General features: G+C 33.3%; 3 protein-coding genes across 3 annotated transcripts; 1 reads left to right on the plus strand and 2 right to left on the minus strand.

Annotated features, from left to right (window-relative positions):
• Window positions 1–5,430: 5,430 nt before the first annotated feature.
• Window positions 5,431–6,959, minus strand: LOC120077335 (uncharacterized mitochondrial protein AtMg00810-like). Its single transcript, XM_039031217.1, has 3 exons — window positions 6,839–6,959; window positions 6,319–6,440; window positions 5,431–5,994 (listed from the first exon to the last, which is right to left on the minus strand). Exons 1-3 carry the CDS (start codon window positions 6,957–6,959, stop codon window positions 5,431–5,433), a joined length of 807 nt encoding a protein of 268 aa, XP_038887145.1.
• Window positions 6,960–19,456: 12,497 nt separating this feature from the next.
• On the plus strand, window positions 19,457–21,428 carry LOC120078164. The gene is made up of 2 exons (XM_039032389.1): window positions 19,457–19,959; window positions 20,968–21,428. Exons 1-2 carry the CDS (start codon window positions 19,611–19,613, stop codon window positions 21,297–21,299), a joined length of 681 nt encoding a protein of 226 aa, XP_038888317.1. The 5' UTR covers window positions 19,457–19,610; the 3' UTR covers window positions 21,300–21,428.
• Window positions 21,429–60,274: 38,846 nt separating this feature from the next.
• LOC120077336 (GDSL esterase/lipase At2g40250-like) lies at window positions 60,275–63,162 on the minus strand. The gene is made up of 3 exons (XM_039031218.1): window positions 62,518–63,162; window positions 61,234–61,507; window positions 60,275–60,465 (listed from the first exon to the last, which is right to left on the minus strand). The coding sequence occupies exons 1-3, from the start codon at window positions 63,160–63,162 to the stop codon at window positions 60,275–60,277; spliced, it is 1,110 nt and encodes a 369-aa protein (XP_038887146.1).
• Window positions 63,163–72,089: the final 8,927 nt, after the last annotated feature.

Genomic DNA, 72,089 nt, shown 5'->3' on the forward strand with positions numbered 1-72,089 from the left:
ATTAAGCTTGCAAACCTTTTGCTCTCGACCTTGGGTTATGTATCCCTCGGGCTGCACCATGTAAATGGTCTCCTCAAGATTGTCATTCAGAAAAGCAGTCTTAACATCCATTTGCCATCTTGACATCCATTTGCCAAGTCTCATAGTCATAATATGAGGCAATGTATAGGAGGATCTGGATAGACTTAAGTATGGAAACAGGCGATAAAGTCTCCTTATAGTTAACTTCCTCTACCTGGGTATAACCCTTTGCCACCAGTCTAGCCTTAAAAGTTTGCACCTTCCCATTAGCATCTCGTTTCCTCTTGTAGATCCATTTACAACCTATAGGTTTAACTCCATCAGGTTGATCTATAAGATCCCATATGGAATTTAAGTATATAAACTCCATTTTCAGATTCATGGCTTTGATCCATTCATCTCTATCAATATCCTCCATTGTCTTACATAAGACAATGGATCCTAAACGCCATCAGCTACCATAGCCAAGATTTCAGTTAAACCCATATAGCGAATAAGTGGGTTTGTAACCCTCCCACTACGTCGAGGTTCCCTCAACACTTGAGGTGGATTTGACCTACTAGATGAACCTACATTAACAACTATTATTGAGGTACTAGGTTCTTCAACAACCCTTGTTGAAGATTCAATAGTTTCTTTGGAAATTTCATTCAACACAATCTTACTTTAAGGTCCGTGCTCCCTTATGTGGTCTTCCTCAAGAAAAGTAGCATTTGTCGATACAAATACTTTATTTTCTTTAGGATCAAAGAAGTAACCACCTCTTATTCCTTTGGGGTAGCCTACAAATAGGCACAACCTTGAACATGGTTCCAATTTCTTAGGATTAGCCTCAAGCACATGTGCTGGGCAACCCCATATTCTGAAATGGTGTAAACTAGCTTTATGATCATTCCATAACTCCAAAGGTGTTCTCGCAATACTCTTGGATGAAACGCAATTCAGGATGTATGCTGCAGTCTCTATTGCATAACCCCAAAATGAGTCTGGTAAGGAAGCGTAACTCATCAAAGACCGAACCATGTCCAACAAAAGTGATGAAATATTCATAACCTCCCCTAGCTTTTACATTCATCGGACTACAGAGGTCTGAATCTTCTAGCACTAGAGGTTCTTTGGCCCTATGACCTTTTCAAGTAAAAATCCTTTTAGTCATATTGCCTTCAAAGCATGACTCATACATAGATAAAGAATTTTCTTCTAACTCGTTTAGAAGTCCATTCTTCACTAACCTTTCAATCCTATTGAGATTAATGTGTCCTAGTCTTAAGTGCAAAAGTTGGGCATTTCTTTAGGAGAAATTATAAGTTTCTTATGTTGAGTTACAATAGTTTAAAACATTTCTATATTATGGAGGGCATTTGTTACTAAGGGCCTTAGCACATACAAATTGTTTTCCAGTTTTGCAGAACATATATCAACACCATTATTTGTAATAAACACTTTATTGAAAGAAAAATTGATATTATATGATTGTTCTAACAAGCACTTTACAAAAACTAAGTTCCTTTTTAAATCAGGAACTACATATACATTTTTTAAATACAAGAAATTTGTTCTGTAAAGTCAACCAAAGGCATCCCACTGCCACAATTGAGACAACGTGCCCGGTTCCAACTCACATCATCATCTCACCAACATCTAGTTGCCGCCAGGTACTAATTCTCAAAAATGAAGAACAAACATAGTTAGTGTCCCCAGAGTCAATAATCTAGGCAGAATCATCATTCTCAACTAAACAAGTTTCCAACACATGCAAATCATATTTACCTTCTTTGAACTTCTTCTTTTCTGCCAAATATCTGTGGTAGTTCCTCTTCTAGTGCTCATTTTGGTTGCAATGAAAACATTTTCTTTTGTCAACCTTTACAGGTTGTCTACCCCTCGGTACAGCAACAACTGGGTTAGCAGCCTTCCCCTTTCCACTATTCACCTTCTTCCACTTTTTGGTGCCAGAGGAAGAAGGTACAGACTTAGTTCCAGAGATCGAACCTTTATGGAACTTTTTGGAAGATGAAGCAACATTTGCTTCACCCTTTTTCTCTTTTCTTTTCAACAAGGAATGGAAGGTTTGTAGCTCATTGAGCAGGGTAGTCAGGTTGTAGTCAATCCTATTCATAACAACATTGCTACAGAAGTGCAGAAAACTTTTAGGTAAAAATTCCAGTATTATGCTTATCTAGTTGGCCTCATCGACGCTTGACCCATTCATCTCCACCCCGTTGAGAACATGTTTTCGAACAGATGCCCCCTCTTGCATATGGGCATTGAAGATATACTTGAGAGCGTCATGCTTGAGCTGTGCAGACGGTTGTCCGAACATTCCCCTCAAGGACTCCATGATCTCACGTGTTGTGAGCATGAGCTCATGCTCCAACGCTCAAATGCTTTCCGAACATTTCAAGAAGCATTGATAGGTAGAAGTGTTGGGGTTGATGCCCTAAAGTCTCGTGTCCTGTAGTTTGTAAACTGTTTGTGTGAACGCTTGTATTGTATAATATATGATATTTACTTCACATCTTGTTTTTGCTCAGTTGTATGTTTTATTTGCTTTACCACAAACCAATAAACATAAAATCCCTGGTTATCTGTATGTAACTCCAGCATGTATGTGGTGACATACAAGTGGATCATGTCTTGAGTGATAACCAAAATGGTCTGTAGTATATGGATATAGAAGCGAAACCTTATCCTGGTAACGTTACGGATATGGCCCATTTTGTGGAATTGTCACAAGTGTTGTGACTTGTCACAGATGGTCTAATCCTGATCATTCGTGTAGGGGACATGTTGTTGGATCAACACTAGCACGCAGCGGAAGGGAATAGGATCCATAAGCACTCTAATTCAGTAATTTTGGTTGAAAAGAAACATGCTAAAAATATAGTATAATGGGTTTCAAGAACATACCTTGGCCGAACGAACGAAATCTTGATTTTTAGATGCTAAATCCTCCAAATTCTTGTGTAAACCACCACAAGATCTTCCCTACTATCCTCTCGGTGCTTTAGATTGAGTTGTGGGAGTCAAAAAAAGCTAGAATCAAAATGAATATGGAGAAAGTTCAATGAACCCATTGAAGAACACCTTTTTCCTCCAAATTTTTCAGCAAAAAATCAATCGGTTCATCCTCACTTTCTTCACCTCTTCACTTCATGCAAAGAGATGTGATACATGGGATGCGACTCATGCTTGAAGTAAACCAAAGAAGAGGTGGTGGGTTCTTTGTAAGCAACTTTGAAGATGACTTGAAAAAACCCATTTTTTCAAGTTTATGTGATTTTTCAATTTCCATATTTTAAAATCATCTTTTATTTCTAAAATCAAAATTTATTAATTTTAAAAATTAGTTTCATAAATTAATTTTCTAATAAAATTAATAAATAATTATTTAAATAATTTTAATAATTCTAATTAATTTAATATCCAATATTAAATTAATTTTTACACAAATTCATCTTCATACATTTAAATCATATTTAAATATATTTTTTCCAATTACGTTTGATTCTAATTTGAACGTTTCAAATTAACTTATCACACTACTCTAGAGCTAATCCATTTTCGAGCTAGTAGGGGGACCTCATGGACCTACAGATCATGGGCTCCAACGATTCAAGATTAATCGACTAAACTCATTAGACCGATCTAACCCTCATTCGTTAACTAATGGGTTACTCCACTAAATCCCATAGTTGAACTCCCCTCATTGTAGATATATTATGTCCACTCGATATAACCATGATTAGTAAGTTAACCCTTCACAGATTGTTCATAATAATGGTTGGGTCAAATCTTTGTAGATATATCATTGTAGATATATTATGTCCACTTGATATAATCATGATTAGTAAGTTAACCCTTCACAGATTGTTCATAATAACGGTTGGGTCAAATCCTTGTTTTACCCACGAAATTATCTCTTGTTCCTTAAGTCCCCACTGATCCCCTAATGAACAATTGTTTTTTGATCCAATCACAAAACTGAGTCCCTCTCATGCCAAATTAGACGGTGGGATCCCTTGTTCATGCTCTAGAATCAGCACTTAAGGGAACAACCTCTCTACTATCCCTAAAGCGGGTAGGAGTGAATTCCCTCTTGCACCCTATGTCTCCAGCTATCTATCCGGTCTTACTTCTGAAATAGCAGTCATATTGAGCCGACGCTGTTGAACCAACCCTCACCTATGCAAGTCTAAAGGCAATCCTAAATAAACAGGAGTTCATGGTACCTTATTCTGGTAACACTATTGGATACAACCTGCTCTGTAGTTGTTACAAGGAGTTGTAAAGTGCTACAAATGAAGTGATCCTAATTCGTTCATGTTGTACATGAGGAGTGGGGGTATCCTTGTGCAAAAGAGTTTGTACAAGATCGGACCACAAAATGAGTCACTCTTACTTTATAACGCTGTTTACTTTTTAAGACTGACTATTTCAAAGAGATGACCTAGATAACTTGACCTTTATGGCGATAACCACGATGCAACGAGGCGATGCATGGAACTTTATTCAATCTAATGAGAGATACCGAAGGATATGTTATCACGCGTCCCGCTCCCACTTACTATAAATACTCTTTCCATTCACCATGGTATTGACCTACCCAAATGCCACCCATAGGGGGACACCCATGGTGCCTCGAGGCCGAGAGTAGATCTCACGGTGTGAACTTTTAAGGAGAAACGCGTAGAGGCAAAGTTGAAGTATCATATACCCCATTTTCCCCTCACTAAGTGTTATACTTAGGGTTAATTAACTTAGGAAAATCCAACTACTAATTTTATCTAAGTGTTTGTTTAATTTGCTAAAAAAAATCTTGTCTTTGATGATTAAACAATTTTGATTGAAGTCTCATTAAACTCTTTAATCAAACTTGCATGCATATAACAAATTTATCTAATTCACCTTTCTATGTAGATTCCCAGGTAGGGATGCGATGTTTCCATCGACTTAAGTACCCTATCCTAGCCAGAACCTACTTTAGATAAAAGGTCCCTTATAGATACATTTTGCTAAAAACCATTATTCTTTTCTCTTATTAATCGTAGGAGGAAAGAGTTTCTTAAATAGAAGAAATACCCAATTACAAATAAGGAAAGAATAAAATATAGCAAATATAATACAGTAAGTACAATATAAAATTTCAAAATAAAGGAAATAATCAACACTCCCCCTCATGCTAGTTTGAAGATATCATTCATAGCCAGCTTGTCAATCAACTTGTTGAATTGCCACTTTGGAAGACCTTTGGTTAACACATCTCCAATTTACTCTGTTGTTGGGAGAAAGGGAATGCATATTATTCCTGCATCAATCTTTTCCTTTATGAAGTTTTTATCAACTTCAATATGTTTGGTCCTATCATGAAGGACTGGATTGTGGGCAATTGAAATTGCTGACTTGTTATCACAATATGCGTATGGGCATTGTATGAGAGAAATTCAATTCTTCCAATAGTCTTCTTATCCATATGCCTTCACAAATACCATGGGCTATTGCCCTAAATTCTGCTTCAGCACTACTTCTTGCAACCACACTTTGTTTTTTACTTTGCCAAGTAACTAGATTTCCTCCAACAAAAGAGCAATACCACGAAATAGATCTTCTATCAGTCGTGCTTCCTGCCCAATCAGCATCAGTATAAACCTCAATGTTTAGGTGGTCATGCTTCATGAATAATATACCTTTTCCTGGAGTACCTTTCAAATATCTCAAAATTCTATAAACTGCTTCAAAGTAAACTGACTCGGGAGCATGCATGAACTGATTTACTATACTAACTGTGAAATCAATGTCATGACGTGTGTGAGAGATGTACATGAGTCTCCCTACAAGCCTCTGGTACTTTTCCTTTTCTTTTACTTCTTTTTCAGTTGCAGCAACCAATTTAAAATTTTTCTCAATAGGAGTTTCTGCTATCTTGCAACCAAGTAAACCTGTCTCATTCAGTAGGTCAAGAATACACTTCCCCTAGTTGACAAGAATGCCATTTTTAGATCTGGCAAACTCCATTCTTAGGAAATAATTTAAGGTTCCCAGGTCCTTGATTTGAAAATCATTGGCAAGGTTTTTCTTTAAGATATTTAGTCCTGTCTCATCATTACCTGTAAGAATGATATCATCAACATACACTATCAAAACAACCAATTTACCACTTCCAGTATGTTTATAGAACATAGTATGATCAGTTTGACTTTGACTGAATCCATAGCTTGTGACTTCCTTTTCAAACCGTTCAAACCATACTCTAGAAGATTATTTAAGCCCATATAATGATTTCTTTAACTTGCACACTTTGTTAATCCCGAGATCCACCTCAAAACCAGGTGGCAAGTCCATAAAAACCTCTTCTTCAAGATCCCCATTGAGAAAGACATTCTTCACATCAAGTTGATAAAGAGGCCAATCAAAATTAACTGCCACAGACAACAAAATTCTAATAGAATTAATTTTAGCTACTGGAGCAAATATTTCTTGATAATCAATGCTACAGGTCTGAGTGAATCCCTTGGCAACCAATGTAGCCTTGTACCTTTCAATACTACCATTAGCTTTACATTTTACAGTGAACAACTATTTGCATCCCACCGTCTTCTTATCTTTTGGTAGTTCGACTATGTCCCATGTGCAATTTTGTTTCAGTGCATTGAACTATTCCATCATTGCTAATTTCCAATTCATATTATTTAGAGCTTCCTGTATATTCCTTGGAACAAATAGGTTGGTTTTTTGGATGTGAAGGCTTTATGACAGTTAGACAATCTATGATAAGAAAGATAGTTTTCAATGGGCTATTTGGTGCATTTACGAGTACCTTTCCTATGGGTAATTGGAATATCAAGATCAGAGACATCAGGTAAAGGATTAGAAGGAGATGAAGAACTAGAAGAAATAGGAGTAGAATGTCTAATACCTGGATCTTCAGGATCATTCATCGGAGTATTTGATTGGTCCTGTGATAAGTCAATTGTCTGATCTCAGACTCTTTGAGTCAAGTTTCTTCTAGTATAAACCTGAAGTTCAGGATTTCGACTTGTGGAGTCATTTTGTAGTGTTTCTCCCCTGAAGAAAAACTCTCCATACTTAGTATCGAAGGACTAGAGCTCATAATTGCAGGACCACTGATGTTTGGGAAAGGTAAAGTATCCCAAAAATTATCTTCAAGGTTAGATATCTCCCCCTAAAGAAAATTTGGGCCAAAGAAAGGTTGATTTTCCAAAAAAGACACATCCATACTCTCAAACTACTTGTGGGTCTAAGGATCAAAACATTTGTAAGCTTTCTTATGAGAAACATAGCCTACAAAAATGCATTTAGTGGCTCGAGGATCAAGCATAGTTCGAGAAAGAGGAGAAGTATGGACATAAACAGTACACCCAAACAATTTAATTGGTAAATAAAAGACAACCGATTATTAGGAAAAAAAACTCATTGAAGTGATTAAGAGGAGTTTTAAAATTCAAAACCTTAGATGACATTCGGTTGATCAGATATGCAACTGTAAGAACGATATCACCCCACAAATATTTTGGAACATTCATAGAGAACATAAAGGAACAAGCCACTTCAAGTGTCTATTCTTTCACTCAGCAATGCCATTCTGTTGAGGCGTGTCACGACACGTAACTTGATGAAAAATACCTTTTTCTTGCAAAAAATTGGTTAATTATTCATTGAAATATTCAATGTCGTTATCTGAGTGAAGAATTCGAATTTTTGTTTGAAATTGAGTCTCTATCATATGGTAAAACCGAACATAAACCTCTTTTACCTCTGACTTTTTTTGTTAACAAATAACGCCAAGTTAAACGAGTGTGGTCATCTATAAAGGTAATAAACCAATGCTTACCACTATGAGTTAAGACTTTAGACGGACCCTAAACATCAGTATGAATTAAGAAAAAAAGTGATGAAGCCTTGTACGGTTTAGACAAATAGGTGGATCGATGATGTTTGGCAAAAATGCAACTTTCACATTGAAAAACTGAACAATCAAATCCTTTAAATAAATCGAGAAATAGATACTTTAAATAAAAAAAATTTGGATACCCTAATCTACGATGCCAAAGCATGATAGTTTCTTTAATAGAAGGAGAACAAACACTACTCAAGCACTGAACTTTTTTATGACTAGCAGAAACTTCATCAAAGTAATAGAGACCATCAATCATCCTAGCACGTCCAATCGTCCCCCCCCCCGATTCTTGATCCTAAAAGATACAATGAGTTTCATAAAAGATAACACGATAGTTAGCATCCTTAGAGAGTTTACTAAAAGACAACAAGTTACAAGCTAATTTTGGAACATGAAGGACAAAACGTAATATAAGTTTTGTAGTTAAAGGAATAGTTCCTTTTCCTACAATAGAGGTGAAGCTGCCATCAACAATGTGAATTTTTTCATTGCAATACACAGGAGAATATGATTCAAATAAATAAGAGGAACTGGTCATATGATCAGAAGCTCCAGAGTCTATAATCTATGAGGATGAATTAAGGCAAGAGAGAGCTTGAGGACAAGTACCTGATTGTGCCAAGTAAACACTAGGATTACTAGACGATGAATTGGTCTGTAGTAGCTTCAAAATTCGATCAATTTGCTCTTTGTTAAATGGGTTGGAGTCAACAACATTAGTATTAGAGGCATGTTGCTTAGAACTTTTCTAATTCGCAGGTTTTCCATGAAGTTTCCAACAAGGTTCACGTGTATGTTGAGGTTTATTGCAATGATCACACCAGACACGAGGCTTTTCATGTGGCTTATTGGATTGATTATAAGCCTTCATTGCAGTATTTTCAGTCACCAATGCAGAGCATTCAATTGAGTCAATAGGTTTTTTGCAAATCATAACATTCATGCGGCTTTATTCCCTGCAAACTTAAAAAAAAAACATCATTAATAGTTGGAAGAGTAGTTTTTCCAAGTATTCTACCTCTAACTTCATCGAACTCAACATTGAGACCAACAAGGAATTTGTAAATACGACCATCTTCAACAGTTTTCTTATAGTGATTTTAGTCCTCTATAGACTTCCACTCATACATATCAAAGAGGTCAAGGTCTTGCTAAATCCTTTTTAATGAGTGAAAGTATTGTCTAACGGATCTAGTTCCTTGTTGAATATCACCCAATTTTAAGTTCAACTCAAATACTTGTGACTGGTTGCCCAAATCAGAATACATCTAAGTTACACTATCCCATAATTCCTTGGCAGTAGAGTAACACATGTAGTTACAACCAATGTCTTCGACCATGGAATTGACAAGCCAAGTCATAACCATGGAGTTTTCAGCGTCCCATCTGGCGAATGAAGGGTCATCTGGACTAGAAATGTTTTTTTCTCCTGTGATGTAACCAATCTTCCCTTGTCCACGAATATACATCCGAAGACTTTGGGACCAGCGAAAAAAATTATCCCCATTGAGTCTGTCTCTTATACACATCTAGATGTGTATAAGAGACAGGGCTTAAACGAACCAACAACTAGGAAAATTATAGCTGACAGATAGCGGCAACCGATCAGCAGAAGATTGCGTTTTTTCTAGGGTTTCAAAAAGAAAAAAAATAGGTTTTTTTTTTTTGGGTTTTTAGGGTTTCAAAAATGTTGTTGCTCTGATATCATGCTAAAAACCATTATTCTTTTCTCTTATTAATCTTAGGAGGAAAGGATTTCTTAAATAGAAGAAATACCTAATTACAAATAAGGAAAGAATAAAATAATTACAAATAAGGAAAGAATAAAATATAGCAAATATAATACAATAAGTACAATATAAAATTTCACAATAAAGAAAATAATCAACACATTTGTTACATATTTAATCTTTTAGAAAGAATCAATTTAATCCTATTAAACCAATTTAAAAGATTAAACTTAGATTTCTAATCTCATTAGAAATATGATCTTAGGTCTATTATCTCAATCATATTTTAAAACAATTTTTTTTAAAATGATTATAGCCTAAGGTTTACATGCAACTCTTTATTATTAATTTTAATTCTAATTTTATTTAATTATAACAATTATAAATAAATGAAACAATTAAAAACCAACCATTGCATGCTAGACATACTTTAGTTAATTGTAACATGAATAAATTAACCTAAGATAATGTCATACTTCATGCAATATTCATTCATTACTAATATATAATATTTATATAACTAAGTAATGAATCGTGCTATAGGTCTTGAAACTATATGACATATATTATGACATATAATATAAAACATACATCGCATGTATATTTATATTAAAAGTTGATGGACTAGGATAGGACCTCTCTAAAAAAGAAAAAAAAAAAACAAAAGGCTAACTATTACAAAATTTGAGTCAACCGGTTCGAAACAGGTGAACTAGGTCTTAAACCGCTCGAACCGAACCACCCTTCAAAGAACCACTTTGCAGCTGATCATGTAGCAACTGATCTATACGACGAGCATCTATGCGATAAGCATGAAAGACTATACGATCGCGCAGCTAGCAACTATGCGATAAGCATGAAAGACTATGCGACCGTGTAGCAAATAACCATGCGTTGAGCAACTAAAGACCGCACGATCATTTAGCAAGCAACTAAGCGATCTTGTAGTAAACGCAACAGGATCGTATAGAAAAATCTACATGATCGTGTAGCATTAGCTATGCGATCGTTTAACAAATGCTACATGATCGTGTAGCAAAAGCTATCTGATCGCATAACAAGAGCTACCCGATCGTTTAGTTATAGCTACAGATCTGGAACCTCTATTTCGTCTTCTCCATCGAAACAACACTCTGCAACCTTTCTTTGAAGCAACCCGGAACATCATTTGTGACTCAAACTTACAAATCATAGACTTAATTGTAACAATTAATGCCCAAAAACACAAGGGCCTTTACAAACCAAATTTGTAAATTAAAGAAAGCCTTAAACAAAGAGTTCTATCCCGAAACATCCATCGACAAATTTATCAACAACCATTCATAACATAAATAGAATGCAGATTATAAAACCCACCAATACTATAAAACAATTCAATATAAGAATGAAATTCGGAATAAGAAACCTACAACCTGGCTCGGATACCAATTGAAGGAACTAAAATGAGAGAACCTTGAGCGGAAACAGATCGACCAAATTCCATAATTTATTGGATACAAAGATTTATAGCAAACAAGCAATAAGATATGCATTTAAATCTAAATTACAACATGCTTTAAAAGAAAAATGGTTTTAAGAAACCTCACCTTTGAAGACATTTTTCTTCACGTTTTCCCTCGAACTGATCACGAACTTCTTGAAGACCTTCCTCAAGATAAACCTTGAAACTCGATACTACCGCAATGGATACCTTAGGGTGAGAATGCAGGAGTGGTGGACTCTGACTATTTTGGTTAAGAGGGAAAAACTTAAGGTGAAGGAAGAAGATTGAGAATTCTAAAACTCAAAACAAACTCACAGAACACTTCTGTATTTTCTTTCTCACAATCGTTCAATGGTCTTAGTTCCAGAAGAAGAAAAAACAAATTTTCTTTTCTACTTTCCATAAAAATAACCACCCCCACTGATGTGGGTGGAGAGAAAAGATGGGGAAGAGAATTGTAACTTTCTTCCTTATTATCAAAATAATAATAATATAAATATAAATATGATAACTAACTTATCGTATTATATATATATATATATTATGTTATATCAAATATAACATATAACCTATAGTTTTAATATTGTATCACGTACAATATAAACAATAGTTTATTTTCTCTATCATATGGCATTTAATATAAATCATATTTATATTAAATTTAACAACTATGAATCCAATTCATAAAAAATATATTTGAATCTCATTCAAATATTTATTTCCTCCCATTAAGTTATAATGTATCAAATACATTATGACAATTATATCACATATAATTGAAACAACTTAATTATATCATATATAATTAAATCTCTTTATTACTTTGAACAGTTCAAATTAATTGAAAAATTGATTCTCAACTAAATCCTATTGAGCTACCAAGGGGACCTCATGGACCTATAGCTTGAAGCTCCAACAGTACATGAATAATTAATTAAACTCTTTAATTACATTATTCACCATCTGTTAACTGTTGGACACTCCACTAAAGACCGACAGCTGTACTCTTCGCACTACAGATATATTTTTGTATCCATTGGATATAACCAATCAACAGTACAATGACCTTTCAAAAATTTCTCGTAAGTACAGCTTGGCTAAATTACCGTTTTGCCCTCGTAGTTACATCTAACTCCTCAAGTACGATTGATCCCTCTAATGAACAATAGATCATAGTCCTACTATGACTAAACCCCTCTCGTGCTAGGAGAGGGTGTGGCGCCACATTGTTCAAGACCCGAAATCAGCCCTTAAGGGAGTAATTTATCTACTTACCCTTGCTTCGGGGAAAGAGTGAATTCCATCTTATGTAGCTGTCTTCCCAGCTCCCCAATCAGACGAATCCTCAAAATGGAAGGCTTGTTGAGTTAGCAATTTGGCCATTCTTACCCATATAAATCAAAGAACCGCCCTCATAGGCAGGAGTTCACAACTCACTCAAGATTCATGTCATGTTACCTATGGTCATCCTGTTTAAATGTAAGTCTCTATTATGAACGACGTTATATAATGAGACTAAACATTTCATGGTTCAGTCTTATATAAACTCCCTTGTACAGAATATCCCCACTCGCATATATAATGCATGAATGATCAGAATCAGATAATTTGTAGTACTTTACAATAATTGTAACACCTACAAAGCGGGCCATACTCGTAGTGTCACTAAGATAAGGTACCCAGCCTTATCCAACTACTACAGACCATTTAGGTTATCACTTAAACATGATCTACCCATATGTCCCCACATACATGTTTAAGTTACAAAGATAACCTTGGATGTTAGTTTATTAGTTTGTGGTTGATGCAACTAAAGAATCAATTATTTTATAGACCATGAATAAAATATCATATATTTTATTAAATACATAAGGAGTTTGTTCAACAATGTTTACAAACTATAGGACCCTACGAGATTTAGGGCATCAACCCCAACAAGGAAAACCATGTAAAGAGTTGGTGAAGACACCTAAAAGGGTGTGTGTGTTGAATGTACATGCTGAAGACACCTAAAAATGCATGCAAGTAGAAGTTGGTGCAAGGAGGGGGGCTTGAGACTAGTACAAATAGGGGAAAGAGGGGTTTAGTTTTTCCATTCCACTCGAGAAAATTTTGATTTTGTTGAGCCAAATTAAAGATATTTGAGTGTAGAAAACATCACTGGGCTGCCAGAGTAATCCAATTTTAAGAGACCTAGAAAAACTTGGAAGGAAGGAAGAAAAGTCAGACTGCCGCAGAGGCCAGCATCCAAGTACCCAGCCACTTTACATCTAGCTGCCGCATGCTTCATCAACATATCTCGAGCGCACCCATTCAGACCCCACACATCCTCCCGCTTGCAATCACCCACATGGACGCAGTACTTGCACCTTGCCCTACTGTGCGGCCAACCTAACGCACGCTTGTGCCCATGTACGCATCCATCGTATCCACTAATGCCCATGCCTAAACGGTGCCCACCCATCTGCCATGTCTAGCACCCAACCCAATAGCAACCTTGCATTTGTGTGTGCTAGCAGCACCACTAGCACCCTTTTGCATGTCCGTTCATTAGCCATCTTAGACTACCCCAAATGCATGCTCAACACATCTCTTACTGCCCTTTGAGTTCTGAAACACCTAGTTTGGATTATTTTGTATTAGTAAGCTAAGTTTAAGGCCATAAAGGTATTCTAAGGTTATTATAGCCCTAATTTTAATTCTAAGCTAATCTAGGACAAATTTAGGGCAAGTTGGGATTTAAAAAAACCAAGATTCCAAAAAAAGATGAGGAAGTTGGGAAGGTTTGGAGGAAAAAGAATCCTTGCTGGTGAATTTAGAGTGGTTTATTTTTAAATATTTTGGTTGATGTTATATACATATATAGTAGTATATATATGTATGATCTAGAGTTATTGGCATGATCTGTATTACATGTTTTTTCCTGGTTGAAAATCTTGGATTTAAATTGATCTATGGTTTGTACAAAAGAATGTTTTCTACCAGTTTGTATACACTATTTCAGTATGTTATGTGTGGAAAAAGGAAATGTGTAAACCTTTAGTTTGAGAAAATCATATTTTACTGTGGTTTGAGGAACATGATTTCAAACATTGAAGTTTGCTTGTTGTACCCTAATGGACCGCACGGGATGGTCAAAAGATCTGTGGATCGAGATTTTATGTTTGTGACCGAGTCTCCCATTGGATAGTCAAAATATCTCTACATCTAATATTTGAGTCAGTGGAGGAAATCTCGTATAGGATGGATAGAGGGACTGCAGGCCAGCTCTAAGCCTATGATGAGATTCTATGTTGACATGTGTACATGGTTGGGTTATATTTTATTCGGAGACTGATTTTTAGAACTTGGTTATGGTTTACATGGATTTATTCCTTGTTATGTTCAAGGAAATCTATGATCATGCCATATTACTATTTATTATGCTCATGCTCATATTTTAAAATTTAAACAAGTATTTCGATATTCTGGTACTATTTACATCGAAAAATATTTATAAAAGGTTTTCAAAAGAAAAATCTATGTTCATATTATGATCACCACTTGTTGTGCTCAGAGAATGGGCTTCGTAAACCTCCCCTCCACAATCAAACAATATTTATGATTCATCGAATCGACTACTTATACTACTAGGTAGCACAAGCGATAAGTCCGGATTCGAACCTTAGGGGGGCCTAAGATAGAATCTCTTCTAAGCTAAATTCGCCTTTGAAAAGCAATAAAAACAGGGGGGATTTTGATTTGGTTGACAGGAAAAACTAAATACGAAAATTAAATTGTAGAAAAGTAAGATGGATTGAGAAAGAGAGAGATGGAGCCACAAGATTACCTTCATCGATTTAGAGATCGGTGAGTTATCTATAAATCTAATCATCGATTAATCATAAAAACATTCTTGAATTAACTATTTCTTAAGTCTAATCAAATGTAGGAAAATCCCATAGAAACTCCAATGGAAAATCAACATGTCGTCAATTCCTAAATTAACCTAATGTTGTCACACCAACCATTTCATTTAGTTAATCACATCACATTCTTGGATTGGCTAGGACTTAAGCAAGAATGACCAATTCTAACCTAATGCATTTACAATGTTTAGGTTTCGTTATCTCTTAAGTGATCCTAGAAGCTGAGCAATCAAGGCATAATTATAACAAAAACCTATTGCTGCTGTATTAAGCATGCTTTCGATGCAATTACGGACAACAAGAGCAAACTAACGTACAAGAGATTAAGTCGTCAATTCAATCTACCTATATTCTCATTCTAGAAATTCAAACAAAGATTGGAAAATAAGTAAGAAACAACAAGATCAAGAAGAACTCATAAGAAATCTCATTAAATTTAAAGAAAACCGCTACAGATCTCAAAACCGACGTAATAGCCTTCAATCATTCATCATATCCGAATCACGAGGTCGAGATTTGACATTAAAGTTCAAAATATAAGGAAATCTCATGAGTTCTGGCCTAAAATAGCCAAAACCAAGCAAAATGCACTCAAAGTCGGCCTAACTCTCCTCTCTCTTTACCTAATTCGGAAAGAAAAGATATTATTATAGCCACAACGCGACATTGGGATGAGCGTAGTTACGCTGGCTTTTTCTCGGTGTAGCATAATTACTCGGTGGGTTACACTATCAATGATCAGGCGCACATGTTTTCTTCGGTCAATATCCATAGTGTAATTACGCTATGATTAGGCGTTGTTACGCTGCAAGAAAAGAAGCTCCCAGGTCTTCAACGCAAGGTTAGAGTGTAAAGAAAGGGTCGTTATGTTGTATGGATTACTTGCTTTCTGCCTTTCAGTGTAGAGCTATGCTCGATGGAGGCTAATTACACTAACTTCAAGGGTATTTTGGTAATTTTTCTCCTTTGAACATCAAATGCTCAAATTAATTCATTAACCCCGAATGACTTTAAATGCTCAATTCTACCTCTTGAGTGCTCAATACCTACAAAGTAGCATAATAAACATACAAAATTCATAAACAAACCTAAACTAAGCTAAGGAAAATAGCATTTTTATGGTGTTATCACCTCTCATTGGGTTTCTTAGTTCATGTTTTCCAAATGTTTTATTTTTCCTCCCCCATCCACCTCCAGGTAGCAATGGAAAAGAGTTATGAGGTGTCGCTTGAGGTCAATGTCTATCACACTACATGATTAATTATTTATCTTAACTATTTGAGGGTCTTTAAAGTCTGGTTATGAGTATTGAAGTTAGGAATTTGTAAATACATGATGATAAATATTAAAACCTGATTGTAATAAAGTAAACTATTTATAATTAAGCAATCTTCTAGATTATATAAGTTGTGGGCAAAAAAGACTAGAGTGGACAGTAGATATCACAAAAGAGTGGTATTTACTGTTTTCATGTCTCCTTCTAGGTGAAAGAGGTAGACTCTGGAGGGGGTGTGACACTACACAATTTCTCCATCATCCAAAAACTCTCACCAGTCTGTCTCACTCGTTAGAATCACTCCTCGACATCTCTCGATTCCACACCGTCACTCCTTGTTCTTGCTACTAAGTTTATCTTCTACTTTTTTTCTCGATTTTATCTCCATCAGTAATACTCTATACTACTATTGATGTTTTTTTGTCATTTGAGATTCGAAGGCACCTGATAAGTTGAATGGAATCGAATTAAATGCTTAGAAATCTTGATTTGGGTTGTGAAGATTAAGAGTTGTTTTCTTGGGTTTGTTTTCTTTTCATTGCTATATATTATTGTTATTATTATTCTCTTGGATCTCATGGAAAAGGGGGAGAAAAGAAAGGGAATGGAAGAACACAAACTTTAATGGAAAACAAAGACACCAAAAAAAGGTGGTAATTACAGGAAGGAAGGAATAAGGACAGTTGTAGATTCGATTAAAGTATCTTATACTAGTCTTCGAGTTGTGAAAACTTGCTGTTCGTAGTTTTGAATTTATTCGAAATGCTCAATTAAGATTTATGGCAGATTTTAGGCAAGAATATCCCTCTTGAATATTCTCTCAATTCGATTGAGGTTTTCGAATTGAATTCTAACATGTAAATTTTGTTTTGATTGTATAGATTTCAAGGAAGTTGACAATTGTTCAATGAAGTGAAATTTGGATTGAGAATTATAGGATTTTTTTATCGAGGTAAGTATTTTTCACATCTATTCGAAAATGTAATTTTGACTATTGGGATTTGATAAGAGTTTGAAAGTACATTTTGAATGTTTGAAAGTATGTTTTTTTGACTTTAAGATTTACTAAAATAGTTTTATGTAATTTTAATTATTTATGAGAAATGAAAATATATGACTAATTTTAATAGCTTTATAATTGTTCCTATGAAGTTTTGGATTAGCTTCAGGCTTCTTCAATACTTTTCAACTAGGACCCATGAGTCATTTTCGGTAAGTTTTAGGTGTTAAAACTATGTTAAAATCATTCCAGGTTCAATTAATGTACTATAAAATAGTTTATAATCCGTAGGGATTCTCTTTGTATTTCAAGACTAGTTCGAAGTATGCTATAAGTAACTTTGTTTATATTTATGCATTTTTATAAATGAAAATGGTTGTTATTAGTCTTTTCTCTTAATTTGATAGGCTTACTTGTTTGGATTCATAAATAATTTTTCATTGAGTTGTTTATAGTGTCTATTGAGTTCATCGTACTTCATGAGTTTTATTACCTTGTTAACCTTTTTTTTTTTTTTGTAAGTTGAGTTATTTGTGTTTAATTGTTATAATTTCTTTTTGTTTATGTATATGCATTTGTCAAAGTGAATTTGAGTTCTATAATTCTTTTTTCTTAATTTCGATAAGCTTATTTGGGTTGATAAATTTATTTATGGATTCCATTGAATTGTACATGTATTATATCTTTATAAGTTTTTTCTTCTTCTTTCTTTTTTTTTTTTTTTTTTTTTTATGTCTAGGCATTTTGTCAAATGAATTTGGATTCTATTGGTCGTTTCTCTTACTTTTAATAAGTTTACTTGTTTGGATTGATAAGTTTTTGGTTCCATTGAATTGTTTGTGTTTATAAGGTTATAAGTATTTTTGTTTGCTTTTATGCATTTTTCTAAAATAGTCTGCTAGACTTGCTTTCTTTGATTTTGTCCTTTTTCTTCGGAGTACTTTCACGTTAAAACTTCGTTTGGTCATTTTTCTTATAGTACCCCATTACAATTTTTCAAAATGTTATATTATTTACTTATCTTTTATATCAAGTGGCCTGAAATGAGGGGAAAGGTCAATGAAGAAAGCCAAAGAAATAGGACAAAAAAGAACATTTCAAGGACTAAAGTTCAAAAACCATTTGAATTCTAAGGTATTTCTTTTCCATATATCCTGGTTGGCAGCTTTCTAGTACCATTACCAAATTTATTCTCATTGTGGTGTTTTTTTTTCCCTCCATTTCCTCATGGTATTTAATGACGAATGTACCCTTTGTTAATTTGTTCATGCAATAAATTAATTAAGAACCATCATGATTTTATAAGATTTTCTTCATAATTACTTCCAAAATTTGGGGATTTTAAAATTAAATTTCAGAAATTTTTAAATTTCATTCATGCGGTGTTTTTTTCCTTGTTATTTCTCTTTGTTTCTATCTTTTTATTTAAAAATCAAACTGCTAAATATTTAACATGGTCCATGGATAAGTAAATATTTTATTCTTCCAAAATTTAGGGTTTTTTTTCTTTTTTAAATTTTGTTTGGAAGACCATCCTCAATAAGTGGATTTTGTCTTACTTTTTTATTGGTCTACTCCTTTATGTTCCTCCTAACGGTGTTCGTGGGTTGGTTTGAGTTGGGTTAAGTTGGATTGAAGTACTTTTTGGACCCAACCAAATTGTTTGATTTGTTAATTTCCTCAACCCAAATAATTTTTATTAAAAAATAATTCAATCCAACCCAACCATAAAACAATTGGGTTGGGTTGGTTTGGGTTAATTCGATTATTTATTTAAATTTAGGTTCTAAAAAGAAGTAAAATGTAAATACGAAAATACTTTGATTTAATTATTTTCATAGATTGAATTAAAATTTAAACATAATTTCAATCTATATAATGAATTTTTTTCCAGAGTGCTAAAAACTATTTTTTACCAGTGCTAAAAAGCAGTTACCAGTGATGCCAACTTTTTCGATTTTTTAGAAAAAAAATATTTACGGGAATGAAAGATTAGCAGCCTATTGTAATTAGATACATTAAAAAAAAATCCAATTCAATTATTAAAGCAAAGAGGAAATCTTTGTTTTGACCGACTCTTTTACTTTTGATCTACAAATCTAATATTTAAAGCTGTTTTTATTCAGAAAGTTTGAGAAAAAGATATAAAATTCTTTAATCCCATATAATCCTTCTCTGTAGTAAGCCATACGGCAAAACCATTCAACAGTTTATCATTCTTCCATCCTTATATAAACCAGCCAAGCTACCAAGCTCAGCTTCACAATAACAACCATGGCTTCCCATAAGATCATCTTCTTCCTTCTTTCTTTTCTCCTACTCTTACAGACAATTTCTGCGGTTCAGTTCACGGTCACCAACAAAGCCGTCGGAACTCCCGGTGGCGTCCGCTTCAACAATGAAATCGGCATGGACTACAGCCGACAGATATTGGTAGCTGCCACTGATTTTATATGGAATATTTTCCGGCAATGGTCCGCTGCAGACCGGAAGAATGTGCAGAAGGTTAGCCTGTTCATCGTCACAGACTACGACGGAGTGGCATTTGCTATCAACAACGAAATTCACATTAGTGCCGATTATATTGCAAACTATGGCGGGGACTTGAAGAGGGAGATAACAGGTGCTAAACGTATCCTCGATTTTGTGATTAATAAATTTTAATTCACCATTTGAAAATATCTTCGATACTCTCTCCTTTTATTGTGTGCTACGTCAATATATGCGTTTTCATATTACTCTACTTATTGTATGTCACGTGTCAGGTCATTTTTAAAAATAGGGTATTTGTTGTTTGAGACCACAAATATTTATAAAAGCAAAATGTAGGAGTCGAGATATTAACGTGAAGTTCACTAAATTTATATTTTAAATAAAGGGAGATTAGAAATTTTCTATTTTTTAGAATTACTTATCAATTATAATAATTATGAATTATTTTTTTCGAAAAATGTCAATTTAGGGATATATATGATATTATGTAAGCACAAAATTAATGGAAAATTCAAAAAAAAAATAATTTGACTACTTCTAAGACAATTTAAATTTTACTAAATTTTTATTTTAGGCCAATTTTAAAGTAAAAATTTTATCAGACATTGAAAGGGAATGAAGGGAGGAATAATTATTCTTCTAGTTTTGGAATATGTCAACTACATTTAGACCTATGAATCTCAACCATTCAAACCGATAAAACTATCGTATTAAGAGTTCATTTAGATTGATTGGTGAAAAAAAGATTTTTTAAAAAACTCATTTTTATTTAAATATTTTTTTATAAAAAAAGATTAAAATACATTGGTGGCTAAATATTGTAATTTCTTCTAAAAATGACTTATTTTTTAAATTAAACACTTTAAAATGTATTCTAAACATATCTTAAATATTTAATTCATAATTCTTTTTAGATGTGCATTTATTTGTGTGCATCTCAATCCCATTATATATAATAAAAAAATGAGAAATACTTTTAGAACACTTTATGTGTAGATGATCAATTGAACTGCAAATTATCTTTTCAATGATACAATGGTATACCATGTGATAAACTATTATATTACATTTTAAATAGAAACATCATGGACTCGTAAATTATTATATTTAATGTTTTTATTCATATTCTTAACGACAGGAGTATTATACCACGAAATGACTCATATCTGGCAGTGGAACGGGAAGCCGAGTGCACCGGGGGGGCTGATCGAAGGGATCGCCGATTACGTACGGTTGAAGTCGGGGTACATTCCGGGGCACTGGGTGGGGCCGGGCGGCGGGAGTGCGTGGGACGAAGGCTACGACGTGACGGCGAGATTTTTGGATTATTTAGAGGGGCTGAGAAATGGGTTCGTGGCGGAACTTAACCGGAGGCTAAAAAATGGCTACTCCGCCTATTACTTCGTGCAGTTGCTGGGGAAGCCGGTGGATCAGCTCTGGGCAGATTACAAGGCAGCCTATGGAAATTAGGACTTTGATTATTAGAAACAAGAAAATAAGGCTGTCTATGTAATTAATTATTAACTGCTTATTATGTGTATGCAATAGTTTTATAATTTGAAATAAAAATAAAGGAGGTCTTGGCCGGCTTTGTCATAAGGGTATGAATTATTGTTATTTAATTCAACTAAAAAGGGGGCTTAATTGGGGATTGCAACTCTAATTTGGTATATTTTAATGAACTAAATATTAAATCACTTGTGAGCACCGATAGTTTTTAAAACTTAATTGTTATAGTTTCTTTCTCTTAGGATTGGCAAAAATCTCCGCGAGATCGGGTCCCCATTCTGATCGAGGCAGGAAATTCTTGGTTTGACTGGAGATGGGTAAAACTGGAGATCCTAATCAGATTCCCGATCGGGGACGGGACGAGGACGGGGAGGATATCCCTGCCTCGTCCCCGATTAAAATTTTTATTTTTTTAATATATATATATAAACGAGGATGGGTCCTCGCGGGGATGAGGAGTTCCCCGCCTCACCCCGACTCCGTTGCCAATCCTACTTTCTCTAGTATGAGAATTGTGAAGATGGAGATTTCTAATCTCCAACTTTAAAGGAGAGAGTATACATATCAATTATTGTTGAATTAAGTTTACTTATTGACTATTGATTATTGTTTTAATTTCTTCATATAGTTTTAATTATAGAGAATTAACCTACATTTACATTGTCATAATTATTTATCAGTCCAATCAAAATGTTATGTCAAAACATAATAAGCAATAGAATCACTGACACAAAAAAATAGTATTAATTAAACATGAGATTACATCTCAAAAAATCGATTGACGATAAGAAAAATAATCATGAATCTTTTAATGATTAAGATGGTATCTCTTTAGGTTCATCTTTCTTGATTTGAATCCTTTGTTTTTTTTAGAGTGAATATTTGTTTGGGTTTTATAGGCGATTTTAATATCATATAAAATGTTACATTTTGTGTGTTGGCAATATTTATTTATGGTTAGTAGATGTTATCTGAGTTGTCTCTGTATTTGGTCAATTTGGTGAAGGGTCGTTTTCTAGAAATGCTATCTCTGCAAAATATTTTCCTTATGTGGAATATCTTATTTGCAGTATTCTTGCATATCCTTTCCTACCCTGTGAATGATTATTTTTGGAAGGTAGAGTTGCTCTTCCTTATACCTGTCGTGCATATGTAAGGGCTCCTCACAGTGAAGTTAGAGTTGATCGTTTTGATAAATAGATTTGGAGAGTCGTGTGTCTTATGAATGTTCTTTCATCACAAGTGTTTGTTCTGTCTATCTTCAAAGATGTGAAAGATTGTTTTGCTGTGAGTTTGGAGATATACTCCAAGTCGGTTGAGTGCTTCATTTATATACTTCTTGAGAATGGATTCTCAAGCTTAGAGGGAGCCTAAGCTAAACTAGTAGAGTGATCCTTGCTTGAAAGGGAAAGATAAGGTGCAAGTAAAAGAGAGTCTCATGACTTTCAGGGAGCTTAAGTCCTGAGAAGAGGGAGTCTCAGTCTTATATTAAGTACCATAAAATAGAAAAAGAACTATGGTTTATATGTTTCATGAGATGAAATATTAAAACTATAGGTTATAAATATAATATGATAAGTTGGTTATCATATTTTATTTATAATATATTAATTATATAATAATTTATTATTTTTCTCTAATAATCGATTGAGTGGGAGGTTATTGGAAGTTTTATGGTAACCGTGAGATAAAAGAAAAATTGTTTTCCCAAATTAGTGGTTGTTCCATTCGAAAATTTCTCACGAAAAACGTTATCAAGTAAAAGAGTTTTACTAAGCAATAGTGTTGACAGAGTCTAAACGATCATGTAAAGAGTTGACTATATGATAGTTCCTCAGCTGATCGTTACTATATGATAGTTCCTCAGCTGATCGTTACTACATGATAACTGGTAGAAATATCAGTTATTATAAGCCTTTTATTTAGAATCATGAGGGCTAATAAGTAGAAAATGCGGTGATAATACTTAGCATTTGCGAAAAATTGAGTTTTGCGTCAATTAGCACCTAAATCGTCACTGACCCCAATATTATGCGTTACACCATTCCAAAGTGTCTATTTTTGTAGCTATCGAAGGAATCAAACGCATGCTTTTGAAATAAACAATCACAGACAAATGCATGCGCTGAAGCCAGGCAATCGCAAAGACAAACGTATGCGCTGAAAGTTGGATCGCATGCATCCGTCGCATGGAAGTTGCGGTGATCGAATGTGTCCATTACACGAAAGATGCGGTGACCAAGCGAATGCGGTGATCATTTGGGAATTACGGCCATGGAGTGACAACCATAATAGAAGGACGATCGCAAGATGGGTAGAACGCATTGATGCTTCAGTTGAATCAAGCTCGAACGTATACCTTGGGAGTATCAATAAGATAAAACAATGTGACATTGCCCATACCGCGACAAAAGCATCAGTAAGCCATAACGCAATCATGATAGCAGTCGGCGTTTAAACTCTATAAATAGCCTTTGGACCTTCATTTCAAGACATCTGAACTTCTACCTTAAGGTAGAGGTTTGCGATCACAGATGAGAGCTTGAACAAGATTTTCAGTGAGAATTCTTCACCTCCACAAACCAGACCGAGTGACGATCAGAGCTTTCGCTAAAGATAGAGCTTGAGAGAGACATCTCTACCATTCATCCATGGCACCACCGGCAACCTTGACGAAGAGTTCTTCATTTCTCTTTTAACCTCTATATTGTATTAATTTTTAGCTTAAGATATTAAGACAAAATGAAATCAATGCATCTCTTGATTCCTTCAATGACATCTTCTTCATCATCTTTATCTCTATCATTGCTTATCTTCAGCATTTATTTATCAAAAGTGATCGCATACTTAATCGTGTAGCCTAGAGATAGGACGCATGTAGCTACCCACCAAGAGGTGTGCGCTGTGCGAGTATAGTGAGTAAATCCTCTTTGCTTGGTGAAAGGCTATAGCAACGCTTGTCTATGGGTTGTTGCATTGCTTGTCTATAAGTTAAATAGCCGCGTCTAACTACCTGAGAAGGTAAGAAATGGAACGCACTAAAGCAAATTTTGCATTGTTCCTAGAGATAGACACTATCTTATACTCGATGCAACCATGCACTTTAGAGATATAGTCATGCGGCTGATCACCGAGAGGTGTGCGATGCGTTAGTGCAATGAGCTGGGATTACTCAGGTGATTTAAGATAATAAACATTATTATGCGTTAATGGTTGTTATGTATCTACCTATTCTCATCGCAAGTCTTCTATTGCTCAATCTTTTTAGTTAGGAGTAGGAGTAGTGTGTAAATCCATTAAACTTTCTTCGCTTTATTTTTATTCATCGCCTCAAACGCATTACTTCATCAGCATTATTGAGTGACAAGTCCATGTGTTCGACCTCAGATTACCCGAGAAACTTGCGTTCGCGTTATACTTGGCGCGAGCGTAAGAAAACTTGTGATAGGAACGCGTGGTCATTGCATACTAGATTAACGCATTTTCATTTCGACGCATGATCTCAGATGCATGGGCGCAAACGCATAAGCCATGTCTAACGCATGCTTGTATGTACAACCCCATCCGTTCCTCATAATAATTTTTCTACCAACAAGTTTTTAGCGTCGTTGCCAGGGACTTGGTAGCTAATGTTTTGTGAATTTTTTTGTATTTTCACAGGCACCCTTTCAATCTTACGCGTATTGTAGATTGTGCGACCAAGCTGCAAACAATATTTGAAGTATAGGCAATGTGTTGAAAGTCAAATATTGACCCCGAGATAGAAAGGCTATCTGTCGCATGAGCTAGAAGCAGTTTTAGGCGCATGTCAACCATCATACGTCCAACAATTGCTGGAAGCTCCAATGGTCAGGGCGAACCCCTTGACCCAAGTAGTTGAGAGCCATCTCCTGCATAGGAGACTCCTTGTGGTGACAACACTCCAATTTCTCCAGGGATATCTTCTACTCTATCTTTTACATGGCTTTCTTAGTTTAGTTTATTATTTTTATTTATTGTTATTTTGGATATGTGGCTGCTTCCTTGGTTGTGGTGTGTTTGCTCCTTGTAGGTGTGATAATAACTCTCCTCGGTGCGTAGTTACAACGGAAGAATCCTCTACATCCTTCAACGCATGGCTTCAATCGCATGAATTCCAACGCATTGTCATATTCTGCTTAAGGTTCCATTCTTGTTATCTTTTATGCCTTATCCTTTTGAAATTCTCTTTTTTGACTACAGTTCTTTGCGATGCATCTATAATGGTACAAATAATTCACCGTATCCACTAACTAGTATCGCAAGGGTCTCCATACTTTTAATAGCTTCTTCAAATTGTGAAAGTCTATAGTTTTATTGTGGGCAAACCCTTGCTCAAACATTTGTTATCACATTCCTGTTGAGTTTGTTTTTAGCTTGCAGTGAGAACGCTGCCACCCTCTATGTTTTGGGGGGGTAGGGTGGCAATGGTCTCGGAGAATTGTGTTCATCACATTGCGATCATTTTCATAAAAAAAAAAAAAAAAAAACTTTTGAAAATAATAGCTCCACTGTCAACGCAATGGGGAAACCCATGTTGATAAGAGTTGAGTTGTGAAAGGCACTTACCCGTAGTTGGATGTCCGCATGACACCCGTGGGGGCAAGCCAAAACGAAGGTAAGTCGCCAGGATCAACGCATAAGCGCAACTCCTCTGTCTGTCTCTTATACACATCTAGATGTGTATAAGAGACAGAGCCTAGAGATAGGACGCATGTAGCAACCCACCGAAAGGTGTGTGTTGTGCGAGTATAGTGAGTTAATCCTATTTGCTTGGTGAAAGGCTCTAGCAACGCTTGTCTATGGGATGCTGCATTGCTTGTCTATAAGTTAAGTCTGTCTCTTATACACATCTAGATGTGTATAAGAGACAGTCATTTATCTTCATCGTTTATTTATCAAAGGTGATCGCATACTTAATCGTGTAGCCTAGAGATAGGACCCACTAGACCTGTCTCTTATACACATCTAGATGTGTATAAGAGACAGGACCAACCGTCGCACACGATTGCTGATAACTGGCAGAAATGCCAGTTATTATAAGCCTTTTATTTAGAATCATGAGGGCTAATAAGTAGAAAATGCGGTGATAATACTTAGCATTTTCGAAAAATTGAGTTTTGTGTCGATTAGCACCTAAATCCTCACTAACCCCAATATTATGTGTTACTCTATGCCAAAGTGTCTATTTTTGTAGCTATCGCAGGAATCAAACACATGCATTTGAAATAAAAAATCGCAGAAAAACGCATACGCTGAAGCCAGGCGATCGCAAAGAAAAACTCATGTGCTGAAAATTGGATCGCATGCATCCATCGCATGGAAGTTACGGTGATCGAATGCGTCCATTGCACAGAATTTGCGGTGATCATTTGAGAATTGCGGCCACGGAGTGACAACCATAATAGAAGAACGATCGCAAGATGGGTAGAACGCGTTGATGCTTCGGCTGAATCAAGCTCGGACGCATACCTTGGGAGTATCAACAAGATAAGACAATGTGACATTGCCCATACCGCGATAAAAGCATCAATGAGCCATAATGCAATCATGATAGCTCTCGACGTTTAAACTCTATAAATAGCCTTTGGACCTTTATTTCGAGACATCCGAACTTCTGCCTCAAGCCAGTGGTTTGCGATCACAGATGAGAGCTTGAACAAGATTTTCAATCAGAATTCTTCACCTCCACAAACCAGACCTAGTGACTACCGGAGCTTTCGCCGGAGATAGAGCTCGAGAGAGACATCTCCACCATTCATCCATGGCACCACCGGCAGTCTTGAAGCAGAGTTCTTCATTTCTCTTCTAATCTCTGTATTGTATTACATTTTAGCTTAAGATATTAAGACAAATTGAAATCAATGCATCTCCTGATTCATTCATTACCATCTTCTTCATCATCTTTATCTCTATCATTGCTTATCTTCAGCGTTTATTTATTAGATGCGATCGCATACTTAATCATGTAGCCTAGAGGTAGGATGCATGTAGCTACCCACCGAGAGATGTGTATTGTGCGAGTATAGTGAGTTAATCCTATTTGCTTGGTGAAAGGCTCTAGCAACGTTTGTCTATGGGTTGTTGCATTGCTTGTCTATAAGTTAAATAATCGCGTCTAACTACCTGAGAAGATAAGAGATGGAATGCACTAAAGAAAAGTTTGCTTTGTTCCTAGAGATAGGCACAATCTTATGCGCGACACAACCATACACTATAGAGATATAGTCATGCGGTTGACCACTGAGAGGTGTGCGATGCGTTAGTGCAATGAGCTGGGATTACTCAGGCAATTTAAGATAATAAACATTATTATGCGTTAATGGTTGTTGTGTATCTACCTATTCTCATCGCAAGTCTTCTATTGCTCAATCTTTTTAGTTAGGAGTAGGAGTAGTGTGTAAATTCATTAAACTTTCTTCGCTTTATTTTTATTCATCGCCTCAAACGCATTACTTCATCAGCATTATTGAGTGACAAGTCCCTGTGTTCGACCTCAGATTACCTGAGAAATTTGCGTTCGCGTTATACTTGGCGCGAGCGTAAGAAAACTTGTGATAGGAACGCGTGGTCATTGCATACTAGATTAACACATTTTCATTTCGACACATGATCTTACACACATGGGTGCAAACGCATAAGCCATGTCTAACACATGCTTGCATGTACAACCCCATCCGTCCCTAATAATAATTTTTCTACCAATAAGTTTTTGGCGCCGTTGCCGGGGACTTGGTAGCTAATGTTTTGTGAAGTTTTTGTGTTTTCGCAGGCACCCTTTCAATCTTAGGCGTATTGTAGATTGTGCGACCAAGCTGCAAACTATATTTTAAGTATAGGCGATGCGTTGAAAGTCAAATATTGTCCTCAAGATAGAAATGGTATCTGTCGCATGAACTAGAAGCAGTTTTAGGCGCATGTCAACCATCATACGTCCAACAATTGCTGGAAGCTCCAATGGTCAGAGCGAGCCCCTTGACCCAAGCAGTTGAGAGCCATCTCCTGCATGGGAGACTCCTTGTTGTGACAACACTCCAATTTCTCCAGGGACGTCTTCTACTTTATCTTTTACATTGCTTTTTGTTTGTTATTTTTTGTTATTGATATGAGTACTTCTTTGGGGGCTTTCTCCTTGTGTCGATTACTCTCCTCGGTACGCAGTACAACGGAGATCTACTCTTCAAATGCATGTCATCGTTAGTTCAGCTTGTCGATGGTCTGCTTTTTCTTTCTTGTATCTTTATGCCTACCTTTTGATTCTTGCTGCATGGTTCTTTGCTTGCATCGTATATGTACAATAATTCTCTCTCTAATTGTTCTCGCAAGGGTTCATAATTTATCTTCTTCAAATTGTGAACGTCTATATTTATTGTGTGCAAACCTTGCTCACATTTGTTCTCACATTCCTGTGAGTTTGTTTTTAGCTGCCGTAGAGAACGTCACCCATCTCATTGAGGTGGCCCGTTTCGGAGATTGCTGTTCATCACATTATCATTTCCTTAAAAAACTTTTTGAATAATGCTCCACTGTCAACGCAATGGGGACATGTTATAAATTATTGTGAAGGCCTTACAGTAGTTAGATGTCCGATGACACCCGTTGGGCATCCAAACGAAGTATTGCAGGATCAACGCATAAGCACAACTTCTCTGTCTGGTGCAAGCCAAATTAAGCAAGGCATGAGTTGAGTTGAATATGGAATGCAACCGAGGTTGGATGCCCGCATGACACACGTGGAGGTAAGCCAAAACGAAGAGCGTAACCAGGTTCAACGCCGCATGCGAATAAGTAATCGCATAATCTGGAATTGTTTTGAACGAACGCATTCGCAAGAGCTGAACGCAAAGTTGCAGTGAATGAATAAAAAGTTTTTGAGCAAAGGCTTGCCGAATTTAACTTAGAAAAGATTTCTTTAGAGAAACAACTGAAGTGGAGGAGAGAATTGTGTCCATAGTTAGAGGCACGAGTAAATTATATTCTAAGAAGATGGTCATTGCAAAGAGACGTCGGAAGGTAAGTTAAGAATTTCTTGAGTATAACGAATGCTTGAGGACAAACATGATTCTAAGTTTGGGGGGTGATAACTGGCAGAAATGCCAGTTATTATAAGCTTTTTATTTAAAACCATGAGGGCTAATAAGTAGAAAATGCAGTGGTAATACTTAGCATTTGCGAAAATTTGAATTTTGCGTCGATTAGCTCCTAAATCCTCACTGACCCCAATATTATGCGTTACTCCATGCCAAAGTGTCTATTTTTGTAGCTATCGCAGGAATCAAACGCATGCGTTTGAAATAAGCAATCCAGACAAACACCTGCACTGAAGCCAGGCGATCGCAAAGACAAACGCATGCGCTGAAAATTAGATCACATGCATCCATCGCATGGAAGTTGTGGTGATCGAATGCATCCATTGCATGAAGGTTGCGGTGATCAAGAAGATGCTGTGATTATTTGGGAATTATGGGCATGGAGTGACAACCATAATAGAAGGACGATCGCAAGATGGGTAGAATGCGTTGATGCTTCAGCTGAATCAAGCTCGGACGCATACCTTGGGAGTATCAATAAGATAAGACGATGTGACATTGCCCATAATGCGACAAAAGCATCAGTGAGCCATAACGCAATCATGATAGCTCTCGTCGTTTAAACTCTATAAATAGCCTTTGGACCTTTATTTCAAGACATCCGAACTTCTGCCTCAAGGCAGTGGTTTGTGTTCACAGATGAGAGCTTGAACAAGATTTTCAGTGAGAATTCTTCACCTCCACAAACTAGACCTAGTGACGACCGGAGCTTTCGCCGAAGATAGAGCTCAAAAGAGACATCTTCACCATTCACCCATGGCACCACCGGCAGCCTTGACGCAGAGTTCTTCATTTCTTTTCTAACCTCTGTATTGTATTATATTTTAGCTTAAGATATTAAGACAAATTGAAATCAATGCATCTTTTGATTCCTTCAATTCCATCTTTTTCATCATCTTTATCTCTATCATTGCTTATCTTCAGCGTTTATTTATCAAAGGCGAATGCATACTTAATCGTGTAGCCTAGAGATAGGACGCATGTAACTACCCACTGATAGGTGTGCGTTGTGCGAATATAGTGAGTTAATCCTCTTTGCTTGGTCAAAGGCTGTAGCAACGCTTGTCTATGGGTTGTTGCATTGCTTGTCTATAAGTTAAATAGTCGCATCTAACTACCTGAGAAGATAAAAGATGGAACGCCCTAAAGCAAAGTCATTGTTCCTAGAGGTGGGCACAATCTTATGCTCAACACAACCATGCACTATAGAGATATAGTCATACGGCTGACCGCCGAGAGGTGTGCAATGTGTTAGTGCAACGAGCTGGGATTACTCGACCGATTTAAGATAATAAACATTATTATGCGTTAATGGTTGTTGTGTATCTACCTATTCTCATCGCAAGTTTTCTATTGCTCAATTTGTTTAGTTTGGAGTAGGAGTAGTGTGTAAATCCATTAAACTTTCTTCGCTTTATTTTTATTCATCGCCTCAAACACATTACTTCACCAGCATTATTGAGTGACAAGTCCCTGTGTTCGACCTCGGATTACCCAAAAAACTTGCGTTCGCGTTATACTTGGCGCGAGCGTAAGAAAATTTGTGATAGGAACGCGTGGTCATTGCATACTAGATTAATGCATTTTCATTTCAACGCATGATCTTAGACACATCGGCACAAATGCATAAGCCATGTCTAACGCATGCTTGCATGTACAACCCCATCCGTCCCTAATAATAATTTTTCTACCAACACTACACGATTGAGTAGCAAAGTCTATGCGATAGGCTTCATTTTACTAAACGATCGAGTCCATCATCTATGCGATAGACAGCTTCATATCTCTCACTTACTCGATCGTCTACTCGATCGTATACCTCCTCTATTCCTCAAGCCAAGATCATACAGGGCCAACAACTCTTGGATTCTCACACGAGAATACCAAGATAACACTTGTGGTGGTGTTCTTACTCTATTCGTGAATCGAGTTGGACTCGATTGGGTTCGAGGAGTATCAAGTTGTTCGTGTTGTTGGTGGTCCGTTCGTTGCATTCAAGTGTTGCTGTTTTTGGACACATTGGACTTCATTTGAGGGATTCTTGAAGAATGGTTCTTCAAAGGTATGCATACTCTATCCCTTGAATCTTATTGTAACATGTTGTAATTTATGATTATGTATGACCTGTTAGTTTCCGTTTAAGACTGTAATTGTTTGTATTCATTCGAATGGAATTTGGCACGATCCCTTCTATTGCTCATGGAAATCCTCTATTTTGGTTTTCTTCAGGCTTAAGTTAAAGTTTATCTTGTTTAGTGTGTGCTTAATCTATTGCTTGAATCCATCTGACAAATGGTTTAAGAAGAAACAACTAACTACTCTAGAGAGTAAGTGGTTGTGGAACTCATTAAGCAAAGAAAGAAGTAGCTTTAGAGATAAAGTTAACTTTTTGTCCAAAATTAACTTAAGTATGCGCCCTAGAGATAAGGCAAACATGGCATGAAACACTAAGAGGTGAGTTCTTCATTTTAGGAGTTAATGACATGAATGGATACTTATGCATTACTTAGGAGAATGTTAGTAAACCTTTTCAACCCTACCTTATTAACTGATTTTCATCCATTTCAATGCACACTACTTTATTCGTGATTGCATCTCCATCACCAACACCATCATTTCACTACTCTACGCATCATCACCATCACACACCGCTCGATGCACACCATTCATATAATTCATTATTTAGTCCGGTTTCACCTCACCATTAGTTTAGTTTTTCAATGCATGATAAACTGGAAGTACTATGAAATTCATTTAACCATTCCTAATTAAGTTATATCAAGTTCCCGTGTTCGACCCTGAACTCACTAGAAAACCCTAGTTAATCATACACTTGGGTTTAATTAGGAAAAACTTGTATTCATTTCAGATTATTTGATTGACTAATATAATACACACGCAATGACTACTTTTATGCAACAATCTTAAGAAACAGCGACCATCTATATTTGATTTGGTGTTTGAATTAATTGGAGGAGTTAAACGTGCTTGGCCTTCAAAGGGTCAACTACCTAATGTTGATTTGACTATGAAAGGTGTTCTGTTGCATGAGATTGGCGTTAAGAACTGGTGTCTTTCACTCACAAGTCTAGTCTTTCTACTAGTCTTGCCAGTCTCCTTTATTAGATTGGAACTGGTGCTACTTTCAACTCTGGGTTATTTGTAATTAATCAGATCAAGCGCCTTATCAGTTCTCAGGCTACAAAGATTCCTTTGTGTTTTCCACGTCTCATTTGTGGAATTCTCTTGACTAAAAAAACCTGACATTTTGACTGATCTCGATGTACCTGGCTCTATTCCTTCTACCATTTCCTTCGGTTATCAGCTGTACCAAGGCAAACATGTTCCTGATGTGGTTTAACCTGACATTCCTGATATTGAAAGTGGTCCATCTTAGGAGTTTCTTCAGACTCCCTGCGAGAAAAAAGACCATCCATGTTTTGGCCAATGAGTCTAAGGAACTTGGTATTGTACTGCAACTGGTATCTGCTAAAAAGGCTGAAATTGATGATATGCTAAATATTCTTCGCGGTAATACTGGTGGTTCTGATCATGGCGGCTGGGTCTAGGGGCCAGGATTTGGCGATGGATGATAGTTGATGCTTCTTTCTTAACTGACTTTTTTTTTTTTTTTTTTGTGTGTGTGTGTGTGGTTGTTATCCCTTCTTTTTTAAGTTTGTCAAAAAGGGGAGTTGTTAGTGGTTGCTAGTTTTGGTTTTGCTCTTTCTTTGGTTGTTGATAGACTTACTTTACTTCTGTTTCATTTGTTTTGTACATGACAATTTATGTTGAAGCAAGGGTTGTTTTCTCTTCTATTATGAGGATGCTATTAGCTTTTTCATAGCTTAAAAAATATTGTCAAAGAGGAAGTTTGTAACACTGTGTGTTGCCAATATTTATTTAAGGCTAGCAGATGTTATCTGGGTTATCTCTGCATTTGGTCTATCTGGTGAAGGGTTATTTTTTGGAAATATTATCTTTGTGAAATATTTTCCTTATGTGGAATAACTTGTCTCTTGCAGATCCTTTCCTACTCTATGCACGAGTATTTTTGGAAGGTAGGATTGCTCTTCCTTGTACCCATTATGCATATTTAAGGGCTCCTCGTAGTGAATTTCGGGTTGGCCGTTCTGAAAAATAGATTTGAAGAGTCGTGTGTCTTGTGAAAATTCTTTCTTCATAAGTGTTTGTTTTATCTATCTTTGAAGGTGTGGAAGATTGTTTTACTGTGAGGTTGGAGACATACTCCAAGTCGGTTGAGTGTTTCATTTATATACTTCTTGAGAAGGGATTCTCAAGCTTAGAGAGAACCTAAGCTAAACAAGCAAAGTGATCTTTTCTTGAAAGGGAAAGATAGTGCAAGTGAGAAGGAGTCTCACGACTTTAGGGGAACTTAAGTCTTGCCAAGAGGGAGTCCTAGTCTTAGCGGGAGTCTAAGATATTTTTCACTGATATCATTGGTTTCGGGGAGCCTAAGCATTTGAGAGATGGAGTCTCACATTTAGGGGGAGCCTAGGTGATCGGTTGAGTGGTTAAGCTCTATAGAAGTTACTGTAATTGAGTTGTCACTATAGATAAGTACTATATTGTAATTGCTTATCACTGATATTAGTGAAGTTATCTTTCCTGAGTATCCTACCCCCAGACGTAGGTGTTATTCATCGAATCGGGTTAACAATTTTTTATGTTCATTCTGTGTGTTCTTTATTCTTGTTGAATGTTTTGTAGAGTGCTATGACATTGCTCATAACATTATTCATCATGTGATAGGTACTTCCACATATTTTTCATTAAATACACATACAGTTTCATCTCAAAGTTAATTGGTAGCGGGAGGAGTAATCTATGTATTTCTTTAAAGATTGTAAGATATCTAAATTTTTTCAATATGAGATTTTCAATAGTTTGTTACAAATTTATATTCGATCAAAATCAAAATTTTGGAGATGTGTAATTAAGGCCCCTTTTAGTAATCATTTGATTTTTCGTTTTTTATTTTTGAAAATTAAGCTCCATCCCTAAATTTCTTCTTTTTTATCTATTTTTATTAATGGTTTAAAAAATCAAGCCAAAATTTGAAAACTAAAAAAAGTGGCTTTTAAAAACTTTTTTTTGTGTTTGGAATTTGGCTAAGAATACAACTATTGTACTAAAAAAAATGCAAATCATTTAAAAAAATTAAACTACAAGTTTAGTTTTGGATCTTTTCATATTTGTGTTTAATATATCCTTAAACTTTTAAATTTATGTTCAAGAAGTCTTTAAATATTTAATATTTCTTAAAAATTAGAAAGTTTAAATTTCTTAGAAATAAGAATAAAATAAACTTCTAATTTTGTCTTTTAAGAAAATCTAATACACGACTGAATATGATCAAGGACTTAACAGATATAAAATAAAATGGAGAATTTTCAAAAAGAAGAAAAATTATGACAAAATAGCAAAATTTAATCTTCTTTGATAGAGGTTGATAGAGGATGATAGAAGTTGTCTATCAGTAATAGAAACTGATAGAAATCTATCATTGATACTATGTGATAGATGCTGATAAAAGTCTACCAGTGTCGATCAGTGTTTTTTTTTTTTTTTTTTTTTTTTTTTGCTATTTCTATAAATAGTTTGACATTTTTTCTATCTATGAAAAAATTTCAATAAAAAAAATTACAATTTATTGAATATTTTTTAAAGTTCACAAACCAAATAGACACAAAATTGAAATTTTGAATACTTATTTGACATTTTTAAAAGTTTAATGACCTTTTTAACACAAATCTAAATATTTAGAAACTAAACTTGTAATACAATATAATTTATATTAAAATTATTCCCTATATATCTTTAGGTTATAATTAACCCTTTTATTAAAAAAAAAAAAGGTCTCTATATGATCTACATTTATTCTTTAAATTTTAGAAACATATTCCTATTATGTTTTTTCTTAAATAAAAAATATTATTATTATTATTATTATTATTATTTTAAATTAGATAAAAAAAATTACCTCAAACGGTTATTGAAATTACATATAGACTAAATTTAGACATTTAGAAATACAAACATAAAATTGATGATATCAAAGTATAAGACCAAAAATAGTATTTTCAACGGGTAAAATACGTTGAACCTAACATACAATGCACGTAAAAACTAAATATGCTAAATTTCAAAAATACCCCCAAAATTTGTCAATTGTTTTAAAAAAATGTCATATTCTTTCAATAAGTTGTAGTATTACTTTTGACCTTTAATAAACATTTAAGAGTAGAAATTCTTCACAATTTTAGACAAAAGAAAAATGGACTTGAAACAATGTGACAGTAACCTGAAATGATATGACAGTGCTTGAATCTCAGTTTCTCTTTAGGGTCACCACCACATCATTACAGATTCCAAATTTCATAAAATATTCTAACTATTTTTTTTTCTAAAGAAAGTTTTGATAAGGTTTATAAAATGACGAGTAATATTTGGTGGTATGTTTTAAAGGAATGACAGTTTAGGATTATTTGAGCCAAATAATAATAAAATAAAATAAATAAGTTTAAATATAAAAAAAATCCCCTTAATTTTATACTTTAGGTAAAAAATACCTCTAAAATTTCAAATTTTAAAAAATACCCTTAATTTTTCAAATAGCGTTCAAAATGCCCTTGTCGTAAGTTTTGAATGGAAATCATTAAAAAAAATTTTAAAAAATACTCCTAAACTTTCAAAATTTTCAAAAATATTCTTAACTTAAGAAAAGTTCAAAACTACCTTCACCATTAATATATGAACAAAAATCGTTAGTACCTCGCTATAAAAATAACTTGAAAATTAAAAAAAAAAAATGCTCATACAGTTAATATGGTGATCAATTTGTTTGAAGTTTTTTTAAGTTCGAAAAATCCAACTTTAAAATAGACTAAACAGATATCCTCATTTTTTTCCATATAGATACTTTTATTTTTTATTTTTCTAAATTTTTCAATTTTTAGCTTAGACAAATTTTCTCAGCAACCAAAATTTTAAATTAAATCATAAAATCCCACAAAATTTCAAAGTTAAAATCTCCCCTTAAAACATAACAAGACAATAAATTGTCAAACAAAAAAAAAAATGTTTATTACCTGACACTGAAGTACTAGCATACAACTTTGTTAAAACTAAGTCCTAAAATCTGTTGATGCTTTCTTATTCTCTTTCTTCTTATTATAGTCCATATACCTGAACTAAAGTGTGCACTTTTATTTATTTACTTATTCTTTTTATAAATAAATGTTAATAAAATGAGAGTAAGATGGTATTGAAGAAGGGATGGCAGAAAAAAAATAGAAAAAAAATAGAAAAATAGAGAAGTAAGATAGTATTAATGATTTCTGTTCATATAACAATAAAAGTATTTTCTTTTAATTTTTTTTCTAAAGTTTAAAAATATTTTGAAACTTTTGAAAATTTAAGGGTATTTTTAAACTCATATTGAAAGTTTAAGGGGTCGTTCGTTTCGTGGGCATCTTAATTTCTGTTCAGGGTCACCATCACACCGTTACATATTTCAATTTTCATCAAACATTTTAACTATTTTTTTTTCTAAAGAAAGTTTGGTAATGATTATAAAATGACGAGTAATATTTGGTGGTATGTTTTAAAGAAATGACAAAGTTTAGGGTTGTTTGAGCTGAATAATTATAAAATAAAATAAATAAGTCTAAATATAAAATAAAAATCCCCCAAAATTTTGTATTTTGTATCAAAAATACCGTTGAAATTTCAAATTTTCAAAAATATCCTTAAACTTTCAAAAAGAATTCAAAATGCCTTTGCCTTTAGTTTTAGATGGAAACCATTAAAATTTTGTTTCAAAATCACCCTTAACTTAAGAAAAGTTCAAAACTACCTTTACCATTAGTATATGAACAAAAATGGTTAATACGTCGCTGTAAAAAATAACTTTAAAATTAAAAAAAATGCTCAGAACATTAATATAGTGATCAATTTGTTTGAAGTTTTCTTAAGTTCGAAAAATCCAATTTTAAAATAGATTAAACAAATATCCTCATTTTTTTCATATAGATATTTTTATTTTTCTCTAAATTTTCTAATTTTTAGCTTACGTCAATTTTCTCAGCAACCAAAATTTTAAGTTAGATCATAAAATCCCACACAATTCCAAAGTTAAAATCTCCCCTTAAAACATACCAAAACGATAAATAGTCAAACAAAAAAATGTATTTAGTTATTACCAGACACTCAACTACTAACATACAACTTTGTTAAAACATTTAAGTCCTCAAATCTATTGATGCTTCCTTATTCTCTTTCTTCTTATTATAGTCCATATACGTGAACTAAATTGTGCATCTGTATTTATTTACTTTTTTTTAATATAAATAAATGTTAACAAAATGGGAGTAAGACGGTATTGAAGAAGGGATGGTAGAAAAAAGAAGAAAAATAGAGAAGTGAGATGACATTAATTGTTTCTATTCATATAACAATAAGAGTATTTTTTTTAACTTTTTTTAAGTTTAAGGATATTTTGAAACTTTTGAAAGTTTAAAGGTATTTTTAAACCCATACTAAAAGTTGGGGTTGTTTGTTTTGTGGTCATCTGGATTACTGTGTTTGTTTTGCGGTGTTATAACATGTCTCGGCATCTGAAGATTCTCAGGTATTCTAAGATGCTCGGGCAGAGGGCAACTGAAGAGTTTTGAATGTCGTTCTAGAACATGGGTTTTCTAGATTCCCGTTTGAGGGCATCCTCATTTTACACTTTGTCCTTCTTTTTTATTTTATTTTAGATATTTATATTAATTTTCATTTGCGTTATATAATTAAAATAAATGCTCTCAACATTGTATATCATATATTTTTAGTTATATGGGAGTTCTTATTATTTTTTAGCTAAATTTTAAAAGATATTCAAATTGATAAAAATAAATATGTTATATAAGTTCAAATTATATCAAATTTATTATAAATTAATAAATAGTCGTAAGGGCATTTTTGGAACTTTATATAAATTTAAGACATTTTCGAGTAGAAATCTTATGAAACAAACATAGATATCAAAATATTCCTAGATATCTGCAAAAGTACTCCTACAAAAACAAATATGATAATCTAAAAATGTCGGACATCTATAATTCCTAATATCTATAATTTCATGAATCTAAGATTTCAGTTATCTACATTTCCAAAAAAACAAACGGCCCCTAAGGGTATATTTTGAAACTTTCGAAAGTTTTAAGACTATTTTTTTTACACAAAATACAAAGTTGAGGGCTATTTTGTATAATTTAGCCAATAAATAATAAACACTTAAAACGAACTAACGAGTATATTAGATGTCTACTAATCTTCTACCCGAAGGGCCCAACCATAGCCTTCACTCTTCTCTTTTTAATCTGTCAAACCCTTCCAGTTTTTTCGCTACTTAACCATCGCCATTATCATCGTCGCCGCTACCAACTTCAGGTAATTCGGCCCCTTCAGTTCACTATCGATTTACGCTTTGATGATTTCCTCCGATTCTTCAATCATCCGTCGGCCACTGCTTTTCGAAGATCACTATAACACATTCAAAAGATTTTAACTTTTTTTTTTCACCTTTAGCAACGAGGATATCAGGTCCACAAATCCTGTCCGTGTGAATGAAGTTAAAATGTTGATATCAATAATATCCTCTATTTACTGTTTTGGCTTTATCAGAATTTTAATATAGGGTTTAGGTTTAAAATATTTCAAAATGACACAGGGAACTGATCAAAAAATGAGAAGAAATCTTATTAGAAAGTTCAAAATTTCTTAGAATAAACTTCTAATTTTGTCTTTTAAGAAAATCTAATACACAAGACTGAATATAATCAAGGACTTAAAAGATATAAAACAAGAGAGGGGAATTTTCAAAAATAGAAAAATAAGAAAAACTATTTATATAAAATAACAAAATTTAATTTTTTTTTATTTTATAGAGATTGATAGAGGTGGATAGAAATTGATACTATAGTCTATTAGTGTCTATCAATATTTTTTTTGTTATTTTTGTAAATAGTTTGACAAATAAATTTATAATTTATTGAATACTTTTGAAAGTTCACAAACCAAATAGATACAAAATAGAAATTTTATTTGATATTTTTAAAAGTTTAATGGTCTTTTTAACACAAATCTAAATATTTAGAAACTAAACTTCTAATACAATATAACGCATATTAAAATTATTCCCTATATATCTTTATGTTATAGTTAAGTATTAAAAAAAAACTAGTCTCTATATGATCTACATTTATTCTTTAAATTTTTTAAACATATTTCTATTATGTTTTTTCTTAAATAAAAATCATTATTATTATTATTATTATTTTAAATTAGATAAACAAATTACTTCAAACGGTTATTGAAATTACTAAATTTAGACATTTAAAAATGCAAACATAAAATCAAAAATAGTATTTTCAACGGGTCAAATACGTTGAACCTAACCTACAATGCACGAAAAAACTGAATATGCTAAATTTCAAAAATACCCCCAAAATTTGTCAATTGTTTTAAAAAAATGTCATATTCTTTCCATAAGTTGTAGTATTACTTTTGACCTTTAATAAACATTTCAAAATAGAAATTCTTCACAATTTTGGACAAAAAAAAAATGGACTTGAAACAATATGACAGTAACCTGAAATGATATGACAGAGCTTGAGTCTCAATTTCGTCACCACCACACCATTACAGATTCCAATTTTCATCAAACATTCTAACTATTTTTTTTCTAAAGAAAGTTTTGATAACGTTTATAAAATGCCAATAGTAATATTTGGTGGTATGTTTTAAAGAAATGACAAAGTTTAGGATTGTTTGAGCCAAATAATTATAAAATAAAATAAATAAGTTAAATATTAAAAAAAATACCCCTGAATTTTGTAATTTATTTCAAAAATACCTCTAAAATTTTAAATTTTCAAAAATACCCTTAAAATTTCAAAAAGCATTCAAAATGCCCTCGTTGTGAGTTTTGAATGGAAATCATTAAAGTTTTGTTTAAAAAATACCCCTAAACTTTCATAAATTTTAAAAATACTCTGAATTTAAGAAAAGTTCAAAACTATCTTCACCGTTAATATATGAACAAAAGCCACCTCGCTATAAAAATAACTTGAAAATTTTAAAAAAAAATGCTCATACCATTAATATGGTGATCAATTTATTTGAAATTTTCTTAAGTTCAAAAAATCTAATTTTAAAATAGATTAAACAGATATTCTCATTTTTTTTCCATATAGATATTTTTATTTTTTTTTTATTTTTTCTAAATTTTTCAATTTTTAGCTTGGGTTTATTTTTTTTTTATTTTTTCTAAATTTTTCAATTTTTAGCTTGGGCCAATTTTCTCAGCAATCAAAATTTTAAATTAAATCATAAAATCCCACAAAATTCCAAAGTTAAAATCTCCCCTTAAAACATACCAAAACAATAAATTGTCAAACAAAAAAAATGTATTTTTTATTACCAGACACTAAAGTACTAACATACAACTTTGTTAAAACATTTAAGTCCTAAAATCTCTTGATGCTTTCTTATTCTCTTTCTTCTTATTATAATCCATATATGTAAACTAAAGTGTGAACTTTTATTTATTTACTTATTCTTTTTATAAATAAATGTTAACAAAATGAGAGTAAGATGGTACTGAAGAAGGGATGGCAGAAAAAAGATGAAGAATAGAGAAGTAAGATAGTATTAACGATTTCTGTTCATATAACAATAAGAGTATTTTCTTTTAACTTTTTTTTTTTTAAGTTTAAGAATATTTTGAAACTTTTGAAAGCTGGTATTTTTAAACTCATATTGAAAGTTTAAGGGGTCGTTCATTTCGTGGACATCTGGATTACCGTGTTTGTTTCATGGGCATCTCAATTTCTGTTGAGGGTCACCTCCATACCAAATATTCCAATTTTCATCAAACATTTTAACTATTTTTTTTTTCTAAAGAAAGTTTTGGTAATGATTATAAAATGACAAGAGTAATATTTTGTGGTATATTTTAAAGAAATGACAATGTTTAGGGTCGTTTGAGCTGAATAATTATAAAAATAAATAAATAAGTTTAAATATAAAATAAAAATCCCCTAAATTTTGTATTTTGTGTCAAAAATACCTTGCAAAATTTTCAAATTTTCAAAAATATCTCTGAAATTCCAAAATTTTCAAAAAAGAATTCAAAATGCCCTTATCGTTAGTTTTAGATGGAAACCATTAAAATTTGTTTCAAAATCACCCTTTTAAGAAAAGTTCAAAACTACCTTTACCATTAGTATATGAACAAAAATGGTTATACGTCGCTGTAAAAAATAACTTTAAAATTAAAAAAATGCTCAGAACATTAATATAGTGATCAATTTGTTTGAAGTTTTCTTAAGTTCGAAAAATCCAATTTTTAAAATAGAATTAAACAGATATCCTCATTTTCTTTTCATATAGATATTTTTATTTTTCTCTAAATTTTCTAATTTTTAGCTTACGTCAATTTTCTCAGCAACCAAAATTTTAAGTTAGATCATAAAATCCCACACAATTCCAAAGTTAAAATCTCCCCTTAAAACATACCAAAACGATAAATAGTCAAACAAAAAAATGTATTTGGTTATTACCAGACACTGAATTACTAACATACAACTTTGTTAAAACATTTAAGTCCTAAAATCTCTTGATGCTTTCTTATTCTCTTTCTTCTTACTATAGTCCATATACGTGAACTAAAGTGTGCACCTTTATTTTGTTTTTTTTTATAAATATATGTTAACAATATGAAAGTAAGATGGTATTGAAGAAGGGATGGCAGAAAAAAGATGAAAAATAGAGAAGCAAGATGGTATTGACGGTTTCTATTCATTTAACAATAACAATATTTTTTAACTTTTTTTTTTAAGTTTAAGGATATTTTGTAACTTTTGAAAGTTTAAATGTATTTTTAAACTCATATTGAAAGTATAAGGGGTTGTTTGTTTCGTGGGCATCTGGATTACCGTGTTTGTTTTGCAGTGTTGTAAGATATCTTGACATCTGAAGTTTCTCAAGTATCCTAAGATGCCCAGACTGAGGGCAATTGAGGAGTATTGGATGCCCTTCTGGAAAATATTTTTTCCAGTGTCCCATTTGAGGGCATCCTCATTTTACATTTTGTCCTTCTTTTTTATTTTATTTTAGATATTTATATTAATCTTCATTTGCGTTATATAATTATAATAAATACTCTCAACATTGTATATCATATATTTTTAGTTATATGGTAGTTCTTATTATTTTTAGCTATATATTAAAATTGATATTTAAAATAGTCTTTAATTTAGAAAAAATCTTAAATTATGATACATTATTTTATTGAGAAAAATAATATAAAAAATAATATAAATAAATATGTTATATAAGTTCAAATTATATCAAATTTATTATAAATTAATAAATAGTCATAAGGGTATTCTTGGAATTTTATTTAAATTCAAAACATTTTCGAGTAGAAATCCTATGAAACAAATATAATTATCAAAATATTCCTAGATATCTGTAAAAGTACTCCTACAAAACAAACATGGTAATCTAAAAATGTCGGACATCTATAATTCCTAATATCTATAATTTCAGGAATCTAAGATTCCGGTTATCTACATTTTCAAAAAACAAATGGCCTCTAAGGGTATTTTTTAAAACTTTCGAAAGTTCTAGTACTTTTTTTACACAAAATACAAAGTTGAGGGCTATTTTGTATAATTTAGCCAATAAATAATAAACATTTAAAACGAGCTAACGAGTATATTAGATTTCTACTAATTTTCTACCCTAAGGGGCCCAACCATAGCCTTCACTTTTCTCTTTTTAATCTATCAAACCCTTCCAGTTTTGTCGCTACTTAACCATCACCATTATCATCGCCGCCGCTGCCGACTTCAGGTAATTCGGCCCCTTCAGTTTACTATCACTTTATGCTTTGATGATTTCCTCCGATTCTTCAATCATCTGTCGACCATTGCTTTTTGAAGATCACTATAACACATTCAAAAGATTTTAACTTTTTTTTTCCACTTTTAGCAACGAGGATATCAGGTCCACAAATCCAAATACTGGTTTGAACATTTGGAACTTCCTCTTGTCGGTTTGAACATTTCAAATTAATCCAAATACTGGTTCTCGACTTTATCCAAGCTACCTAGGGGACCTAATGGACCTGTGGCTCGAAGCTCCAATGGTAGTGAATAGCTGACTAAACTCTTTAGTCACGAGATTCACTATCTGTTAACTGTCAAACATTCCACTAAAGACTAATAGCTGAACTCTTCTTATCACAGATATATTTCAGTGTCCATCAGATATAACTAATCATGAGTAAGATGACCCTTCACAAATGCTCGTAAGTACAGCTGGGCCAAATTACCGTTATGCCACTATAGTTATATCTCACTCCTTAAGTACCACTGATTCCTCTAATGAACAATACAACATAGTCCAACTATGTGTGAACACCTCTCCGGCCAAGAGAAGGTGTGTGGTGCCACATCGTTCAAGCCCCGAAATCAGTCCTTAAGGGAGCTATCTATCTACTTACCCCTGCCTTGGGGAATGAGTGAATTCCATCTTGTGTAGCTGAGTTCTCACCTCCCAAATCAGACAAATCCCCAAAATGGTAGGTTTGAATCTGCGACCTGGCCACTCGCACCCATACAAATCAAATGACCACCCTCAATGGTAGGAGTTCCCAACTCATTCAGGATTGAGGTCATGTTACCTATGGTCATCTTAGTGAAGTGAAGTCTCTGTCATGAACGGTGTTATATAACGAGACGTTAACACTTTGTGGTCAGGTCTTATACAAACTCTTTGTATAGGACGCCCCCACTCGCATGTCCCCAACATGAATGATCAGGATCAGACCATCTATGACAAGTCACAACACTTATGACCATTCCACAAAGCCGATCGCGTCTGTAGCATTACCAGGATAAGGTTTCCCTCCTTTATCCATATACTACAGACCATTTTGGTTATCACTCAAGACATGATCCACTTGTATGTCACCACATACATGCTTGAGTCACATACAGATAACCAGAGATTTTTTGTTTATTGGTTTGTGGTAAAGTAAATAAAACAATTAACCGAGCAAAATACAAGATGTGAAGTAAATATCATATATTAACAACACAAGTGTTCGTACATAGTGTTTACAAACTATAGGACACGAGACTTTAGGGCATCAACCCCAACAGCCTTGACATCTAAAGATTCCCATGTATCCTAAGATGCCCGAATGGAGGGCAATTGAAAAGTTTTGGATGCCCTTCTGGAACATGGATTTTCTAGATTCTCGAGTTAAGGGCATCCTCATTTTATTCTTTTTTATTTTATTTTATATATATATTAATCTCCATTTGCACTATATAATTAAATTAAATGCTCTCAACATTGTATATCATATATTTTTAGTTATATGGTAGTTCTTATTATTTTTTAGCAATATATTTATATTTATATTTAAAATAATATTTATTTTATAAAAAAATCTTAAATTATGATACATTATTTGTTGAGAAAAATAACATATAAAAATAATATAAATTGTATTAATTTTAAAATATATGCAAATTGATAAATATAAATATGTTATATAAGTTCAAATTATATCAAATTTATTATAAATTAATAAATTGTGGTAAGAGCATTCTTGAAACTTTATGAAAATTTAAGACATTTTCGAGAAGAAATTCTATGAAGCAAACATAGTTATCAAAATATTCCCAAATATCTGCAAAAGTACTCCTACAAAACAAACATGGTAATCTAAAAATGTCGGACATCTATAATTCCTAATATCTATAATTTCGGGCATCTAAGATTCCGGTTATCTACATTTCTAAAAAACAAACGGCTCCTAAGGGTATTTTTTGAAACTTTCGAAAGTTTTAAGATTATTTTCTTAAAAAAAAAAATCTAGAGTTTAGGGTTATTTTGTATAATTTAACAAACACTTAAAACGAGCTAACGAGTATATTAGATTTCTACTAATTTTCTACCCTAAGGGGCCCAACCATAGCCATCCTTTTCTCTTTTTACTCTGTCAAACCCCTCCAGTTTAGTTGTTACTTAACCATCGCCATTATCATTGTCGTCGCTGCCGACTTCAGGTAATTCGGCCCTTTCAGTTCACTATCGTTTTACGCTTTGATGATTTCCATGGATTCTTTAATCATCCATCGGCCATTGCTTTTCGAAGATCACTATAACTCATTCAAAAGATTTTAACTTTTTTTTTTCACCTTTAGCAACGAGGATATCAGGTCCACAAATCTTGTTCATGTGAATGAAGTTAAAATGTTGATATCAATAATATCCTCTATTTATTGTTTTGGCTTTATCAGAATTTTAATATAGGGTTTAGGTTTAAAATGTTTCAAAATGACACAGGGAACTGATCACAAAATGAGGAGAAAGCTTATTAATGAAGTGATCAGCACACTGATCCTTATATAGAAGATTAATATGTGAAAAGAAAATAAACAACTTGTACAACTGAATAAAACAATGTAAACCGACCTTTTCTCAGTTGTAACTAATACAGAAATATATAATTTCCCACCTTAAAAACTAATCTAATTAGCTATCTTAATACCCACCCTCAAGCCTATGTGATGAGATGAGCACACATTGAGTTTCTCTCTTAAAGGTAGAAATTTTGTTGCCGAGAGAGGTTTTGTAAAGACATTTGCAATATGTGCATCAACTGGAAGATGAAGTATTCAAATTTTCTTCTGTTGAACTAAGTCTCTGACAAAGTATATGCCAATTTCAACAAGTTTAATATGAAAATGAAGTACAGGATTTGTATTTAAATGTACCACACTTAGACTATCACACCAAACAGTTGGAGACTACCATAACCGAGCATGTAATTTAGTAAACAAAGAATGTAGCCAGATTAGTTCTGATGAAGCAAGTGTCACGCTTCTATACTCTACCTCTGTACTTAATTTGAATATCACTGTTTGTTTCTTTGAAGCCCATTGAATTAAATTTCCTCCAAAATATATGTATACTCCAGAGGTGGATTTTCTATCATTTGGATCTGAAGCCCAATCTGCATCTGCAAATCCATGAATATTCAAATCCTTTAGCTTTTTGAATAGCTAACCATGTTCAATAGTTCCTGCCAAATATATAAGAATGCGCTTCACAGCTTGCCAATGAAACTTAGTAGGAGCATGCATAAATTCACATACTTTGTTGACACTGTAGACAATCTCGGGTCTTGTCAAAGTTGAAGGACTGTGAGGTCTGATGCAGAAGCGGAATCAGTCCCACTTTTCAAAATAAAACTTAGAGAACAACAATTATGCATACATCACAGAGATTTACAACATGCTTATGAAACAAACAGTGAAGGAAATTAGGGTTAGTCACACTTATCCTTGAAGTCAAAACTTCATGAATTCCTTCTTGAATAGCCACAGAATATCCTCTTGATTATGAACTAGTACAGTAACCCACCAAGAGGTAATCCTCAGTATTCTCCGTAGGGGAGAATTAGCAAGAGGTATGGACTTTACTAATTTTTGGGAGTGGGAGAGGATTTGAGATGAGATGATTATTATTTATTTATTTTGTAGAAAGAAATTGCATTGGGAGAAGACACTGTAAACTTCTGTGAAGAAGATGAATGAATAACCAAACGTACAACTTCTACTCCGATGATTGATTGAGGAGAGAAAATAGGGGAGAGACTTATAACTTTCTCCTAAATTAAATTAAAAAAATAATTTAATAAAAGTTTTATATATATATATATATATATGATAACCAACTTATCATATAATATATATTAAACTATATGTTATATCAAATATAACACATAATCTATAATTTTTATATTTTATCAAATACAATGTAACCTATAGTTTGAATTCTCTCAACCAATCATGGTATTTAATATAAATCAAATTTATATTAAATTTAATTATATGAATCCAATCCATATAATTAGTATTTGAATCATATTCAAATATTTAATTCCTTTCAAAATAAACTTTACATTATAATGTATCAAATAAATTATATTAACTATATCACATTTAATTAATTTAAATTAATTATATCATATATTATTAATTCTCTCAATTAATTTGAACAATTCAAACTAATCCAAAATTAATTCTCAATAATTCCAGTTGAGCTACAGAGGAGACCTTATGGACCTATAGATTGAAGCTCCAATGGTACTTGAATAATTAATTAAACTCTCTTAATTAAATTACTCAACATCCATTAACTGTTGGTCACTCATTAAAGACTGACAGCTGCACTCTTTGCACTACAGGTATATTTCTGTGTCTATTAGATATAACCAGTCAATAGTGTGATGATCCTTCACAAATCGCTCATAAGTACAGTTAGGCCAAAATTACCATTTTCCCCTGTAGTTACATCTAACTCTTTAAGTACAACTAATCCCTCTAATGAACAATAAGTCATAGTCTAACTATCACCAAACCCTTCTCGAGCCAAAAGAGGGTGTGGCGCCACATTGTTCAAGCCCCAGAATCAGCTCTTAAGGGAACAATTTTTCTACTTACCTCGAAATTAGGGAGGGAGTGAATTCTGTCTTGAGTAGTTGTGTTCCCAGCTCCCTAATCAAACGAATCCCTAAAATGGTAGATATATTGAGTCGATGATCTAGAACCCATAAAAATCAAAGGATCGTCTTCATAGGCAGGAGTTCATAACTAACTCAGGATTCAGGTCATGTCACCTATGGTCATCCTGATGAAATGTAAGTCTCTATTATTAATGGTGTTATATAATGAGATTATTCATTTCGTGGTCGGTCTTATACAAATCCTTTTGTATAGAACACCCTCGCTCACATGTCTCTACATGAATGATCAGGGTCAGATCATTTGTAGAACTATACAACAAACATCTACAAAGCGGATCGTATTCATAGTGTCACAAAGATAAGGTATCCAGTCTTATCTATCTACTATAGACCATTTAGGTTATCACTTAAACATGATCCACATGTATATCTCTACATACATTTTTAAGATACAGAAGATAACCTTGGATGTTAGTTTGTTGGTTTTGTGGGTTAATGGTATTAAATGTCAAATAAAATACCTTAGATTTTATTAAATAAATAAATTATTTGTAATTTAACTATAAACTACAAGACCCACGAGATTTAACGCATTAACCCCAAAAATCTCCCACTTGTCCTAGGGTGTACATCATAAAATTTATTCTAATACAAAAGTAGACAAAACAAGAAACTATGACATAAAATGCGCCCAGTACAAAATCTCCCACTTGCCCTGGACTAGATATGGCATGTCCTGTAGACCCATCCTCTGCAGTGACCCTCAAACACCTTAGTCGTGAGGGCTTTTGTAAATAGATCAACAACGTTATGCATCAAAGTTATTTATGTGACGATCATGTTCCCTTGATGCATAATCTCTCGAATGAGATGATACTTTCGTTCTATGTTTTTCCCACGTTTGTGACTCCTAGTCTCTCAAATATTAGCCACAACACTACTATTATCATATTAAAGAATGATGGGTTTAGACATGTCTGAAACCACTTTAAGATCAGTCAAGAACTTTCTGAGCCATACAAGTTCCTTAGCAGCTTCACAAGCCACTACATACTCAGCCTCCATAGTGGAGTCAGTAATGCACCCTTGCTTGGTGCTCCCTCAGACTACTGCCCCTCCGTTAAGAGTGAACACTGATCTTAATGTGGATTTCCTAGAATCCTTATTAGTCTAGAAATCAGAGATCGTGTATCCAGTATGGATCAAATCCTTAAAACAATACACGAGCATGTAGTTTGTCGTTCTCCAAAGATACTTGAGGATGCTTTTAACGGCGGTCCAATGATCAAATCTTGGATTAGACTAATATCTACTAACTATCCCCATTGCATAGCAGATGTCAAGTCTAGTACATAACATCGCATACATCAGGCTACCAATAGCTAATGCATAGGGGATCTATCTCATTTCCTCAACCTCTTGAGGTGTCTTAAGACATTGTTCCTTAAACAAAATAAATTCATGCCTGAAAGGGGCAAAGCTCTCTTAGAGTTCTGCATCGAAAACTTGACAAGCATCTTGTCAATGTACGATGCCTAAGACAGGGCAGCGTTTTGTTCTTTCGATCTCTAGAGATCTGAATGCCTAAAACAAACTATGCTTCTCCTAAATCTTTCATTTGGAATTGAGTCGCTAGTCAACTTTTAGTTTCAGTCAGTAGACCTACATCATTCCCAATGAGTAGGATATTGTCAACATACAACACAAGAAAAGCTACTAAACTGTTAATGATTCTCTTGTAAACATAAGGTTCATCAACATTCTAGTCAAATCCATAAGATTTGATCGCAATATCAAATCTTATATTTCAAGATCGAAAAGCTTATTTGAATCCATAAATGGAAGATTAAGCCTGCAAACTTTTTGCTCTTGCCCTTGGGTTATGAATCCCTCAGGCTACTCCATATATATAGTCTTCTCAAGATTTCTATTAAAAAAGCATTCTTGATGTCCATTTTCCAAATCTCATAGTCATAATATGAGCCAATAGATAGGAGTATCCAGATAGACTTCAACATGGCAATAGGTGAGAAAGTCTCCCCGTAGTCGATTCACTCAACTTGGGTATAACTCTTTGCCATAAGTCTAGTCTTGAAGGCTTACACCTTCTCATCAGCACCCCATTTTCTCTTGCAACCTATAGGTTTAACCCCATTAGGTTGATCTACAAGATCTCAAACTGAATTGAAGTATATAGACTCAATTTCGAGATTCATAGCTTTAATTCATTCATCTTTATCAATATCCTCTATTTCCTTCTTGTAAGACAATGAATCCTCAACATCTTTGTTAGCTACAATAGCTAACGAATAGGCGGGTTCAAAAACCTTCCACTATGTCGTGGCTCCCTCAACATTTGAGATGGATGTGACTTACTAGATGAACTAATTCAAAAACTCTTGTTGAGGTATGGTCTCTTCAACAACTCTTGTTAAAGGTTCAGTAGTTTCACTGAAAAGTTCATTTAACACTATCTTACTGTAAGGCTTATGTTCCCTTATGTGGTTTTCTTCTAAGAAGGTAGTATTTGTCAACATAAACACTTTATTATCTTTAGGATCGTAGAAGTAACCACCTCTTGTTCCTTTAGGATAACCTACAAATAGACACAATTTTGAACGAGGTTCCAATTTCTTAGGATTTTTCTCAAGCACATGTGTTAGGCAGCCTCAGACCCTGAAATGATGTAAACTACCTTTACAACCATTCTATAATTCCAAAGGTGTTCCAATGACACTTTTGGATGGAACGTAGTTCAAAATGTAAGTTGCATCCCAAAACGAGTCAGATAAGGAACCATAACTCATCATAGATCAAGCCATGTCCAACAAGGTTCGATTTCTCCTTTCTGATACACCATTCTGCTAAGGTATACTGGGTGCCGAGAGTTGGGATACAATTCCATGTTCTATCAAATAGTATTGGAATCTTAGATCCATATACACTCCACCTCGATCAGATCAAAATGTTTTAGTTGTTTTATTTAATGTATTTTCAACGTTAGCCTTGTACTCCTTGATCTTTTCAAGAGTTTCAGACTTATGTTGCATTAAATAAACATACCCATATCTAGAATAATAATCAGTAAAAATGATTAAATATTCAAACACTCCTCTTACCATAACATTCATCGGACCACAGAGGTCCGAATGTACAAGTTCTAATGGTTCTTTGGCCCTGTGACCCTTTCCAGTAAAAGATCTTTTAGTCCTTTTATCGTTAAGGCATGACTCACATACAGGTAAAGAATTTTCTTCTAACTCACTTAGAAGTCCATTCTTGACCAATCTTTCAATCCTATTGAGAATTACATGTCCTAATTTTAGGTGCCAAAGATGGGCATCTTCTATAGAAGAGATTTTCCGTCTTCTATTCTGAGTTACCGAAGTTTTAAATAGTTCAGTATTTAGGAGAGTTTTTGTTACTAATGACCTTAACACATAAATATTATCTTCTAACTTAGCAAAATAAATATTGATACCATTTTGTACATAAACATATTATTTACATTAAAAGATAATGTATAATTTTGTTCAAATAAACACTTTACAGAAATTAAGTCCCTCATTAAATTAGGAACTACAAATACATTTTCTAATAAAATATAATTTTTCTGTACAGTAAGCCAGAGACCTCCCACTGCCCTAGCAGAGACAAGGTGCCTAGTTTTTACACGTATTGTCATCTCACCAGGTGCCAACTGTCGCCAGGAATCATTTCCCTGAAATGAAGAACAAACGTGGTTAGTGACCCCTGAATCTATTATCACGGCTGAATCATCATTCTCCACTAAACAAGTTTTTAATACAAGTAAATCGTATTTACCTTTTTTTTTTTTCCAAGTATTTGGGACAATTCCCCTTCCAATGTCCCTCCTGGTTGCAATGGAAACAAATTTCCTTTGCAGTCTTGGTTTTCTTGCCCTTTTGGGCAGCAGCTAGTGAGTTAGCTTTCCTTTTTCCACCTTTCTTCTTCTTCCACTTTTTGGTGTCGGAAGAGGAAAACACAAACTTAGTTCTAGAGATCGAACATCTGAATAAATTTTTAGAGAACGAGGCAACATTTGTCTCATCCTTCTGTTCCTCGACATTCATCAAAGATTGGAAAGTCTGCAACTCATTGAGCAAAGTGGTCAAGTTATAGTCAATCCTGTTTATAACATCATTGCTACGAAATTGTATGAAACTTTCAGGAAAAGCTTCCAGGATGAAGCTAATTTGACTGGCCTCATTAATGACAAACTCGTTCATCTCAACCATACTAAAATGGACCATCATATTGAGAACGTATTCTCGAACAGAGCCCTCTTCTTACATACGGGCATTGAAGATGAATTTAAAAGTGTCATGCCTAAGTTGAGCGGACGGTTGTACTCCATGATCTTATAGGTAGTGAGTTGGGCTCATGCTTCTTGGCCAAAATATATGCTCGGGCCTTTTCATTTGCCCTTACCCAATGCTCATATGCCTTCTGAACGTTTCGAGTGACATTTTGAGCTGGGACTGGAAGACATTCCTCCACCAGGACAAATCTTAAGTCATCGATGATCAAAACTATATTGATTGTATTTTTCTAGGTGATGTAATTATCGCCAGTTAATTTGTCGGCGACGAGCATATTCAAAGTTGTGGAAGTCATATTGAAAATTGCTGAAACATACAATTTATTTATATTAGTAATCCATGCATTACCCACTCTCGAAAAACCAATCAAGTTTAGCAAAATAATTTAATGTACCCTATGTGACATCTATTTTGCAATAATGTTTCAGTGAGGCAGGGTAAAAGCCACTGTAGGGTGATCAGGTACCCCTTCACTGAAATGAGACCATCTCAACTAATATACAGAGCAACTCCTTGTTTCTGTAAATATTAGTCACCATTATTCGGTCAAGAAATTTTTAACTAGCTCAACATTTTCTTGTAAGTGTAACCCCTCATTTTAGACTCTAGAGTTACACCCCAATGAGCTAACCATAGGAAAAAATCGATTGGGACAAAAACTAAAGCACCCCTATCCATTTTTGGAGTTTGAGTAAATAGTCATGCAAATTCCATCCGTAGGGGGACATAAACAAAGATACCTCAAGGCCGAGCATGAAAATTTACTACAAACTAATGAAGGAGGCCATGGAATGTGCTGACACACATCCCGCTCCCATTTACTATAAACACTTTCTCCATTCTTCTTAATATTGACCTATACAAACACCACTCGTAAGGGGACACAAGCAAAGGTGCCTTGAGGTCGACTATAGGTCTCACGATGTGAACTATGAGGAAGAAACGTGGAAAGAAAAAATGAAGTATCATATACCCCATTTTTCTCCCACTGGGTGTTTTACCTAGGTTAATTTTACTTAAAAAAACATGACTATTTATTTTACAAAGTGATTGTTTAAGTTTGCCCAAAAGTAACACCTACTTTGGATAGTTAAAATTTTTTTATTGATATTCTTTAAACATTTTAACAAACTTTAATCAATAATTTCATACTTAAATCTATCTAATTCACCTTCTATGTCAGTTCTCAGGTAGAGATGTTCTGTTTCCGTCAACTTAAATACCTTAGCCTAGACAGAACTAGCCTTAGACAAAGGTCCCTCTACATTTTCTACAATTTTAATCTTTTATTAAAACCAATTTAATCCTATTAAACTGATTAAAAGATTAAACTAATTTCAAATCATATTAGAAATATTGTGATTTTAGGTCTATGTTAATCATATTTTAAACTATTTAAAAAAATGATTTTAACCTAGGTTTGCATGCAATTCTGAATTATTGATTTTAATTTTTAATCTTATTTAATTATAACGATTGTAAAATAAATGAAACAAATTAAAACCATACATTGCATTTGATATCATGGTTTGAAAAATTATAACCATGATAAAGTTACCTAAAGTATGCTTCATGCAATTCCCATTTTATTATTTAACATACATAATAGTTATATACTAAAGTAATGAAATTCATAATGACATTCATCCATACATTCTAACTATATAGTATAACAATTATAATATAATGATGCATGATAATGTCATTAATGCATGCAAACATGTATTATAACATTTATATTATATGATGCATGAGCATGCTATAAAATAAATCATGCAACTATATTACGACATTTATAATATTCATGATGCACGATTAAATGCATAACCTATGGTGGGATTTTTTATATGGCATATATTATGACATATATTAATAAAATTAAACCATACCTCAAATGCATAATTTAAAGAACAATATATAAACCAGGATTGGACTCCTAAACAATTAATTAAATTAATATAATATTTATATTAATTCAATTAATTAAAAAACTAATTATTACAACAAAAGGGTTGTTGAATCGGACACAAAAGCTCAAACCAATCAAGAACCCCTTGAACCAAGCAAACCGGACCGCCCAAGCTTCACGAACCACACGTTTTTTCCTTCTCGGAGCGATGCAACACTAAGAAAAAATTTCATCCACCTCTTCGCAACGTTGCAATGCTAGGGTACAGCGTTGTAATGCTGTTGTACATTTGCCTATTGTACAGTCGTGAATTGCTCCGATTTGGGCTTCATTTTCTCTAGAACTTCACCAAAAAACTCACGAGCAACTTAAGACAATAAATTATAGCCTCGATTTATTAATTAATGCCTAAAAACAAAAGTCTCTTACAAACCAATTTGAAAAAAAAAAAAAAAAAAAAAAAAAACACAATCCAATCTCGAAACATCCATAATTACAAACCATTCATTCATTAACATGAACAACAATATAGTAATACAAATCACACTATCATAGTGATTTAATTCTAGAAAAATAAAAATTGATACAAAAAACCTGGCTCTGATACCAATTGAAGGCCTGTGGGGTCCGATGCGGAAGCAAGATCGGTCCCAATTTTCAAAATAAAACTCAGAGAACAACAATTATGCATATATCACATAAATTTATAGCATGCTTATGAAACAAATTGTGAAGGAAATTAGGGTTTGTTACACTTACCCTTGAAGCCAAAAACTTCACGAATTTCTTCTTGAACAGTCACGAAATCTCCACTTGATTATGAACAAGAACAGTAACCCAAAAATGGCAACCACTAAGAGGTCATCCTCTGTATTCTCTGTAGGGGTTGAGAATTAGCAAGAGGTATGAGTTTTGCTAATTTTTGGGAGAGGAAAGGAGAGGAGTTGAGATGAGATTATTATTATTTTTACGGAAAGAAATTGCGTTGGGAGAAGATACTGTAATCTTCTGTGAAGAAGATTAATGAATAACCAAACGTACAACTTCCATTTCCACGATTGATTGAGGAGAGAAAATAGGGGGAGGGAGTTATAACTCCCTCCTAAATTAATTTAATAAAAATTTAATATATATATTATGATAACCAACTTATTATATAATATATATTAAACTATATGTTATATCAAATATAGCACATAACCTATAGTTTTTATATTGTATCAAATATAATATAACCTATAGTTTGAATTATCTCAATCAATCATGGTATTTAATAGAAATAAAATTTATATTAAATTTAATTAATTTAAATTAATTATATCATATATAATTAATCCCTCAATTAATTTGAACAATTCAAATTAATCCAAAATTAATTCTCAATAATTTCAATTGAGCTATAGATGAGACTTATGGACTTATAGATTAAAGCTCCTATAGTACTTGAATAATTAATTAAACTTTTTTAATTAAATTACTAACATTCATTAATTGCTGGTCACTCCACTAAAGAACAACAGTTGCACTCTTCACACTACATATGTATTTCTGTGTCCATTGGATATAACCAGTCAATAGTGTGATACCCTTCACAAATCGCTCATAAGTACAGTTAGGCCAAAATTACCATTTTGCTCTTGTAGTTATATCTATTTCCTTAAATACACTGATCCCTCTAATGAACAATAAGTCATAGCCTAACTATGACCAAACCCCTCTCGAGTCAAGAGAGGAATCAACCCTTAAAGAAGCAATTTATCTACTTATCTCGACATTAGAGATCTCTAGAATGGTAGACATTCTAGAATGAGTGAATTTCTTCTTGCGTAGCTATGTTTCCAGCTCCCCAATCAAAGGATCTGGAACCCATGCAAATCAAAGGATCACCTTCATAAGTAGAAGTTCATAACTCACTCAGGATTCAGGTGATGTCACCTATGGTCATCCTGATGAAATGTAAGTCTCTATTATTAATAGCGTTATATAATGAAACTATTCATTTTATGGTCCGGTCTTATACAAACCCTTTTGTACAGAACACCCTCTTTCACATGTTTCTGCATGAATGATCAGGATAGATCATTTGTAAAACTTTACAACAATTATAACATCTACAAAGCGGGTCGTATTCGTAGTGTCACCAGGATAAGGTACCTAACCTTATCCATCTACTACAGACCATTTAGGTTATCACTTAAACATGATCCATCTATATGCCTTTACCTACATGTTTAAGCTATAGAAGATAACCTTGTATGTTAGTTTATTGGTTTTATGGGTTAATGCTACTAAATATCAAATAAAATACCTCAGATTTTATTAAATAATTAAATTGTTTATATGTTACAATTACAAACTATAGGACCAACGAGATTTAAAGCATCAATCCCAATAAAATTTACATATTGTAGTGCCCCTAACTAACTCTTATATAGTCTAACATCATCAAAATTTTCACCATGGTAAGCTAAGAAAACCGACCCACTAATCATTGAAGTAGAGATGGAATTTGCTTCTTACATTTTGGCTTTGTGCAATAAATCTGACACATATTTATTCTAAGAAAGAAGTAATCCCCCTGCATATGGATATGATACCTCAACACCGAAAAACTATTGTCGTTGACCAAGATCTTTAAGAGAGAATTGATTATTCAAATAAAAAATCAACCTATCAACCATTTATGATGAATTGTCAATATATATATCCGAACATAAAAAATAAAAAATAAAAAATAAAATAAAAAAAAACTCCATTTTTCTGATATACAAGTAAAGATGAATCTTGCTTTAGAATTAACAAAACCTAATGAGTGCAAAAAAGAAGTTAATCTTTCAAAGTAGGCACGTGGAGCTTATTTCAATCCATATAAAACTTTCTTCAGTTTACATACCAATGTAGAAGATGAAGAATCAATCATACCTGGTGGTTGGGCCATATAAACTTCATCTTCTAGCACTCAATGAAGAAAAGCATTGTTTATATCAACTTGCCTTAACTTCCAACCTAGTACAGTGCCAAAGTGAATAATACTCAAATTATTATAAGCTTTACCACCAGAATGAACGTCTCAATATAATCCATAACTGCTACTTGATTCTTATTCCGACGATTTGCATCATCACTATTCAATATAGGAAATGAAGTTGAAATCTACTTTGATGAAGCTTGCGTAGTCAAGTTGACTGAGCGTATAGTACCATCAAAGTTTACCGAAGCATGCCTTTCGGTTCGATTTTCTTGAACTAACAATTGAGAGTATACTTTTTATAAAGAAGGATATTCTTCTTTGTCTGTAAGTGCTGAAACCGTGGAGTCATATTCAAGACCCAATCTAGCTAAGATATGCATTACATGATCTTCATGGGATATCTTTCTTCCAGGAGCCTTCAAAGAATCAACAAGATTCTTGATTTTCTAAAATTATTCTTCTAACTTTATATTTCCCTTCTTCATTGCTTCCAATTTTCCTTTGAGATCAAGAATGTGCACCATGTTTCTAGAAGAAAATCGGGCATTAAGCACACTCCATATTTCTTTTGCTGAATTACAATCAAGCATTTCAGAAAGGTCTTTCGACATAGCTTCCAGAAGCCACGAAACAATCAAACTATCTGGTTTGATCTAGTAAGCATATACAGGATTCATCGTTCTTGTGATAGAAGAGTCAAACTCAGTGGTGATGAATTTCGATGGAGCCTCTATGAGGACTTTACAAGCACAAAGTCGTGCGCAGAACAAATATAAATACCGATGGTCAAGAAAAGGTTATGCTAACTTATTTGAAGAAATGGTAAGAGTCGTCTTTTATGCATATAACTACTTACTGGTGGTTCTTGTCCTTATATGTGTGTCTGCATATGGGAAGGATACAAATTATTTAACTATTTTTGAACTATTTGAGTGTAGAAAAAGGGATCTTCTATTGAAAAAGCTACTCAAATGCACAGAAAAATAAAGATGGAAAACATAGAAGCAGAGGAGGTAGTTTCTCATATGTAAGTTATTGATCTTTGTTTAGTATAACAATATCTCTTAGAACAGTTTGCAATTTGTAATGTATTGTATTTTAGGATGAGTCCTCCAAGGATGTTGATACTAAGCCTAAGGAGCCCATGAATCCTAGTTGTGATTATGTTTTGACTCGAACATCGGAGAAACCGAAGGGAGAAGACGGTTTGAGTAATCCCAGCGCAGGCTTTATTGAGACAACAAAATCTAGTCTTGAACTAGAGAGAATGCAAAAGAATGAAACTGATTAGATGGTCGGAGCGTTATATCGACGCGTTGAGGAGTTGGAAGAGAAAGTACGACAACAAAGTCCAGTTTCCTCCCAATTCCGAGCAATGGCAGTTGTAATGAGCAACATTCAGAAGATGAGGTCTTAGGACCTGTTAATAAGGATTGGAACTTGGAAAAGGTGATCAAATTCTTTCCAATGATTTACAAGTCATTTGAATTAATCTTTCCATGTTTCATCGGCAGGACAATTGAAATGTTAAACTCATGGAAGGATGTTTTGTACAGCCTTCATAAAAAGTAGCTGTTTGAAGACTATGAAGGCATTTACCTTAAACCAATACTTAGTTATTGAAGGGAGTTTTGGTGGGTTCATGAGAGGCTCTTTTCAATGCCACTTTTGAGTATTGTCTTTTGAATCTATTTTGTAGTTGTCTTAGATTCTTATTTGCCTAATTATAGCTAGTTTGGAAAAGATGTTTACCAATGACAAGTCAACATTGTCAAATGGGAAATGTTCTAGTTCACAGCTTGAAAATTTTGTTCTGGTAAAGTTGCCCTTTTTTCACTGGTATTGCATGTATTGTATTTCACTCTAGGGAGGAAACTTCGCAATCAATTTACATTCTTTATTACAATTATCATCGAAAATCATCCAAACATTAATTCTCATACGAGTTTTAACCGACGATTAGAGTATATACATAAATAATTCTAAAATAAAGTTTTGATTAAGAGTCTAAATTGATCTTCAATTTTAAGTTTTATATGAAGCGTGTAAACGGATATAATTACAAAAGTGTGTTCAAATTGATATAATTATTAGTTCATGATTTAAATTGATGTAAACACTCAAGTTTAAGATTTCCGTTTGCTATAGTAATGAAAAACAAACTAAAATGCTACTAAACTCAGACATCAAAAATTAAAATAGTTAAGTTTGAAAACTCAGACATCTTATAAACCAACTTGTTACTAAATCCAACACTGTCCTAAAAGTGTAATTTTTAATTACAAATCTTTGGTTGGGTCTAAAATCTCAATCCAATCGTGAAGGGAATTTTATCTAAATTATGAATCTGTCACTATCTTTACCGTTACTATTTGACCCTAAATGTAACGTAATTTTCAACCATAATCAGATTGAGTACTCTTCATTTCTCAATTAGATTGCACGATTACAGATTCTAAGGTGGGTCCCACAACTCATTACGATTATGAAAAGTAGGTAAATAACAATAAAAGTTATCAATTATGACCCACTTTTTACATTACCATGGATGGATTACCTTTCACCTTGAATAAAGGTGGCCTAAGTTGTTTTTATGACCCGCATTATTTTCACCCTTGACCATATGTTTAATCTTACAAAATATAAAACCAAATAGGTGTCAAATCATCATTTAAATAAAACCTAAGCAATATATAGTTATGTTGCCAAAATTTTTATAATGTTTTTAGAAACTCAATAGACAATGCATCAAAACTTATTATCAAACTAATGCATAATATGCATATATGCATATAACTCAAGAGCAACAGTAGTAAGGAATTTCCATTTAAAACATACCTTTTATTAAACTATGGTATGGCAAAAAAGCTGAATCAAAATCAGTAGCAGAGATAAACCCTAAAAAAAAAGAGTAATGGAGAAAGAAGGAAAATTTTTGAGAAACAATTTTAAAAAATGAAAAAGAAAATTAAAACTAAATAAAAAATTAAGAAAAGTGGGGGAGTAAGGTGGCTGCAGATTGATTGGCAAGAATGGAATAAGCAGCTTGTGTAAGATGAACAGCATCCCAGAATATGAATTTAGAAGCATCATAACATATGGGAGATAGAAAATTGCACATTGGACCCATCTCCATTAACCCACTTCCACAGCACCCTTTACTTGTTTCCTCAAAACCTACCATTTTACACAAAAAAACAAAAAACCAAATTACAAATAAAGTAATTAAAATCAATATGAGATACAATATATTGCAGCTTATTATAAGAAAATACTAAATTATAAAATATACGTCGTTTCAACTTGACCTAATTTTTTTCTAACTACCTTTGTTCTTTCAAAAGATTCAATACTATCCTTGACTTTTTTATACTTGTTTCAGAACTACCTTTTAAGCAAAAAAATCTTTGAATGTTTGAATGAAAAGTCAACATATGGCAAAACCTAGATTGAAAGCCTTCTTGTTGCTCCATGATCGACATAATTTTCTTCTCCATTGTCTATCCAATTTGACCAATTTGGCCAATTTTGCTCTATAACTCCTATTAAAAACAATAAGATGCTTTTGGACGTTTCTTTCATTTTTATCTTGGACTCTGTCATCCTTTTGTCATCCATCTAGTTGTTCGATCACAGTTTGTTACAACCTTGGTAGTTAGTACTCAAGTATTGTTTTTTTTAATTCAAGCAAGTTTTTCCCAATTCACAACACATTATACGACTATACGTATGATACAACAGGTTTTGCCACATTAACTTTACATCCAACATTTTGAAGAATTTTTGTTTCAAGGTAGTAATATAAGAAATGTGTATGAAAGATAAATGACAAGTTCAAGGTTTAATTAGTAATTTAACCTAAAAGGGGGAAAAGGAATTTTTAGAACTTGACACAAAAAAATCATGCTTAAAAGAGAAAAGAAGGGGTTTCTTGAAGTTTCTTACCATATTTAGAAGGATTAGCTACCATGTCCATGATAGGGCCATAAACATCAAGATACACCACTTTAGCTCCCACCAAGCTTGCTTGAAGCTTAAAGGTAAGAGCTTTGAGCTTCTTGTTGTAAGCTTGGCAGTCATTGTTTTGCTTCTTGTTGCAAAGGCGCTGCATCATGTGATCACTTGGAATTAAGCTTCCCATTGTCACTTGCAATGGAAGACACCCAATTGGTGGAACTCCCACCACTACCATCTTTCTTGCTCCTTTCTTGTAAAGCCTCTACAATAATTTTCATTATTCTCATAAATATATTTGAGAATTTTCAGAAAATTAATTAAGTTTCATGAGTTGCTCTTCAAAATGTCTACTTTCTAGAGATTCTTCAAAATTAGGGTTTTCGTTTTCAATATTTAAGTTTGAATCTTTTTTAGTTTTCAGGGGAAAATATACCTTTTTTTCAAAAGAAAACATATGTAAGAGCTTCATTGAGAGACTAGAAAAGTCTCTAATTGAGAAAATAGTAAAAGCATCATAATTACAAAATAGTGCAGAGGTACATAATAGATCGATATCAATCATGTTTTCGGTACTGGACATGTGTCAACCCCCATATATGGTCTTACGACGTTGCGATCCCCACAATGCATTGGCATTCGAAATCAAGATATTGGAAGGCATTTGCCATCTATTTTCATTGTTCAACTCTTTGACAACACAAAAAAACCATTGTTCAGCTTAGAACGTTGTGAGACAGTTCGGTCCATATCCGGTGTGGGCGTCAATTCTGACACAAGGTACTAGGTTTTGTGCCTAGTTTTCTTTTGGTTCCTATGTTTTAAAATTTTATACTTCAGCCCTTAAATTTTGAGTTTAATTTCAATTTAATCAAGTTTCAAAATTTTATAATTTTACCTTTGAGATTTGTTTTTTTTGTTTAATTTGGCCCATAGGATTTCAAGATTGACTCTTTTAACCTCAATTTTCTTTTATATAAATAATTTTGATAGTGACGAAAAGTAAGGAAACTTCATTAATTACAATTCTTTTAATTCTTTTAAATTATTTAATAAATTAACCCTAAAAACATTATTTAGTGAAAAATATATGAGACCAAATTGAAACAAAATTCAAAATATTTTGAAACTTAATAAACTAAAAAAAAAATAAAACTAAGTGTAATATTTTGAAACCTACAAGTATTTTTCATAAAATCAAAATTAACCTAAATTGAATGGAATCACACAAAATTAGGTTTAAAATTGAATGCAACAAATTAAATTAAAAATCACCTGAACGACGGATCGAAGCTTTTGAAGCAAGAAATCATGGTAGCCAGAAACAGAAAACTGCAGCATTCTCGTCGGCAACATATAAAGATTATACAACAAATCATTCGTCCCCACACTAATCACAAACAAACCTTTCTTCACCATTTCTTCTCCCTTTCTTTCCCCCACCATCTTCTTAATCCTCACCATCGCTTCCTCAAAGTAATTCAATTGACTCTCTAAGTCCAAAACATTCGACAAATTCGCCGTCACTTCGTCCAGCCCGGTCCCGGCCGACCCAAAGCTCACTCCGCCGAGTAGGTCGATGTCGGTGAGAGACGAGTCTAGGTACGCTGGCAAGAGGTCGTAGAGTCCGAGGGTGGAGGATATGTAATCGGTGGTTAATTTTCCATCGGAGAATCGGCCGGAGGCCACGTGGTCTGGTAAGGCTCGGCCGTACGGGAGGTGGTCGGCGCGGAGGAGCGTGGCGATGTGGTTGTTGTTTCCTGGATCGACTGTGGAGTCTCCAAAGGCGAATATCGCTCGAATTTGAGATGACGGTGGCGATGACGGTGACGGTGACGGCCATGGAGCTGTGGCTGGGAAGGGGATTTGGAATAGAATAGTTATGGAGAGGGCCAAAACGACGGCATTTCTATGTGACATTGTTGATTAATTTGTTTTCTCTGTTAATGATTTGGTTGAAGAAGAAGATCTTAACTAGGAAAGATTGTGAGAGAGAGTGTTGATATTGATAAATTAGGGTTAATTAGTCTTCATTATTATACTTTGTGAACTTTAAAATTTTTAGTTTAACCCTTGAATTTGATTTTTTTTTTTTTTTTTAATAAATAAACAGCCTTAAAGCAATAAAAAAAATTTAAAAGAAAAACATAAAATAGAAAACATAAGAATTAACATAGAAAAACTCAGATTTGAAGGAAAAACTATGAACCAAAAAAATCTCATNATTGATAAATTAGGGTTAATTAGTCTTCATTATTATACTTTGTGAACTTTAAAATTTTTAGTTTAACCCTTGAATTTGATTTTTTTTTTTTTTTTAATAAATAAACAGCCTTAAAGCAATAAAAAAAATTTAAAAGAAAAACAGATTTATTAACAATTTGCCCTGTTTTTTTATAATGATTTTGTTTCTAAAAATTTTGATTTCAGGTTTGTTTTTCTCAAATTTTGTTTACTGTAACTTTTATATTCATAAACAAAAATTTGTGTTTTTAATTATAGGTAATTAGAAGAAAGGAAACAAAATTTTAAAAACTACTCTTTTTTTTCAAAACTTTCAAAATGTGGTAGAGTGGATAACCTAACAAATTTGGAAGTAGTTTATAATAAGCTTTTAAATCTTTTAAAAGATTTCAAGGGCATGTTTAATAACTATTTTTTTTTTTTCAAAATAAAAGCTTATACTCTATTTCTTTCCCTCATAATTTTCTTGGTTTATTTTTTTAACATTTTAAAAAATCAAGTCAGAATTATTTTTAAAAACTTAGATTTTGAAATTCATACCAACATAATCCTTAAAAAAAGAAAATAACTAAACGACAAAAAAATTAAAATAGTAAACATAAGTATAATTCAGTCGACATGAATTTGTCTTGAAATATGAGATTAGATCTCATCAATTCACATATTAAAATGTAGTTTTTATGAGTATATTTATAAAAACCAAACTTATGGTTTTTCTTTCACCACTTTTAATATTGGTTTTCATTTTCTAAATAAGCATTTGGATTCCTAACTAAAATTTAAAGATTATTTAAAAACTTAATTTTTTAAATTATAAAACAAATGCACAACCTAATCTTTTTCATTTCCATTTTCTATTTAGAGAATATTCAAACAATTAAAAGTAGATTATAATGAAAGTTTAGATTTTAAATTTTAAAATATATAATATGTTTTTCAAGTTTTCTAGAGTAAGAGAAAAAATAATGTTTAAATTAAAACATTAGATTAAGTTCAAGTATGATGTAGTCTTTAAAACTAATGATAAAAATAAGATACCTGAAAAAAATTCAAAAATAAAGTGGCTAAAGAAGAAACTTTTGACGAAAATAAGGTTGTTTTAATGTACACGAGTTTCATTAATCTAGTGACCGATAGACGGCTGCCTTGTCATAATACTTGTGGACCGGGTCCATGAGTGAAAACCATAATTGTGGACTCCGTCCATGAGTTAGATTTTTTTTCCCTCTTTTTATCTTAAATGAACTTTTTTTTTCTTTTTTCTTTTTTCTTTTTTCTTTTTTTTTTTTTTTTTGTTTCATTAGTTTCATTGATTAGACTTAATGTCTCTCAAGATTAAATGTAATTTCATTAGTTCATTTATTTTACGATAAAAGTTCATATGAACAAAAAGATTTGAATTACAAGTCAGTGACACGGTGTTCTTCTTTGTGGACATTGCCCATGAGGAGGTACAGACACTTTAAAATATTGTTGATGATGAATTTGAAGGAACGATGAAATTTAGCAGCAAAAGCAAGATCGTCCAAATTTCGATTTTTACACATAATCAAAATTTACAAAACATAATTATGCATTTAAACAAGAAAATTACAGCATGCTTCTCTAGAAGGAATTAGGAAAGAATTAAAACCTTACCCTTGAAGAGCAACTTCTTCACGTATTCTCTCGATTCGTTCACGAACTCTCCATCTGGAACTTGATCTCCAAAAACTGAAATCTCATATGGCCGCCACCACAAGAGACCCTCATGTATTCTCCTTAGGATATGAGAATAAGTAGGAATGATGAGCTCTGCTAAGAATTTGGGAAGAGGGAAAGGATTTTGAGAGGGAGAAGAAAAACTATTTTTCTTCTCTGTATGTTCTTTGGGAGTAAATTACAGAGAGAATCCTAGCCTTCAGAGATAAGGGGAAGAAGACTAAAGAAAACGAACTACCCATAACTCCCTCCTTTATTAAATTAAAACTATTTTAATTTAATTAAAAAATATATAATTATATAATAATCACTTTATTATATAATAGATATATATATATTATACCATATGTTATATCAAATATAACACATAACCTATCATTTTTTATATTGTATCAAATATAATATAACCTATGGTTTTTATTTCTCTTAGCCATTCATGGTGTTTAGTATAAATCACTTTTATAGTAAATTTATTTATATGAATCTCATCCATACAAGTAGTATTTAAATCACATTCAAATATTTAATTCCTCTCAAAATAAACATTATAATGTATCAAATACATTATATTAATTATATCATAGTTAATTCACTCAATTAATTTGAACAATTCAAATTAAACCAAAATTAATTCTCAATAATCTATGTTGAGCTATAGAGAGACTTTATGGACCTGTAGATCGAAGCTCTGGTACTTAGATAATTAATTAAATTACCCAGCATCCATTAACTGTCAGTCATGTACTCTTCTCACTATAGATATACTTCTGTGAATATAACCAATCAACAGTGCGATGATCCTTCACAAATCGCTCGTAAGTACAGTTGGGCAAAAATTACCGTTTTACCCCTGGTAGTTACATCTAACATCTTAAGTACCACCGATCCCTCTAATAAATAATAAGTCATAGTCTAATTATGACCAAGTTCTTCTCGGGCCAAGAGAGGGTGTGACCACAATGTTCAAACCCCAAAATCAGCCCTTAAGGGAACAATTTATCTATTTACCCCAGCATTAGGAAAGGAATGAATTTCGTCTTGTGTAGCTATATTCCCAAGTCCTCAATCAAATGAATCCCCAAAATGAAATGCATATTGAGTCAGCAATCTAGCCACTCTCACCCATACAAATCAAAGGACAACCTTCATAGGCAGGAATTCACAATCCACTCAGGATTCAGGTCATGTTACCTATGTCATTCTAGTGAAATGTAAGTCTCTATTATTATTGACGTTATATAATGAGACTAGTCATTTTGTGGTCCGGTATTTTACAAACTCCTTTATATAGAATATCCCCGCTTGCATGTCTAATACATGAATGATCATGATCAAATCATTTATAGCATTTTACAATACTTGTAACATCTACATAGCGGGTTTTATCTATAGATTCATCAGGATAAGGTGGTACCCAACTTTATCCATCTACTACAGACCGTTTAGATTATCATTTAAACATTATCCACCCATATGTCTCTATTGGGGTTGATGCCCTAAATCTCGTAAGGTCCTATAGTTTGTAAACCTTGTATGAATAAACTTGTAAATGATTTAGAATATATGATTTTTATTCACTTTGTCTATGAAATATGTGATATTTTAGTTGCATTAACCACAAACCAATAACTAACATCCAAGGTTATCATTGTATCCATAGATTTATCAGGATAAGGTACCCAATCTTATCCATCTACTACAGACCGTTTAGGTTATCATTTAAACATTATCCACCCGTATGTCTCTGTTGGGGTTGATGCCCTAAATCTCGTAGGGTCCTATAGTTGTAAACCTTGTATGAATAAACTTGTAAATGATTTAGAATATATAATTTTTATTCACTTTGTCTATGAAATATGTGATATTTTAGTTGCATTAACCACAAACTAATAAATTAACATCTAAGGTTATCATTGTATCCATAGATTCATCAGGATAAGGTACCCACCTTAATCACATCTACTACAGACCGTTTAGGTTATTCATTTAAACATTATCCACCCGTATGTTCTCTGTCGAGGTTGATGCCCTAAATCTCGTAAGTTCTATAGTTTGTAAACCTTGTATGAACATACTTGTAAATGATTTATAATATATGATATTTTATTCACTTTGTCTATGAAAATATTGTGATATTGTAGTTGTATTAACCACAAACCAATAAACTAACATCCAAGATTATTGTTGTATCTATAGATTTATTAGGATAAGGTACCCAACCTTATCCATTCTACTACAGACCGTTTAGGTTATCATTTAAACATTATCCACCCGTATGTCTCTGTCGAGGTTGATGCCCTAAAATCTCGTAAGTTCTATAGTTGTAAACCTTGTATGGAACATACTTGTAAGTGATTTATAATATATGATAATTTTATTCACTTTGTCTATGAAATATGTTGATATTGTAGTTGTATTAACCACAAACCAATAAACTAACATCCAAGATTATTGTTGTATCTATAGATTTATTAGGATAAGGTACCCAACCTTATCCATCCACTACAGACCGTTTAGGTTATCATTTAAACTAATCTACCTGTATATCTCTATGTTGGGGTTGATGCCCTAATCTCGTAGGTTTTTTATAGTTTGTAAACCTTATATGAACAAACTTGTAAGTGATTTATAATATATGATATTTTATTCACTTTGTCTATGAAATATGTGATATTTTAGTTGCATTAACCACACACCAATAAACTAACATCCATGGTTATCGTTATAACTTAAACATTATGTGGAGACATACAGGTGGATCATGTTTAGGTGATAACCTAAATGATCTGTAGTATTTGAGTAAGGCTGGATATCTTATCTTGGTGACACTACGAATATGGCCCGCTTTGTAGGTGTTACAATTGTTGTAAAGTGCTACAAATTATCTGATTCTGATCATTCATATATTAGACATGCAAGCGGGGATATTCTATACAAAGAAGTTTGTATAAGACCGAACCACAAAATATTTAATCTCATTATATAACACCATTCATAATAAAGACTTTCATTTCACTAGAATGACCATAGGTAACATGACCTTAATCCTGAATGAGTTGTGAACTTCTCCCTATGAGGGCGGTCTTTTGATTTGTATGGGTGAGAATGGCCAGATCACCGACTCAACAAGCCTACTATTTTCGGGATTCGTCCGATTGGGGAGCTGAGAACTCAGTTACACAATATGGAATTCACTCCTTCCCCAAAGCAAGGGTAAGTAGATAAATTGCTCCCTTAAGGGCTGATTCCGGGTCTTGAATAATGTGGCGCCACACCCTCTCTTGGCTTGAGAGGGGTTTAGTCATAATAGGACTATGATCTATTGTTCATTAGAGGGATCAGTGGTACTTAAGAAGTTAGATGTAACTACAGGGGGAAACGATAATTTGGCCCAGCTGTAATTACGAGCAATTTGTGAATGGTCATCGTATTATTGATTGGTTATATCCAATGGACATAGAAATATATCTATAGTGTGAAGAGTGCAGCTATCAGTCTTTAGTGGAGTGTCCGATAGTTAACGGATGATGAATAATATAATTAAAGAGTTTAATTAATTATTCACGTACCGTTGGAGCTTCAAGCTACAGGTCCATAAGATCCCCTTGGTAGCTCAAAAGGATTTAGTTGAGAATCAGTTTTTGGGTTAATTTGAATTGTTCAAATTAATAAAAGGGAATTTAATTATATATGATATAATTAAAGTGATTCGATTATATATTATATAATTGACATAATATATTTGATACATTATAGTTTAATTGGAAGAATAAATATTTGAATGTGATTCAAATATATCTTTTATGAATGAGATTCATAGTTGTTAAATTTAATATAAGTATGATTTACATTAAGTGCCATAAAATAGAGAAAAAGAACTATAATTTATATTGTATATGATGCAATATTAAAACTATAGGTTATAAATATAATATGATTGATAAGTTGGTTATCATATTTATTTATATTATTTATAATCTCTCCTTACTAAAATAGTCAGAACCCACAACTCCTGGGATATCACCCCGAGCATACCAAAGGTTTTAAGTGGTGGTGTCTTCCTTTTTGGTTCGTGAGATTCTTGAAAAAAGTCTTCAAGTTTGTTGTTGTGTTCGATTTTGTTGATAGTTCGATAGGGCCTTTACGAAAAGAAGTGTTCTTCAAGAGTATAATCTCTTGAATCCTATTTCTTGTTTAAAAAACATGTTGTAATTTTAATTAGAATGCATAAACTGTATGCTTACTGTAATTTTGTGTTTTCAATTTAAATGGAATTTGAACGATCCGCTTCCGCTCATGGATCTCTTTATAAACGAGTTCCTTCGGTCTCTACATACATATTTATACATAAAAATAACCTAAGATCTTAGTTTATTGGATTAAGTGTATGCTCATGTTTCTTGACCAAGACTTTAGAAAAACTTGCCAAGATGTAGGCTTGAGCCTTCTCATTTGCCCTTGTCCATCGCTCGTATGCCTCTCGAACATTTCGAGCGGCATTAGAAGCTGGAATAGGAGGACAAGCCTCCATGAGAGCGAACATGAGATCCTCGATGATCAGGATCGTCGTGATCATGCGTTTTCATGTTGCGAAATTATCACCAGTAAGTTTTTCGGTGCTTAATAATGCCAACGTGGTTGTTGCCATATTGGAAACGTTGTTGAAAATACGAACAAAAATTTTATTAGTTATTTTATTAATAAAAATTTGTTTATATAATGTTTACAAACTACGAGAATACTAGAGAGATTTAGGACACCAATCCCAACAATCTCCCACTTGTCCTAAAGCTTAGGGATTATGATGTACAATACAAATAAAGTACAAAATACAATAAACTAGAGCATACCCAGTAACATCTCCCACTTGTCCTAGACAAAATGTTGCATGTCCTGTAGACCTAGACTTTCTAGATTACCCTCGAACACTTCAGCCATGAGAGCCTTTATAAACGGATCAACAACATTGTGCTCCGAAGCAATCTTCATGACAATCACGTCACCTCGATGCACAATCTCTCGAATCAAGTGATATTTTCACCCTATGTGTTTGCCTCTTCTATGACTCTTAGGTTCCTTATGATTTGCCACAGGACCACTATTATCACAATAAAGTTTGATGGGCAAAGATATATTTGGAATAACTTCCAAATCAGTAAGGAACTTCTTAAGCCAAACAGCCTCTTTAGCAGCTTCACAAGCAGCTACATATTTGGCTTCCATAATGGAGTCTACAATGCATCCTTACTTGATGCTTTGTCAAACTGTAGCTTCTCCATTCAGAGTAAGCATTGACCCTGATGTGGATTTTCGAGAATCCCAATCAATCTGAAAGTCAAAATTTGTGTATCCTATAAGGATCAAATCCTTATCTCCATACACAAGCATATAATCCCTCATTCTCCGAAGGTACTATAGGATTGTTTTGACCTCTATCCAGTGATCTAATCCTGGATTGGATTGATATCGATTGACTATCCCTACTACATAGCAAATGTCAGGTCTGATATATAACATTGCATACATAAGGCTACCAACAACCGATGCATAGGGAATTCGTCTTAAAGAGTCTTAGAAAACTACTCCTTAGACAATACAATTCCATGCCTAAAAGGTAATGAACCCCTTTTTGGAATTGTGTATCGAATATCTGACAAGCATCTTGTCAATATACGATGCCTGAGACAAGTCCAACCTTTTGTTCTTACGATCCCTAATGATCGGATCCCTAGAACAAACTGCGTCTCTCCCAAATCTTTCATTTGGAATTGGTGGCTAACCATTTCTTTACATCAATCAGAAAACCTATATTATTCCCAATGACTAAGATATCATCCACGTGTAGCACGAGAAAAGTTGTTGAGTTATTGATGATTTTCTTGTAAACACAAGGCTCGTCAACATTCTGATCAAAGTCATAAGATTTGATCCCAGTATCAAATCTTATATTCCAAGATTGAAATGCTTGTTTCAGTCCATAAATGAATCAATTAAGCTTGCAAACCTTTTGCTTTTTATTTTGTTCAATGAATACTTCTGGTTGATTCATGTAGATGGTCTCTTCAAGATTACCATTCAAAAAGGTAGTCTTAACGTCTATTTTCCATATTTTATAATCATAATATATGGCTATAGACAAGAGAATTCTAATAGACTTTAACATGACAACAGGTGAGAAAGTTTGTTTATAGTTCACTCCCTCAAATAGGGTATAACCATTTTCCACAAGTCTAGCTTTAAAGGTCTGTACCTTTCCATCTACACCTCTTTTTTCTCTTGTAGATCCATTTACAACCTATAGGTTTTACCCCATCAGGATGATCTACAAGCTCCCAGACAGAATTAAAGTACATAGACTCCATTTTTTTATTCATGGCTTTAATCCATTCATCCTTGTCAACATCTTCCACTGTTTGTTTATAAGACAATGGATCCTCAACACCATCATCGACTATGATGTCTTGGGCTTCTGTTAAACCCATGTAGCTTACAGGTGGGTTCATAACCCTCCCACTACGTCAAGGCAATCTCAACTCTTGAGATGAATGTGTATGACTAGACAAACCCACATCAACAACTTTTATTGATGTATCAGCCCCTTCAACAACCCTTGTTGAAGTATCAATAGATTCATTAGAAATTTCACTTAAAATAATTTTGCTTCGTGGCTTATGATCCCTCTTGTGGTCTTCTTCCAAGAAGGTAGTGTTTGTTGACACAAACACTCTATTCTCATTTGGATAAAAAAAGTACCCACCTTTCATTTAATTTGGGTAGCCTACAAATAGGCATACTTTTGAACGAGGTTCCAACTTTTTGGGGTTTACCATTAGCACATGGGTTGGACATCCCCAAATTCTGAAGGTGTTTTAGAAACACTCTTGGAGGGAACTTTTTTCAAA

Source organism: Benincasa hispida, chromosome 5, assembly GCF_009727055.1.
Source record: "Benincasa hispida cultivar B227 chromosome 5, ASM972705v1, whole genome shotgun sequence".
Classification (NCBI taxonomy): Eukaryota; Viridiplantae; Streptophyta; class Magnoliopsida; order Cucurbitales; family Cucurbitaceae; genus Benincasa; species Benincasa hispida.

Excerpts from the sequence above, each read along its gene's own strand:
- LOC120077335 (XM_039031217.1), bottom strand. The coding sequence starts at position 6,959 with ATGAATGATCCTGAAGATCCAGGTATTAGACATTCTACTCCTATTTCT. Across the intron at positions 6,441-6,838 it reads TCCAATTACCCATAGGAAAG|TTAATTTTGATTGGCCTCTT; the intron begins GTACTCGTAAAT and ends TGTCTGTGGCAG. Across the intron at positions 5,995-6,318 it reads TGGATCTCGGGATTAACAAA|GGGAAGTGTATTCTTGACCT; the intron begins GTGTGCAAGTTA and ends CTTGTCAACTAG.
- LOC120078164 (XM_039032389.1), top strand. The coding sequence starts at position 19,611 with ATGGCTTCCCATAAGATCATCTTCTTCCTTCTTTCTTTTCTCCTACTC. Across the intron at positions 19,960-20,967 it reads CTTGAAGAGGGAGATAACAG|GAGTATTATACCACGAAATG; the intron begins GTGCTAAACGTA and ends TCTTAACGACAG.
- LOC120077336 (XM_039031218.1), bottom strand. The coding sequence starts at position 63,162 with ATGTCACATAGAAATGCCGTCGTTTTGGCCCTCTCCATAACTATTCTA. Across the intron at positions 61,508-62,517 it reads AGCTTCGATCCGTCGTTCAG|AGGCTTTACAAGAAAGGAGC; the intron begins GTGATTTTTAAT and ends AAATTATTGTAG. Across the intron at positions 60,466-61,233 it reads AGCTAATCCTTCTAAATATG|GTTTTGAGGAAACAAGTAAA; the intron begins GTAAGAAACTTC and ends GTAAAATGGTAG.